We start from the raw sequence: 72,089 nt of genomic DNA on the forward strand, positions 1-72,089 counted from the left end.
TTAGGACTACTACGAAAAACATCATAGGATTTCAAAGTAGCATGATCTAATTCAAAAATTTCACCCAATTAAGCACGTCTAGCATATGTTTTCACAGTAATAGGATCACTATAACTGACTCCATTGAGTTCGCCGCCATAGAACTAAATAGCTACACCTACTTGTTTGACACTGTATTTCAATTCTACCATTCTAAAAGGAACATCGGCTCTAACAATTCCATCTCCGTCTACCAAAGCAACCGAAAATGTTTCAAAAAAGTACCCATATGACATAAAAAAAATTCACGACCCTCTTTATCTCTAAAAATAGGGTGTCCTAACCACCCAACAGCAATTCCATCCCCATTGTCCATTGAGCCCACTCTGAATAATCCCTTCTTTGGTAGATTATTGCTGATGTAATCTAAAAAAGCTAATTTTTCAGCAATTTTAGACCAAGCAATTTTAGACCAAATAATTCAATCGGGGTAGTTTCTGAACCATACGACATCATTCCAACAACCACAAAAGCTGCAAAAAAGATAGCAGTGATACTACCGGAAAGGACGATTTCAGTATTTCCTATACGTAATCCTTTGTATAGATGTTAAGGAGGATGGACGCTAAGATGGAATAGACCCGCCAATATGCCCACGGTCCGTGCTGCAATATGATGGGAGGCTATTCCTCCCAGAATAAAAGGATCAAAACCTTCCACACCCCACGTCGGATTTACAGATTGTACCCTTTTGATTAGTCCATAAGGATCGGATACCCATATTCTCGGACCATACAATCCTGTTACATGAAATGCGCCAAAACCAAAGCAAGCCAGCTTTGGAAGAAAGAAATGAATTCTAAAGATTTTGGGCAAATCCAAAGAGGGTTTTCCTGTACATTCATTATAAAATATTTCTAGATCCCAATATACCCAATGCCAGATAGCTGCCAAAAAGCATAAGCCAGAAAACACAATATGTGCACTGGCCACGCATTCGTAACTCCAAATACCCGCATTCATTATAGTCCCCTTTGTGATACTCCAACCGTCCCATGAATTGGTTATTTCTAAATGAGTCATGAAGGCTATAACAAACATCCTTTGTCTCCACATTGGATCAAGAACAGGGTCAGAGGGATCAAAAGCCACTAATTCTTATAGAGCCATCGAACCTGCCCAACCAGCAACTAGAACTGTATGCATTATATGGACAGCAAGCAAATGACTGGGATCATTCAATACAACGATATGAACATGATACCAAGGCAAACCCATGGAAATACCCCTTTATCAACGAAAAATAGACACTATGTAACTTTATTGCATTGGAAAAAAAAAACTATATTATAGACCTTCCCTTTTGAGTGGATTATCTCGGGGAAAGGATTAATATTTGTTTTATTCTTTTAGTAATAATGGAACAATTTTGTTTGTAGGAACAAAAGGAAGTAGATCTATTCTACACCCGATAAGTACCAATACGCAATGGTAAGAGGTTGATACCTTTTATATAAGTGACTGCATTTATTTATTTATTTTCATCATTCAAAAGACCTATTTGAAAGAATTTTCCTTTAATATTTCTGTCCTCCTTTTTTATAAACTTATTGATCTATGGATAAAATAGGATAAAGAACAATATTATTAGGACAATAAATACATTGTTACGCTTTCACATCAAAGTGAGCTATAGTAATTAATTTTTATTTCATTTAATGCCTATTGGTGTTCCAAAAGTTCCTTTTCAAAACCCTGGAGAGGAAGATGCATTGTGGATTGACGTATAGTGTGACTTGTTAGATAAATTTGGAGCATGAAATACAATGAAGCGCAATTCAATCTATTTTTTAGGGGCATATACAGATTAATATTCTTAATTATAATAATTTATAATTTATGGTTGGCTTGGTTAGACCAAAAAAATGAAATATAATATTAATATGCAGGCTCCGTTTAGGGAAAAAAAAAAACCAATTGTTAATATATTTATGATTACCACTTATATCATATTTTATTTATAAAGATTTTCCACTTATAATATATAATAATGATATATAATAGCAATCTCAAACTGTTAATCAATCAAGTAATGTGATGAATGCATTGAATATTTACTATTTGGCGGGAGACATGGAATATAAAAAAAAAAAAAAAGGGAAGTCGTAGCAAAAAGATGTGGTATTGGGGCATTTGTCCTATATCTACAAATCTAAATTAGGCATATCTTTACTTGGCGTGGAGCCTAAACCTAAAAAAAGTTGAAGAAGACCGTTCAGGAACAAAAAAATTACATCATGATTTGGATTGGATCCTGATGAAACAATACATCAATGAGAAGTTAATAAGAGCCCCCTTTTGTTACAAGTTAATAAGAGCCTGCTATTAATTCATCTTTACCCTTGCCTATGAACCTCCTTTGGTTTTTTGACTGACTCCATTTTTGTCTTTTCCAATCCGAAGGGAAGAAGAAAGGAACAAAAAAAAAAAAAAACAAAAAAAAAAAAAAGAAGTTGCTAACTCGAAATAAAATTATGAAAGATTTCCTTTCAATTTCAATCAATCAATAATCACTATAATAATAATAAAAAATATAATGATTTCTAACTATATTTAGTTTACACTTTATAATAAATACAAATTGCTGTATAGTATTTCATTTAAGTATCTCGTATGATATTGTTGCTACAGCCATCACATTTCCATTTATTAAAAAAAAGAAAAAGAAAAAGAGAAGGATAGGGATTAATCACAGATATTTGATTGTATCTCTATTCTTCTTCACCCCCCCCCCCCCCCCTCTCCCACCATCTGACTAACTAGAATGGAAAAAAAAAAATGAAATATCAATGCATCTGGAAATAAATGATTGATCTCTATCAATAAACCCGCTAAAGACCCGCACCATAGAGTACTTACTACCGGTGCCACGAAGAGGTATGTTTTTAGATATCGCATTGAAAATCCTCCTTCTTTATTCATTATTGTAATTTTATTCTAAAATGTATTACATAATGGTAATACATATATGACCCGATGTGTATATGTAGTTAACGACTGACCACTTGTATTTGTATGTAGAATCCCTAATTCAAATTGAAATATACAACTTGACTTGAAATGTACAACGATTTAGTACAGTAGTCAGTACAGTAGATAGTCAATATTCCTTTTCTTAAAACAAAAAAATAAGTCCCTTTTTACTTCTACCTGAGAACTCCCAAAAAATATTCTTTTTTTTTTTTTTGTACTTTACAGAGGGTTTTATCTTTATTTAATACGTATATGATATAAGTCTTTTATTATTATATGTTATATGATATATGAGACAAAAAATAAGGAATAGCAAGATAGTTTGTGTATATTAATGGAAGAAATAAAAATGTGGAAAGCAAGATAGAGATTCTCTACAATGACACTAGAGGCCAATTGAAAGGGATGTAGCACAGCTTGGTAGTGCGTTTGTTTTGGGTACAAAATGTCACGGATTCAAATCCTACCATCTCTACCTATTACTTACGGGTAATAATGAGGGATTAGTTGAAATTGATTAAAATTGGATATACAAAATCAATCTTTAATTTTATTATATTTTTTATGATAGTATATACATGCAAGACAAATTGGGTCACAAAATTATTTTTGTGATAATAAAGCGCTCTTAGTTTAGTTTGATAGAATGTGGGTCTCCAAAACCCGATGTCATAGGTTCAAATCCTATAGAGCGTGATTCCATTCTTGTTCTTTGTTCGGTTGAAAATTACACTGAAATACTTGAACAACAATCTTAATTTGACCTCCTGTAGATTAAAGAAAGAGAAAGTAGGAGGTCAATCAAAAGAAAGAGATGTTAATTAATCAAGGTCCAATTGATCACCACGTCTATATTGTAAATATGCAGTTATGAATAATCCAGCCAAAGTAATAGGAATTAGACCTAAGACAATTCCAAATAGAAAAAAACTTCAATCATTTCAATTTCTTTGAACGGAGAAAAGGAGAGGTAATATATCTATTTTATCCTTAAATATTAATCCGTATTACCCTTGAATCTCAATGAAGAGTTGGAAATTGCCTGGGTAAGGAACTATAAAATATATGAACTACAACATAAGGGTTTTTTAAAGGAATGGTTCATGCAATTAATTTCAAGTAAGTCGTATCTTGTTTAGACCGATAAATAGAGCTAAGGTTATAATCAAAGCTACTAGTAGAAAACCGAAATAACTAGTTATAGTAAGCATGAAGAGGATAAATTTAGATACAATATGTTTTTTTTATACATATGTTTATAAAGCACTCCCCTAAGTTTCCATTTTTGAAAGATACAAGGATAAGTAAAAATACCAATTGAAATGATAAGTTCAATTGAAAGTTTTTTATTCAGCAATTATTATAATTATAGACGGTACTGACAAAAATAAAGTAACATAGGTAAGAAATCAATTCATCATCTGGGACATCTATCCCTCCTGAAAGTTGGAATCAACTGATTCCTTGAGCAACTCTTGAGTCACGTAAACTAGTAACTAATAGAATAGTAATTAGAATACTAATAATCAATCTGTATCCATAGTATATAGATATAGAATATTAATTATTATTATAAATATTTTGTTATTATAAATATTATTAATATTATTAATATTAAAGTAATAAACTTTGTTGTAGAACTTCATTCAAAAAAAGCAACTTTCTTTGAATGACTATGGAAAAAAAAATGAGAAAATAATTTCTAGTTTGATCTTGTTTTATTGTATTGACAAATCCATTTTTTTTCTTAGAATGATAAGTGACCTTATCTTATAATGAAAATGCCTTTTATTTATGTTTACTTTAAATTGAAATTGAACTTATTAGATTCAGTAGTAGGTTCATCCACATAATCTCTCGAATGAAAAGAAAAAAAGTCTAGTATGATTAGATCACTCAAAATGGGGATTTACATTTTGTCTTTCCATATTACACAACCCCATCCTTGTAATTAGATCAAGAACGACCCCTTCTTTTGGGTCTAATACAACACCATTGTGTACATTGTGAGTATTTGTTTTTATTTTTTTCTTTGTTATACTATCTATTATTGTTACTTGTTACTGGATGACTAACCAACTCCTTAAAATGAAAAAAAAAAATTCCAAGAAAAAACATTTTCTCCAACCAAAAAAGTATTTTTTAAAATGGAACATCTAATTGAATCCTGAGAATATGATAATCTCTTTTATAAATTATTTGAAACCAAGAAACCGTCAAATTCACAAGCACTACTATGGGTACTATAGGAATTTGAGGTATTTTCTATTGAATAGTACATAATTCTACATGGACAAGCAACAAGAAAAGAAAAAAGAAATTATCTAACACTTCATTTTGATACGGATTGTGAAATTTCGTTGCTGTGTTGGAAGAAGGATAGCTATACTAATTTGGTATACTCTAAAGACACTCTCGGTACAATATTGACAATCTCACAAAGAAAAGATTCAATTTTAGTAAATGGAAATTTACTGATTTCAACTTTTAGGGGATCGATCCCCCTTTGATTGTACAAGAATATACGGAGCTTAACATGTCTGGAAGCACAAGAGAATGTTTTTTTGCTGATATTATTACTAGTATTTGATACTGGGTCATTCATAGTATTACTATAACTTCCCTATTCATTGCGGGTTGGCTATTCGTCACCACCGGTTTAGTTTACGATGTATTTGGAAGCCCTCGTCCAAACAAGTATTTTACTGAGAGCCAACAAGGAATTCCATTAATAACTGGTCGTTTTGATCCTTTGGAACAACTTGATGAATTTTGTAAATCTTTTTAGGAGGCCCCAATGACTATAGATAGAACCTATCCAATTTTTACAGTGCAATGGTTAGCTGTTCATGAACTAGTTGTACCTACCGTTTCTTTTTTGGGATCAATATCAGCAATGCACTTCATCGAACGATAAATATAATCCAAATCATAGAGCTATGACACAATCAAACCCAAATGAATAAAATGTTGAATTGAATCATACCAGTCTCTACAGGGGGTTATTACTCATTTTTGTACTTGCTGTTTTATTTTTCAATTATTTCTTAAATTAAAAAAAGAAAAAGAATAGTAAAAATATAGCAGGAATTCTCTTATCTCATTTGGAAGGATATAATCTTATAATTATCTATGGCTGTTTATGTCTCTAGCGTGACCCCCTGATGAAATGTGGAGGAAAGTAGGAAAAATGGCCAATATTACCGGAAGGATTCCTCTTTGGCTAATAGGTACTGTAACTAGTATTCTTGTGATTGGTTTATTTACAGTTCATATTCTGGATTAGATTCATCCCTTTAGTAATCAGATGAACCGAGTTGTAGACGTGACATGAAAGCATAAGAACTCAATGGTGCCCCCTTGAATCAAACAAAGAAAGAGGGGGTAGGCCCATTGAGTTCTGAATAATCATAATAGTTTATCATCTAAATGGAAAAAAAAAAAATGGATCACTTTTCCTATGTTTCAAAAAACTCCATTTCATTTTTTTTATGATGTTTTTGGAAAACCCAGTTCATTACTTGATTCAGAACATCTGTTTCTTGATAGTATCTGGCGATACTTTCAAAAATTAAAAAGAAATCACTCTATTTCCTCTTTTTGGATGACACAACCACAATTATATCTATTTTTTTTTAATAAGTTTTCTAAGCTCATTGAAGAACCACAATTATATCTATTTTTTTTAATAAGTTTTCTAAGCTCATTGAAGAAGTTCTATTTGCTCACTCACTAAAGTTTCCTATATTTTTTGTTTGTCCACTATCACTACTTATGTTCCTCTCATTTCTTTTATACTTTGGTTTCTATTCTACGTTTATTTATCTCTTAATTTTTAGTATCCAATCGGATAGAAAACTATTGATTCATTCTATGACATTGAAATCTGACAATATTGACATAATAATACCGCTCAATTTGGATTCAAAAAACAAAGAAATAAAGAAGAGGAGTGTAAACTCAAATAGTCTTCTTCACAGTATGCACACTAGGAGTGTGGTCCAACTCCTGAACTCGGGTAGGAAAAATATAAAAAACAAGAAGCTTTTTAGAACTTTTTTGATCATCCATAATTACATAACATAATTGGCAACAAAAGTTGGATTCTTTTTAGTGCTTGGTGTGGATAAATCTTCAGATCTAGAAATTCATTTAAGATAATTGAACCTTCTTAAACTGTTTCTTTTTAAGAACCAAAAATATTTGTGCCAAAATAACAGATGCCAAGAAGTGAAAAAGTCCTTGGACACATAATGGATATTGAAGTACTATTTCCCCATCCCCCTGACCAAATCCACCCACATTAGGATTGCTCGTTACTGGTTGATCAAGTTTGATGGATTCTTCCTCTGAAACAAGGAGTTCTGGTCCTGGAGGTATAATATCAACCACTTGATGTCCATCCGATGCATCCACTATGGTTATTTTGTATCCCCTTTTTTCTTTTCGTATGATTTTGCTTACTATACCCGATGCTGTAGCATTATAAACATTATTATTACTCTTGCTTCTGTCGGGATAAATCTGACCCTGTGATGTGATTCCACCCGAGCCCGCTCAACCGATAACCCGCTGGGGTGCTGACTCGACACGGATGAAGACTAGGCCAATCACAAGAGCTCAAATTAAGAGATTTGAGGATAACCTGGAAGTATTTATACAGGGGGTAATCAATCTCAACGGAGCTTGTCCATACTTGAAGATACAAAGCCTATTCCAAGCATCCAAGTGGTGGAAGCCGATACGGACCCGGGTGATGGTTTTGGTACATTTTTGGAGTCCGAGAAGCATGAAATGGTTCCAATGATTTATGGGTTCAATACATATGCCTAAGAGGTCATGGAATCAAGTTAAAGCTGCCTTAAATGCAATCAAAAAGGGCTTGTACAGACAGCTTCAACAATTTGGCCGAATTTGCTGTATTGCTTGCTGGCTTTACTGTATTTTACTGTATTAGCCTTTTCTTATTTTTCCAAGCATGGGCAACGTGTGGACCTTCATATTCAGTTTATTTGGCATCCTAAAAAGCATCTAGAAGCTGATTTGGTGCTCAATTTGGTCAAAGATTGGTGAAAGTCAACTTAGTCAAAAAGCTAGTATTATAGTTTCCTAATTTGATTCTACTTTTTGTTTTAGGAAATTACCATTACTTTTTAGTTTTTATTTATTTATTTTCTGGAAAAATAAGTTTAGGAAAGTTATTATTTTATTATTTTCATTGTAAATTAATTAATTCCTAATTCAAAATAAAGGAATTAATTAATCCAAATTAGATTAGGAAAGGAGTGAGAATTTCGGCCACCATAGAACTCTTTATTGTGTGGCCTGTTTTACCTAGGGTTTTTAGGGTTTACTTTGTTTCTTTCAAAGCCTATTTAAAGGCTTATTTTTCAATATGAATACAACTTTGATTTGATTAAGAAAATATTTGTGAGATTAATTATCTCTTTGTTCTTTGAGAACACCTAAAACACCATTAGAGAATTGGTTGTTTTAGCTTGACTTATCAATAGGTTTTCCATCCCCTATTGTGGCGTCTACATTATACCAAGGTTTCTAACCACAGGTTGGTTAGGGGTTGAGGTCCAATCCATTAGAACTTGAACTTAATTAAGATCCGGGCTAATATAATACGGGTTTAGGAGTAGGTCGTCCTAGGTTCGTATCATTTGGTATCAGAGCTAAGTTTTGTTCAGGTTTGATCTATCCTTATTTGTTCTATTTGTTTTGTGTTATTCTGCAATTTTAGCATTAGGTTAAGGTTGCATCCATCCCATACACGTTTTGCATCTTATAAAAAAAGAAAAAAACAATTTCATTCCTAGTTGAATTAGGTTTCCTAGTTTTATCGTATTTTTGTTTCCTAATTTGTTGGTTGTCTTTTATCATTGTTCTTGATAATTTTGGTTTTTGTTGATTTTCCTTTGATGTTTTAGTCTTAGAAATTTGCATTCATATATTAAAAAAAAAAAAAAAGAGTTTGCGGCAACATTAAAAAAAAAAAAAAAAACTGCACATTTGTGTTTATTTGGAGGTCACGGGTTTGGTATTTGTTTTGGAGTTGGAATTGCAATTTTGGTAATTATTCTTGCTACTGCAGTTGTTTATGTTCTGTGAGCGAAAAAAAAAAAAAAAAGAGGTAAAGCCGAATAAAAAAAAAAAAAAAAAGAAAAAAAGAAAAATTTTTCAGCTTGTTGGAGTTTGATTTGTTTGCTGGGAATTTGTTGGAGCTGCTGGTTCTTTGTTTATTTATTCAATATTTGAATTACTGGGAAATTACTTTTGCTGCTGGATATTTGGATTTTGGGTGCTTAAATTATTTGGATTAAAATCAGTTAAAGGATTTGATACAAAACTTGAATTACAAAGAACAACAACCAACAATTATTTTATTTTTTTGTTCAATTTGATTCTTGTTCGTATTTGAATTTGTTTTCCTGGAATTTTATTCTTGAACTCATAATCTACTACCATCTGGTGCAGTTTTCAAAAATTCCAACGTTTTCCCATTATTTTTTGTTTTCTTGTCTAGAAAGCCGAAAAATTAGGATTTGTTGGATTCTTTCGGTATTGCCTACTTTTTGCTTACTATTTGTTGATAAGTTTAATTAAAACATACTAGTGATCTAATTGCTGTTTTGTGAGTATTTTAATTAGAACTATGAGATAACTCATTGAGTGGAAAAAGGCAAGATTGTGTGAGCTTAAAAGAGGGTAAAAGCCGAAACTAGTGTGCAAACACTAGTGTCGAGACCTTGTTTGAGTGAAACACGTGAGGGAATGAATATTGTGAGGATTTATTTTATTTTTGTAGTATTTTACTAACATGGCAGATTCTAGAATAAGAAGAAGAGATCCACCCTTGAGGATCAATGAGGAAGAGTCCGTAGCATTCCATGGCAATGTCCGAGCTACTGGGAGCGGAGACCAAGTGGACATGAGAGCTGTTTTGGAGTCAATACAGTGGGTTAGTGCTCAAGTTGAGCATGTGAATCAAAGGATGGGAAGGCTAGAAGTTTCCCAAGGAATTCCGAACACAAGAAATAGGCAAGAATTCCATGGAGGACGAGGAGGTCGCGAAAGATCGAGAGAGGAATTTGATGAGGAGCCATTCGGTGGAGACTTTGAGGAAGGTATGGACGAAACTTTTGCTGTCCAAGATAGAGATGGCTGTGGAAGATATAGGAGGGAAGAAACAGATGACAATCTTAGCAATATCAAGATCAACATCCCACCATTCATGGGAAAAAGTGACCCCGAAGCATATTTGGAGTGGGAAGAAAAGATGGAGATGATATTTGACCGCCATAATTATTCGGAGGCTAAGAAGGTGAAATTGGCAGCAATGGAGTTTGGACATTATGCACTCCATTGGTGGACCAATGAGCAAAACACCCGAAGGAGAGTTGGTGATGACTTGATTACTACATGGCGACAAATGAAAGGAGCCATGAGGAAGCGATTCGTACCATCACACTATCATAGGTTGCTGCATCAAAGACTTCAATCTTTATCGCAAGGACATGGATCCGTGGAGGATTATTAAAAGGAGATGGAGATGCTTATGATGAGATTGAACTTGAATGAAGATAGGGAAGCAACCATGGCAAGGTTTCTTGGTGGTTTGAATCGTGAAATAGCCAATCAACTAGAATTGCAACAATATGTGGAATTGGAGGAGATGTTGCATGTGGCTACTAAATTAGAGCATCAATTCAAGAGGAGGGGTGTAAGATCATGGTTTAGAGGTGTTTCCAACAGTGGAAGGTCCAATTCAAGTGGCTGGAGGAACAATCCCATCTACGAAAGCAAGCCAAAGCCAAAAGTCGAAGAAGAAAGTTCAAACTGGCCAAGGAAGGAGACTAGAACCAAATCTGTCCAAGCACCAAAGAATGAGGTAAAATTAGATCCTAAACCTTCTAGAACTCATGATGTTGTGTGTTTTAAGTGCCAGGAAGGAGGACACATTGATAGCCAATGCCCGAATAGAAGAATCATGGTGTTAAAGGGCAATGACGAGCTAGAATCGGAAAGTGAAGAAAGTGAGGATGAAGCCAAGCAAGAGGAGGAGGACTTGGAGGATGAACCCGACACCTTGCAAGCATCCAATGCTGAATTAAACTTGCTTTCTAGGAGAGTACTTGCTGCATACAAAGATGAGGATGAAATTCAAAGAGAGAACATCTTCCACACCCGATGTGAAATTCAAGGTAAGATTTGTAGTATGATTATTGATAGTAGAAGTTGTACTAATGTAATAAGTAACCTTGTAGTTGATAAATTGGGCTTAAAAACAATAAAACATCCTGAACCATATAGATTACAATGGCTTAATGATGGTGGTGAGATGAAAGTAAACAAACAAGCCAAAGTAAAATTTAGTATAGGTAGATATGAGGATGTAGTCTTATGTGATATTGTACCCATGATTGCTGGACATATACTATTAGGTAGGCCATGGCAATTTGATAAAGGTGCTACTCATTTTGGTCGAGAAAATAGTATTGTTTTCAGGTTTAAAGGGAAGAAGGTCAAGCTGGAACCATTATCTCCTAAAGAGGTTTACAAAGACCAGTTACAAATGCAACAAAGGAGAGAAGCCGAAAAGCTCAAGGAAAAAGCAAGTATGGCACCAAGGACTTCACCATCCTTTCAAGAAGGTGAGATTGAGGTTGCTGATCAAGGTAAGCTTTCTAAAACCCAAATTGAGTCGAAGAACCAAGAAAAATCTGAGAGAGGGGTGAGAAAAGAGAGAAAATCCGAGAGCACAAAAAATCTGGAAATTTACGCCAATGAGAGCCAAACCAAGGAAAGAAAAGGAAAAGAAAGAAAAGAGAGGAAAAACCAGAATTTTTATTTGTGTTTTAGGAATATTAATAAGGCTATTGAATGTACAAAACCCTTGTTGGTCATGATTTATAAAGAAAATTATTTTAATGATCAAACTAACTTTGAAGAACTTGAATTGCCAAGTTCAATGATTTCTCTTTTGAAGGAATTTGGAGATGTCTTCCCAAATGAAATTCCAAGTGGACTACCATCCAATCAAGAGGGAAAAGGTGAGCTTTCTGTCCAAGGTAAGTCTTCTAATACTCAGGTTGTGTGGAAAAATTTTAATAAAACCAAGAGTAAAAAATTTGGTACAAAAGCCGAGAGTGAGGAAGGTGAGATGGCCGTGAGTGAGAAAGGAAAAGGAAGACAAGAAAGGAAAAATATAAATTTTTATCTTAGCTTTGGTGATGTTAATAAAGTAATTATGAATAATAAATCATTGCTGACCATGAATTTTAAAGATACTTATTTAAAGATGTCTTTATTGCATAGAACTTTATCTGCATTGTTGAGAGCTTTACTTAGTGGCAATTTGAAAATTTGGAAAATATTGTTTGCTAACTTTAAAAAGTGTAATTTTTACCATAATGAGCATGTATTTCTAGATTTTGTTGTAATAGTGTTTGACCCAGGAGAATTGGTTTGGTTGCACTTATGAAAGGAAAGGTATCCTAAACAAAGAAAGTAAAAGCTCATGCCGCCTATGGATGGACTTTTTCAAGTTTTGGAGCAGAATAACAAGAATGCCTACAAGCTTGATTTACCGGGTGAGTATAACATGAGTGCTGCATTTAATGTTGCTGATTTAACTCCTTTTGCTGCAGGTGATGATCTTGATTTGAGGACAAATCCTTTTCAAGAGGAGGGGAATGATGTGATTCCACCCAAGCCCGCTCAACCGATAACCCGCTGGGGTGCTGACTCGACACGGATGAAGACTAGGCCAATCACAAGAGCTCAAATTAAGAGATTTGAGGACAACCTGGAAGTATTTATACAGGGGGTAATCAATCTCAACAGAGCTTGTCCATACTTGAAGATACAAAGCCTATTCCAAGCATCCAAGTGGTGGAAGCCGATACGGACCCGGGTGATGGTTTTGGTACATTTTTGGAGTCCGAGAAGCATGAAATGGTTCCAATGATTTATGGGTTCAATACATATGCCTAAGAGGTCATGGAATCAAGTTAAAGCTGCCTTAAATGCAATCAAAAAGGGCTTGTACAGACAGCTTCAACAATTTGGCCGAATTTGCTGTATTGCTTGCTGGCTTTACTGTATTTTACTGTATTAGCCTTTTCTTATTTTTCCAAGCATGGGCAACGTGTGGACCTTCATATTCAGTTTATTTGGCATCCTAAAAAGCATCTAGAAGCTGATTTGGTGCTCAATTTGGTCAAAGATTGGTGAAAGTCAACTTAGTCAAAAAGCTAGTATTATAGTTTCCTAATTTGATTCTACTTTTTGTTTTAGGAAATTACCATTACTTTTTAGTTTTTATTTATTTATTTTCTGGAAAAATAAGTTTAGGAAAGTTATTATTTTATTATTTTCATTGTAAATTAATTAATTCCTAATTCAAAATAAAGGAATTAATTAATCCAAATTAGATTAGGAAAGGAGTGAGAATTTCGGCCACCATAGAACTCTTTATTGTGTGGCCTGTTTTACCTAGGGTTTTTAGGGTTTACTTTGTTTCTTTCAAAGCCTATTTAAAGGCTTATTTTTCAATATGAATACAACTTTGATTTGATTAAGAAAATATTTGTGAGATTAATTATCTCTTTGTTCTTTGAGAACACCTAAAACACCATTAGAGAATTGGTTGTTTTAGCTTGACTTATCAATAGGTTTTCCATCCCCTATTGTGGCGTCTACATTATACCAAGGTTTCTAACCACAGGTTGGTTAGGGGTTGAGGTCCAATCCATTAGAACTTGAACTTAATTAAGATCCGAGCTAATATAATACGGGTTTAGGAGCAGGTTGTCCTAGGTTCGTATCACCCTGCCCCTATTGCCGCCTACGTATATGTGATATTTTAAGAAGTGCACATCTTTCTTAGTGGCGGGGTCTAGAGAAAGAATAGGAAATGTGATTTCACTATATTTTTGACCAGGAATAGGACCTATCACAAGAATATTTTTTTTAGTAGGACGACATCTCTGAAAAGATAGATTGCCTATCTTTTCTTTAATCTCGGGCAAAATACAATCAGGAGGGGCTAATTAAAACCCCTTAGGTAAAATAAGAACAGCCCTTAGGTTCAAAGCTCCGTTTTTACCATTAGCAAGAACTTGTTTCAGTTGCAGATCATAAGGAATTTGAACAACTGCTTCAAATATAGTATCAAGAAGTGCTACTTGTGGAACCTCGATATCCATGGACTTATTGGCTAAATGGCAATTGGCACATACAATACGGCCGGTCGCTTCGCATGGATTTTGATAAACCTGCTGTGCAAAAATGGGATATGCATTTGAAATGGGTGTCCAAGTTATTATATATATCATGAGCAAAATGAAAATAGATCAATTAATCTCTTCCTTTATCCAAGAAAAGGTGTTTCTAGTTTGCATGGTACAATAATTGATCCCGAAAATTTCTACAATAAAATTAGATAAGTCGGTAGTATAGTTCCTTATCTATGATTATGCTATTTACTGAAATAATTGTACTCGAACATTAAAGGAAGCCCCCATAGGGGTAGAAAGAATAAGTACAATTTTGAATGGATTGCTTATGCACAAAGTAACAAGCATTATAATTGAATCGATCTATCATTTTTCAGTCATTCATTGAATGATAAATGACTACAAGTGACAGAGATACACGATTTAAATAACGAAAGATCCAATATTTAAAAATGGTATCTAAAATGACTAGAAAAGTACAAACAATACTTGATATAATTTGATCATTATGAGCAAATTCAAAATCTTTGTAGACAGAGCCAATCATTTGTTTCCAACTGTGTGGTGAATGGAATCTATACATAAATTAGTTAATAAAAGAATAGAAAACACTTTTATTATGTAGCTTAAGTTATATAGGAATTCTTGAACCTAATAGTTAAGAATAACAAGTTCATCATTACCTAGACTAGAATAACGAAAGAGATTATATTTGTCGAGAAATGAAAAAAAAACCATATTTGTATGACTCTCATTATGCATTTTGCGTTTAGCTAGAATGAGCGGCCTAAAGAAACTTGAGTTAAGTTGTGCTATATAAAAAAGAGGATTCTTGAGTTTTTGTTTTTTCCTTTTTGCTAAGAAAGCTGTCATTCTTCAACTCTTGTTTCAAAATACTTCAATTAGTACACACAAGCAATGGGCCAATTCGACAGCTTTTTGCTCAATTTCTCGTAGAGTCAAATTCTCATTAGTATGAGTCAAAGGAATGGACCCCTGGCCTCTGATTGCCATATAAAGGGCATGACGAGCATAAATACCCTCTTTAACTTCTATTTTGATGGACTAAATGTCTTTCATAAGGAATCGAAGGAAGATACGATGGTTTTTTCCATGAAATCCCCAACAAAAAATACACACTATTTCTTCTTTTATATCGAATCGATTATAACCACTACCTACATTCCACGAAATTGCGCACCACAAATAGGAACTAATAAAAAGACCTGCGATTCTATAGAAAGACATCACGATCCCTTGTGGAAAAAAATTTATTTGCTGAGAAGGAACTAAAGATATAAAATTCCTGCCAAAGTAACTAGAAGTTCTAACCAATAAAAATCCTAATGAACCTAAAAAAAGAATAAAAGCCCAGCAAAAATCACTCATTTTTTGAGATCCCGCTATAAGTTCTATACATATACGGTTTGATTGCCAACTCATACTATACTAAATCTAGTTGAATTTTATTGGAATTGGGGAATAACCAAAAAAAAAATTGCTTTCATTTTTTTCGTTTTCGAAGTAATTCTCATCAACTAGCACTGTTATGATGTGAACTTTTAGGAGTAATTCATCGAATTGCCTAGATCTAAACTAAAATACAAATATCCCTTTCATATGATATCTTATAGATATCCACATACATTTATTGACTTTACATTTCAACAATTCATCCCGATATCGATCAATTTGAAAATAGCTCTAATTTAGTTACTCATATATCATGTTTACACATTCATATGAGCTTATGCTTGGAAGAAGCCACACGTTATACCATATTCTAATAAATAGATATCTGTGCTATGATTCACATATGTCTTGAAAAAAAAAATAGATAAGATTTTGCCCCATCATATTTAAAAAAATTTGTGTTTTTGAACATGAAGAGATAAAGAAACCATTGCAATTGCTGGAAAAACTAAGCCCACTAAAGGCACAAAAATAGAGGGTAAGGTGTTAAGAATTATCATAGAATGGGTATCTCAATTTAATGTTTGATTTGTACCTGTTATTTATTATTATATTAATCTTTTAATGTGTTATAAAGATATCTTATAATTCATATAATATTTATACTATTATACTGAGTATACCTGAGTGAGTATATATACTAATTAATATTAATTATTAATAAAGGGTATATAATGCATATATATTAAGATATAATAAAATAAGATAATAAAATAAGGATATAATAAGGAGTCTACAATACAAGAGTCCATAGACTAATATATATATATATATTTTTAATATATTAAAAATTATTTAATATATATTAAATAATAATAAAAAAGAAAATATTATAAGTTGGTAAAGTATATAATAAACTAGAATATACTAAGTACATATATAAGATAATTAATGTAAATCAAAAGTGTAAATAAGTAAACAACTGGGCTTATTCATCTTTCTACATGCAATATATGTATGATGATTCACTTTTTTATTATGTTCATTATTTATTTTTATTATTCTTCATTTTTGTTTTTCCCTTCGTGAAAAAATTCATTATAATACGATCCAACAAAAGAGATTCTTAGAAAAATCAGGGATTCTTGAAGGATATAGAAAGATGTAGGACCCCCTCACCCAATTTCATGGACGAAAGAGACAAAATTCGCTCTTTTTATTTTGTTTGATAGAGATTTCCTGACCTAATTAGTAATCAGGGCTATCAATAAAAAAAAGTATCTGCATGATTCTTTTTCCAATTTAATCTTATGTTACTAAAGAAAAATCCATTCTTGCAATTTTGACTTTGCTTCCTATAAACTAAATAACTACTTGGTTACCATAAAACAAGTAATAAATTTTTGAATTTATTAAATTTAATAATTAAGGATAAAATTAAGGATAAGGATATATGGCTCTCCTTAATTTTATTTTTGATTTCATTTTTCGATTCACAGGAAAGAAAGCATGGAGCTGAAATAACTCACTCAGAACGCCTTTTAAAGGATTACATGGTATGATTGGATTGAATAAGCCCTTATGGAATAAATATTTAGCTGCTTGTGCACCCTCGGGTTCTGTCTTATTCAATGTTTGTTCAATTACTCTTTTACCCGCAAATGCAACCTAGGCATTTGGTTCAGCAATAACGATATCTCCCAACATACCAAAACTAGCTGTCACCCCACCCGTAGTGGGAGATGAAAGGATTGATACATAGAATAACTTATTATTTGATTGATAATAATATAAAGCAGAAAATATTTTAGCCATTTGCATCAAGCTCAAACTTCCTTTTTCCGTACATGCTCCTCCAGAAGCACACAGTAGAATAAGAGGTAAAAATTTATTGGTAGCATGTTCGATCAAACGTGTGATTTTCTTGCCCACTGCCGATCCCATACTACCCCCCATAAACTGAAATCCATAACCCGAATTGCTACAGGAATACCATTTAGTCGACCTATGCCTGTTTGAATAGCATCAGTTAAACCTGTCGTTCTTTGATTAAAATCAATATGATCTTTATAAGGTTCCTCCTGCAAATGAAATTTTATGGGATCCCTAGAGACCATGTCTTTATCCAAAGGCTCCCAAGTACTTGGATCAACCGAACTTTCGATTCTATCTGAACTAGTCATTTTTAAATGACGTCCACAATATTTACAAATATTCATTTGAAATTTAAAACATTTCTTATGATTTAATCCATAACAATTTTCACATTGCACCCATAAATATTTGTATTTTGTTAGTTATCTGTAAATTACTTTTTTTGTCTCTTATTTGTATTTGATTTAGAGAAAACGCTAAATCATTATTTCGTTCTCTTATTTCAGCTAGAGCTTTCTTTAATTTGTTTTCTTTTAAAATTTTATTTAATTTTAATTTGTTTTCTTTTACTTGAGTTAGAGCTCTCTCTAAATCCCTTTTTCTTTTTCTTATTTCTGTTAGAGCTCTCTCGAACACTTTTTTTCTTAGAGTTTTTGCATTATCATCCGTATTGGTTTGTATATTGGAACTTCTGCTTTTACTAATGTAACTGTCATTGGAATTGACACCACTACTAAAAATATAACGATTAGTACTGATTTGAGAATGAAGATAACTATCAATGCAACTAGTAGTGTGATTATTACAACTATATTTAGTATCATACATGTAATGATAATAGTGAGGATCGTCACTTTTAGATACATTATTCGGATAACTAGAATTTTGATAACTATAAAAAGAACTTTTTGGTGCACTTAGAATAGAACAATCGATATCAGTCTTAAAAATTTGATTTTCAATATCAAAATATATGGAGTAATGGTCCCTATTACTATCCCTAAAGAAAAAAGTTTGATCAAATATGAAATTTCGAATGTACCTCCTAACGCCGACTAAATGATCAACATTACTGTAACTATAATTGTTACTCTCGATCCCATTAGAAATTTTTTTATTCATATGACTTATAATTAGATCTTTATTTACATTGGTATTTTCATTTTCAATAGGACCACCAAAACTGTCCATTGATTTACTTAACCCACACTTGTATTCTAGCCCCTTCCTAAATAACATCGAATTGAACCGACATTTTTCCATATAGCTTTCTTGCCCTTATTTACATGAAAATACAATAAATGAATAGTCATTTGATAAAAATCATTTGAATATTCCGATTAGAATTTAGAATCAGAATAAGCATATAAATCCAATCGCTAGGATTATTAACTAATAACAAGTAGATACTTAAAAAAAACACAAAAAAGTGATTATCCCTTGCGAGAATCCAGAGTATCTTTTCTCTATATATGATATAATAGGATGAAATCTTTTTTCAATTCAAAATGATTGAAAAAAGTTTTTTTTTATTATAAATAGCAAATATTGGGTTCCTCCATGTTGTGTCAAATTCACATCGAAAAAAGAAAAGTTATTTTCTCGTATGAATATGAAGAACCTTTTTTCATAAAATTTCACCTACTAATCAGTTTCTATTCCAACACAAAATGAAAAGTACAATATACAGGATGGGTAGAAGAAATTGTGATACTCGACTCGATCCATGATCCGAAATGGCAAGATATAATAATATATAAACAAGATATAATAATATATATAAAAATATATAAGTATAAAAATGATAATTAAAATATATAGTATAAAAAATTTAAAAATACACCAATCCTAAGGATCCATAGGATTAATTGTGGATTCAACACAACAATAGAAACGTTTAAGTTGTTTCGCCTTATATTTTGTATTTAAGATCTTGTATATCTAGATAGGTTTGTATCTATCAAAAATTGATAAAATCTTTGTATTCGGCTCAATCGTTTCACTAAAAGATTGGGCCGAGTTTAATTTCAATTATAATTAAAAGAATGAATAGTAAGTAATTACTAGATTACAAAGTATCCATTGCTTCGAATTCAAATTTAATCTCCTTCCATATTTCATAAGCAGCAGCTAGTTCAGGACTCCATTTACTGGCCTCATGGATAATTTCATTACCCTTACGAGCAAGATCACGTCCCTCATTATGAGATTGTATAGATGCTTCTAGAGCTACTCAATTACCTACGGCATCAGGGACATTTCCCCAAGGGTGTCCTAAAGTTCCTTCATCGAACTGTTGTACTGAATCACCTCCAAATATCTCAGGTAGAGCAGGCATATGCCAAACATGAATAACCCCTAAAGCCACAGGGATAAGACATGGGAGAGAGACCCAATCTTGCGTGAAATAAATATCACGGCTTCGATCTTTTTCAAATAAAATCATCGCATAGTAAATCAACAGAGCCTAAAGTGATGTCTCTTTCCCCTTCAAGTTTACCTACTACAGTACTAGTGTGAATATGATCTCCACTAGACAGACATAACGCTTTAGCTAGTACATAAAAGTGCATACCATGATTTTTCTGTCTATCAATAACTGCATGCATTGCATGGTGGATGTAAAGAAGTAGACCATTATCTCGACAATAATGAGCCAAGCTAGTCTTTACAGTGAATCCCCCTGTTAAGTAATCATGCATTGTAATAGGAACTCCCAATTCTCTAGCAAATACAGCCCTTTTAATCATTTCTTCTTATGTACCTACAATAGCATTCAAGTAATGCCCTTTGATTTCATCTGTTTCGGGTTGTGCTTTATAAATGGCTTCGGTACAAAATAAGAAACAGTCTCTCCAATGCATAAATGGTTGGGAATTCACGTTCTCATCATCTTTGGTAAAATCAAGTCCACCGTGAAGACATTCATAAACAGCTCTATCATAATTCTTAGTAGATAACCCCAATTTAGGTTTAATAGTACATCTCAATAGGCGGCGACCATACTTGTTCAATTTATCTCTTTCAACCCGGATGCCCTAAGGTGGTCCTTGGAAAGTTTTAGTATAAGAAGGAAGGATTCGCAAATCCTCCAAACGTAGAGTGCACAGGGCCTTGAACCCAAAAATATTACCCACAATGGAAGTAAACATGTTAGTAACAAACTTTCTTCAAAAAGGTCTAAGGGGTAAGCTATGTAGGAAATATATTGCTTTTCTTCTTCAGCAACGAGCTCAAGGCTATAGCATCGACCTTTGTAATGATCAAGACTGGTAAGCCCGTTAGTCCATACAGTTGTCCATGTACCAGTAGAAGATTCAGCAGCTACCGCGGCCCCTGCTTCCTCAGGAGGAACTCCATGTTAAGGAGTTACTCGAATCGCTGCCAAGATATTAGTATCTTCGACTTCAGAGTTAAGAGTGTAATAAGTCAATATATAATCTTTAACACCAGCTTTGAATCCAACACTTGCTTTAGTCTCTGTTTGTGGTGACATAAGTCCCTCCCTACAACTCATGAATTAAGAATTCTCACAATACCAAGGTCTACTCGACATGAATTAGGAGTTAATGAAACTTTTCGTAGGAATCTTTCACAAAATTATCAACTAATCAGAACGGTACGTTATTAGACCATGGTATTTGATTCACCAAATACATCATTATTGTATACTTTTTCATTTGTATGGCGCAACCCCTTATTTGTTTTACAAAGTTTCTAATCTCTTAACTTTTTTTTAATCAAAATATCTAAGAAATTCGCTTTTGACATTAATATATGTTGTATATGTAAATCCTAGATGTAAAAATATGCAGACTTCATTCATGAATAGAAAGAAAGGGTATAGGTATAAAAAAGAAACATAATATTAATATAATAAATATATAATGAATAATAGGATAGGCGTAAATCAATATGCTGAAATAGGAAATAGGACATGAAATAAGGGCCGATGAGATAGAAAAAAAGAATAATAAATAGAATAGAGTTTGGGTTCAAATTCCATAGATAATATGGTTCGTATTGTCTATAATGATAGGCAAATGAAAGACTTTCTCAATATTTTTATTCATCTACTTGACATTTTGAAAATGGATTTTGGTTGAACTTGAACATTCACTCATTGAAATTGAATAAGTAGACAACTAGATTGCATTCGGCTGGATGGCCCTAACAAAGTTGAGTGCTAGCGCCCATTTTTGATTTCTTATTGAAATATTGAGTTAACCAAAAACTTAACTTACTATCGAACATTTATTTTTTATTTCAATAATTTTTACAAAAAATTTCAACATCTTTTTATTTTATTATGATAATCAATCCTACTACTTCTAGTCCTAGGGTTCCTGCACTTATAAAAAACAACCTAGGGCGTATTGCTCAAATCATCGGTCCGGTATTGGATGTAGCTTTCCCATCAGGCAGGATGCCTAATATTTACAACGCTCTGGTAGTTAAGGGCCAATATATTGTTGGTCAAAAAATTAATGTGACTTGTGAAGTACAGCAATTATTAGGAAATAATCGAGTTAGAGCGGTAGCTATGAGTGCTACAGATGGTCTAATGAGAGGAATGGTGATTGACACAGGAGCTCCTCTAAGTGTTCCAGTCAGTGGAACGAAGCTAGGATGAATTTTAAACGTCCTTGGAGAGCCCGTTGATAATTCAGGTCCTATAGATACTCACACAACATCTCCTATTCATAGATCTACGCCTGCCTTTATACAATTAGATACAAAACTATCAATTTTTGAAACAAGAATTAAAGTAGTAGATCTTTTAGCCCCTTATCACAGTGGAGGACAAATAGGATTATTCAAGGGAGTGGGAGTGGGTAAAACAGTACTCATTATGGAATTGATCAACAACATTGCCAAAGCTTATGGGGTGTATCTGTATTTGGCGAAGTAGGTGAACGTACTCGTGAAGGCAATGATCTGTACATAGAAATGAAAGAATCTAGAATAATTAATGAAAAAAAAATTCATAATCAAAAGTAGCTCTAGTCTACGGTCAGATGAATGAACCACCGAGAGCGCATGTGAGAGTTGGCTTAACTAGCCTAACTATGACGGAATATTTCCAAGATGTTAATGAACAAGACGTACTTCTATTTATTGAGAATATCTTTCATTTTGTCTAAGCCAGATCCGAAGTATTGGCCTTGTTGTGTAGAATGCCCTTCGTAGTGGGATATCAACCCACTCTTAGTATCGAAATGGGTTCTTTACAAGAAAGAATTACTTCTACCAAAGAGGGGTCCAATTAACTTCTATTCAAGCAATTTATGTACCCACAGACGATTTGATCGATCCCGCTCCAGCCACAACATTTGCACACTTAGATACTACTACTGTACTATCAAGAGGATTGGCTGCCAAAAGTATCTATCTAGCAGTAGATCTTTTAGATTCAACATCAACTATGATCCAACCTCGAATCGTTGTTGAAGAACATTACGAAGCTGCGTAAAAAGTTAAACAAACTTTACAATGTTACAAAGAACTTCAGGACATTATAGCTATCTTTGGGTTGGACGAACTATCCGAAGAGGATCGCTTAACCGTAGCAAAAGCACGAAAAATTGAGCATTTCCTATCACAACCATTTTTTGTAGCAGAAGTATTTATCGGTTCACCAAGGAAATATGTTGGTCTGGTAGAGACAATTAGAGGATTTAAATTGATCCTTTCTGGCGAATTAGATGGGCTCCTTGTATAGGTTTTTTATTTGGTAGGTAACATTGATGAAGCTACTGCGAAGGCTACGAACTTAGAAACGGAGAGCAAATTGAAGAAATGACCTTAAATCTTTGTGTACTGACCCCGAATTGAATTGTTTATGATTCGAAGGTGAAAGTAATAATTTTATCTACTAATAGTGGACAAATCGGAGTATTACTAAACCACACGCCTATTGCCACAGTTGTAGATATCGGTATTTTGAGAATACACCTTAATGACCAATGGTTAACGATGGCTTTGATGGGTGGTTTTGCTAGAATAGGCAATAATGAGATCACTATTTTAGGAAATGATGCGGAGAAGGGTAGTGACATTGATCCACAAGAAGCTCAACAAACTTTTGAAATAACGGAAGCTAACTTGAGTAAAGCTGAAGGCAAGAGACAAACAATTGAAGCAAATCTCACTCTCAGACGAGCTAGGACACGAGTAGAGGCTATCAATATGATATTGTAATTAGGTGGTGGGTCCGAATGAGAAAAATAATCAAGTATAAAAAGAATCGACTTCTAGTGAAACATAAAAATATTTAATTCGAAATTAAATAGATAGATAAAGTAGGATGAAAAAGATACAAAATCAATAAAAGAGCATGCGTAGAAAAATGTAATAGAGACTATTCACGCTATTCAAGTTGGTATCGAGTAAGTTCTACCTACTATTGTATTTAAACCAATGACTCCCGCCGTATGAAAGCAATACTCTAACCATTGAGTAAAGTAGGTCATTTATCATCACAAAGAGCAATAAGTGTGACCTATCACATTGATAGATTATAAATGGAATATTGTTTATAAGCAATACCAATCAAACGAATCAAAGAGATATGATGTTGGATCATGTAATATTCATCTTGACAAGAAATCATCTACATGATCAAATATGTATCAAAAGCATAAGGGCTATAGCTCAGTTAGGTAGAGCACCTCATTTACATGCACGCCAATATTTTTCAGAGGAGTCCATCATGGAATCAAAAGATTTGATCTTATTGAAAAATGGATGTCTTACTCTATGATGTTTAGGGAACAAAATAAGAGAACAATACCCTAACAAATGATTTGGTCCACTTTAGATTTAGGCACCCATGTAGGCGCCAATATAGAACCCATCATTAAGTTGAGATAATGATAAGGTGAATACCCTATTTATTCAATGCTAGGCATAATGAGTATAAGGACCTCAAAAAAATTATCTTTTCATTCTATCTTATAACTTTATGGTGTATGAGGTTTCATATTTGATTTAAATGGGGTGATAGAAACTTCATTTGACTTAAGTTGATCTAGGCCAGAAGCATACCTACATCAAAATAACCCTTCTTTGAAACACTTTGGTAGTGCTCCCGGATTGGAATTCACATAATGAATTGGAGCAAATGGAGCCATCTTTTTATCTTTTTGTCATTAAAAAAATATGGTAGACTAACGGATACTTATATCAGTTAACGAAAGAGCCCAATGCACAAAAATGCATGTTGGGTCTTTGAAACAGTTTAAATCATTTTGACAATAATAAGTTTGATCTATTTTACTGAGAAGGTCTACGGTTCAAGTTCATATAGCCCTATAAACCTAAAACCTATAATTATAATCATAATATAAAAAAGAAAAAAATTAATATTTATAGAATATTAAAATATTAATAATTTTTAATAATTTATATAATATAATATATTCTAATTTAGAATTTTATTTATAATATAGAATAGAAATATAGAAAGAATAAAAAAAAAAAAAAGAAGAATTTTGAAGTCTTTTCTTTAGTTCTTTAGATTTAGTTAGATTTAGAGACAATCTAATGAGATTATCTGAAGTGAGGCGAAACCAAGAGAGGTTTATTTGTATAACAGCAATATAAACAAATATGTATTCTATCTATATCAAAATAAATGTAATAGGTAGTAGAAATAAAATGGGAATAGAATTATAGTTTATAGTGGCTGTGGATAATCTCAAAATGAGACATATACCACAGCACTAAACAATTATAGATGACTTGACAATTAATTCCAATTCAAATAAATTAATCTAGTATATTTTCCACATTATTAATAGGAGTACATTTATGTTTCTGCTTTACGAATATGATGTTTTCTGGGCATTTCTAATAATATCAAGTGTTATTCCTATTTTGACATTTCTAATTTCCAGAGTTTTAGCCCCGATTAGCAAAGGACCAAAAACACTTTCGTGTTATGAATAGGGAATAGAACCAATTGGGGGTGCTCGGTTACAATTTTGAATCTATTATTATATGTTTGCTCTCATTTTTGTTGTTTTTGATGTTGAAACTGTTTTTCTTTATCCACGGGTAATGAGTTTTGATATATTGGGGGGATCCGTATTTATAGAAGCTTTAATTTTTGTGCTTATCCTAATTGTTGGTTCAATTTATGCATGGTGAAAAGGATTTTTGGAATGGTCTTAGCTCTTGAATATTCATTAGACAATAAATAAATAAATAATTGAAATAGTTATGAATTCCATTATTGAGTTTCCCTTACTTGATTGAACAATTCAAAATTCAGTTATTTGAATTCATCAAGTGATCTTTCAAATTGGTCAATACTCTCTAGTTTATGGCCGCTTATCTAGGTACCAGTTGTTGTTTTATTGAATTTGCTTCATGAATAGGATTGCAATTCGACTTTGATCATTATGGGCTGGTGCCAAGATCTAGTCCTAGACAGGCAAATCTAACTTTAACAACAGGTACAGTAACAATGAAAATGGCCCCTTCCTTAGTGAGATTATATGAACAAATGCCTAAATCGAAATATGTTATTGCTATGGGAGCATGTACAATAATAGGGGGGATGTTTAGTATCGATTCTTATAGTACTGTTCGGAGGGTCAATAAGCTAATTCTCGTAGATGTCTATTTGCTCGGCTGTCCACCTAAACCAGAGGCCATTATAGATGCTATAACAAAACTTCAGAAAAAAAAAATATATTGAGAAATCTATGAAGATCGAATTAGATCTCAATAGGCGAATTGGTGTTTTACTACCAGCCATAAGTTTCGAGTTGGACGCAGTACTCATACGAGAAATTATAATCAAGGATCACTTTATCAACCACCATCTACTTCAGAGATCCCCCCCCAAAACATTTTTCAAATACAAAAGTTGAATATCTTCCCACAAATTAGTGAATTAGGCAGGAGCTTTTTTTTTTTGTACATATACAGAATACCAAACAGCAAGCCAATATCTTCACTTCTACAACTCCAGTTATTTAAAGAATATTTGTACGTTTGTTTTATAGATCAAAGAGCTAAAGTTTCATTCATTTCATATATTATGTATAAGTTAAAAAAATGATAGGCTAAAAAAAAGAAATCCTAAATAAATAAATAAAAATAAATTAGAGGGATTCAATACGATTTTCAAATTTTGAAAGATACTTTTTCCATATGAGCTGAGCTGAGTCAATAAGATGAAAGAGTTAATGATGCAGAACTATGTACCGTGCACATCACTTAGATGGGTTCCAGAAAGCAACAACTCAGAAAGTAACAACATAGGGGGAAATGGGGAAATAGAATATGAAAAGAAAATCGAAAGAAATGAATGCAAGGGAATCAGATTCTATTTGTATTATAACTAAAATGAATATTGGCTATCCGTACCCCTCAACTCCCTTTGTAATATAGAAGATGTAGTACCATTCTTTGGGAATGAGAGGAGATACAGTATGAACAAATAAATAAAAAGACAAGGAAACAAAATCTATTTGTTTCTTTAGATACACTTTACTCATCTATAAATACTCATCTATAAATATTCTCTATTTTTTAAATAGAAGGGGTATCTCTCCAGCCGCTCAGATGGATAAACATGTATCACGATCTATACTATTGATTAATGAATATGTATGTCGAGCAATTTGTAGAATCGATACGCATACAAACAATCCATGTGCCAGGAACTATATTTGAACTGGTGACACAAGGATTTTCAGTCCCCTGCTCTACCAGCTGAGCTATCTTGACCATTCACGATGCATCACCCTCATTTTAATAGATGACTTGGGTCTATGTCAATTAAAAAGACGAAAAGGGAATTACAAAGTCTTATCCAGACCTTGGTAGAATTTTTAGATCTTCAAAAAAAAAAAAAAAAAAAAAGAAGAAGACTTTGTAAGTTTCAGTACAATACGAGCGATAATATGATCATTCCAATTTATAATCAGGGTTACTTGCTCAAGGCTTGTGAAAAAAAAAATTAATGAATGAGAAACATAACGAATTTTGAACCGTTAACGAAATGGGAGTATAGGATAAAAATTAGGGAATCAAATGGGCCTTTTTGGGGATAGAGGGACTTGAACCCTCACGATTTCTAAAGTCGATGGATTTTCCTCTTACTATAAATTTCATTGTTGTCATTATTGACATGTAGAATGGGATTCTATCTTTATTCTCGTCTAATTAGTCAATTCTTCAAAAGATCTATCAGAGCAGCTTTTGCTAAAACACAAGCGGTTTCTTGAAAACTTGCTTTGGATATGAAACTTTGAGTATTTAAAGATGCTTTCATTATTCCCAAAAATATGGCTCTGTAACAAATCGCTTCTTCTAAAGCATGCCCCGTTGGTTCCGCTCACAACAATCCAATTAGTTCTCTCGGTTAAAAAACATTGGACATTTCATCTTCTGAAATCAGCACCTTTGATGTTATTTGACGTACAATAATTTCTATATGTTTATTATGGATCTGCATCCCGTGGGATCGATAAAGCTTTTGGATCTTATTAACAAAAGAGATATGACTTTGCACTATAGTTAGCTCAGCACCAATCAAAAATCTCCAAGGAATTCCAAGAACTCTTGTTATATGTTCATTCCAGCTCTCAACCCTCTTTTATAGGTTCATCGATATTGAATCAATCAACACACTTCTAACACTTGTTCCACTTTTGGAAGACCTTGTGTTATATCACCAGATCTCGATTTTTCATATATAAATTTAACTAATGTATCTCCTTTGAAAAGTATTTCTCCATAATGGCCATGAACAGGTGCACTTGGAGTGGCCAAATAAGGTCAATTTGAACAATTATAAGTTGGCCCAATTATAGGTACGACCCTTTTTTAGCTATACATACATTTTCACAAATAAATTGCCTAAGCTAATTATTGTATATGTTTCTACACAATAATTATGATCATAATTATGATGGAGAAAATGCCAATTTAAGTTGAATGGATTCAAAAGGATGTTACTGCATGAAGTAGAATTATAAATTCTCTCATTTTTCATCCATTAAACAATATTTAAGTACTTGAAAGTACGTTTTAAATTGTCAAGTTCTAAATATTTAGTTATTGAGATCTGATTATGATTTTTTAAAGGTAATTATCAATTTGAAAGGTTGTTCCTAAAGGGCCTAACGAATTCCTAATTAGAGGATCTTTTTTAATTGATTCTTTTATTACATTGTATTATTTTACACCATTGAATGGACCCATTTGAAAACAACTAAACAATGACAAAATTATCAAAGATTGAGATTCCTTACTTCCATTCAACAACGTATGAATAGTTCCTTGATTTTGGCAAAGTGATTGTTGAATCCTTTCCTTGGAATAAATAGAATAAAATGGATTGGTACGGTTTGACCTATTATAAGAGATCAATCCTGAACCTAACGGATCATTTCTTTTTCTGATATATGAAATATGGGATTTCACTAAGTTGATTCTTAGGAAATCTCGAATCAGACCATTTGTCCTTATTTCAACAAAGGAAGCATGGGCCTCTTCGATTGAAGAAGTTTTTTTGTCTTGATCCCAATTCAACACTAAACAAGTTTGAACTAATTGAATGCTTGTGCTAGAAATTCCCCGAATTGGTTTGCCGTTTCCATAAAGAATATAATTTACAATTATAAGTTTTAGATTATCACTTTCCTGCAATGGGCCCCGAGGGAAAAATGTTTCTAAATTTATACCGTCCGCTATTTCATATATGATTACGGCCGAACCAAAACAAAATATTTTTTCTTGGTAGGTGTGATCCATTTGACATAGACCCAATTTCTCAATTTTTTTTATTCCTTACATTTTTCTTTTTACCGTTCCTAGCGGAATCAAGATGTCGCTGTGTCAAAATATCTTATCCATCTCTACAGTAAAATGGATATCTCCATAAAGATTTTAACTTCAATCTTTTTTTTTCTCTCCACTCGTACCAATCAGCCTGCTCGACTTCTAATGTTTAAAGTGATTCGTGTATCTACTCCAATGATACTATTGTTCCGTACCATTATGGAAGAAGATTCGGTTAAAATATGCACTTCCTCGGGAATGAAAAAAAATCGATCTACTTTCATTTGGTATTTTATCTTAAATTCTTTGACTCCTCGATATTCAAATTGATACGAACCTAGGTCGACATGCACCTAAACCTATATTTTATTAGCTCGGATCTCAATTAAGTTCAGATTTTAATAGAATGACCTTAACCCCTAACCAACCTGTGATTAGAAACTTTAGTATAATGAAGACGCATCAATAGATGATAGATCTCCTATTGATAAATCAAAACTAAAATACTCACTCACTAATGGTGTTTTAGGTGTTCAAAATCTCAAAATTAATATTCTATATTAATAATATACTGAATATTATTGATAAACAAGCCCTTAAATAGGCTAAAATGTTACAAGATAAAACACTAATAATCTAGATAAAACCGGCCACCAAAAATTAGGAAACATAGCTTGGCCGAAATTCATCTTCTTTTCTAATCTAATTTGGATTAATTAATTTCTTTATTTTGAATTAGGAATTAATTAATTTACAGTGAAAATAATAAAATAATAAATTTCATAAGTTGATTTGTCCAGTAAATAAATAAATAGAAACCAAATAAAAGACTAATTTCCTAAAACAAAAAGTCAAAATCAAATTAGAAAACTAGTTGACTAATTTGATTATTAAGATATCTTTGGCCAATCTCCAGCTTGTTTGGTGATACGAACTTAGGACGACCTGCTCCTAAACCCATATTATATTAGCCCGGATCTCAATTAAGTTCAAGTTCTAATGTATTGGACCTCAACCCCTAACCAAACTGTGGTTAGAAAGTTTGGTATAATGTAGACGCCACAATAGGGGATGGAAAACCTATTGATAAGTCAAGTTAAAACAACCAATTCTCTAATGGTATTTTAGGTGTTCTCAAAGAACAAAGAGATAATTATTCTCACAAGTATTTTGTTAATCAAAATGAAAGTGGTATTCTTATTGATAAATAAGCCTTAAAATAGGCTACAAATCCACAAAATAAAACCCTAAAAACAAAGGAAAAACCGGCCATACAAAGTAGTTTCCTATGGTGGCCGAAATTCTCACTCCTTTCCTAATCTAATTTGGATTAATTAATTAATTTATTTTGAATTAGGAATTAATTAATTTACAATGAAAATAATAAAATAATAACTTTCCTAAACTTATTGTTCCAGAAAATAAATAAATAAAAACTAAAAAGTAATGGTAATTTCCTACAACAAAAAGTAGAATCAAATTAGGAAACTATAATACTAGCTTTTTGACTAAGTTGACTTTGACTAATTTTTGACCAAATTGAGCTCCAAATCAGCTTCAATATGCTTTGTAGGATGCCAACTAAGCTGAATATGAAGTCCCACACGTTGCCCATGCTTGGAAGAGGAAGAAAAAGCCAATTCAGCAAAATACAGTTAAGCCAGCACAAAATACAGTAAAAAAAGGCCAAATTTGAAGCTGTCCGTACAACCCCTTTTTGAATGACTTTGAAGCTTGATTGACCTGATTCTATATCCTCTTAGACATATGTATTGAATCCATAAAAAGTTGGAACCATTTCATGCTGCTCGGTGTCCATATTTGTACCAAAATCGCTACCCGGTTCCGTATCGGCTTGCACCACTTGGATGCTTAGAATAGGCTTTGTACCTTCTAGTATGGATAAGCTTTGTTGAGAATTGATTACCCCTTGTATAAATGCTCATAGGTTTTCTGTAAATCTCTTAATTTGTGTCTTGTGATTGGCTCGGTCTTTATCTGTGTCGAGTCAGCACCCCAATGGGTTATCCGTTGAGCGGGCTCGGGTGGAATCACATCATTCCCCTCCTCTTGAAAAGGATTTGTCCACAAATCTAGATCATCACCTGCAACAAAAGGGAACAAATCAGCAACATTAAATGCAGCACTCATGTTATACTCACCCGGTAAATCAAGCTTGTAGGCTTTCTTATTATTCAGCTCCAAAACTTGAAAAGATCTATCCACATGCGGCATAGGCTTGGACTTTTTTTGTTCAGGGAACCTCTTCTTTCTTAAGTGCAGCCAAACCAAATCTCCTGGGTCAAACACTATCACAACAAATAATAGAAATACATGTTCATCATACTTTTTAATATTAGCAAATAATATCTCCCAAATTTTCAAATTTCCACTAAGTAAAGCTTTTAATAATGCAGATAAAGTTTTAACAACAAAAGCATTTTTAATTTAGCATCTTTGTAATTCATAACCAGCAATGGTTTCTTACCCAAGATAGCCTTATTAACATCCCCAAAACTCAAATAAAATTTTTACTTTTCTTTCTTTCCTTTCTTTTCCTTTCTCTGTCTCGGTTTTCTCATCATTTCTCTCGGGTTTCTCCATTTTTCTCATCCCACTTTCGGCCTTCTCAAGGTTTTTCCACTCGATTTGTGTTTTAAAATGCTTACCTTGGACAGCAAGCTTGGACTTAACTTCTTGGATGGATGGTGAAGCCGTTAATGCCATATAGCCTTGTCTTTGAGCTTCTCGGCTTCCCTCCTTTGTTGCATTTGAAGTTGATCTCGAAATACCTCCTTTGGAGTTAATGGCTCCAGCTTGACCTTCTTCTCATTAAATTTAAATATAATGGAATTCTCTCTCCCATAGTGTATGGCATTCTTATCAAATCTCCATGGCCTCCCCGATAAAATATGACTAGCATGCATAGGTACAACATCACACAATACAACATCCACATATTTATCTATACTAAATTTTACCTTGGCTTGTTTATTCACTTTTATTTCACCACTATCATTAAACCATTGTAATCTATAAGGTTCTAGATGTTTAATAGTTGTTAAGCCTAATTTATCAACTACAATGTTACTAATTACATTTGTACAACTTCCACTATCAATAATCATACTACAAATCTTACCTTGAATTTCACATTGGGTGTGGAAGATGTTCTCTCTTTGGATTTGTTCCTCATCTTTGTATACATCAAGGATACTCCTAGAAACCAAGTTTAATTCAGCATTGGTCACATTCAAAGTTTCAGCCTCATCCTTTAAGTACTCCTCCTCTTGCTCGATTTCAGCTTCACTTTCTTCACTTGCAGATTCCAGCTCACCATCACCCTTTAATACCATGATTCTTCTATTTGGGCATTGGCTGGCTATGTGTACTCTTCCTTGGCACTTAAAACAAATTATTTCTCTGAATTTTTTAGGTTTAGGATCAGATTTTATCTCACCTCTAAGTGCTTGGACAGATTTGGTCTTCATCTCCCTTTTTGACCAGTTGGTACTTTCTTCTCCACCTTTCGGTTTCGGTTTGATTTCACTAGTTGAATTGTTTCTCCAGCCACTTGAATTGAATCTCCCACTACTGGGAACACCACCAAACCGTGAGCCTACACCCCTCCTCATGAATTGATGCTCTAACTTAATAGCCACATGCAACATCTCTTCCAATTCTATATATTGTTGCAATTCTAATTGGTTGGCTATCTCACGATTCAAACCACTAAGGAATCTTGCCATGGTTGCTTCTGTATCCTCATTCATGTTTAACCTTATCATAAGCATCTCCATCTCCTTGTAATAATCCTCCACGGACATACTTCCTTGAGATAGGGATTGAAGCCTTTGATGCAGTAACCTATGATAATGTGATGGCACGAACCGCTTCCTCATGGCTCCCTTCATTTGGCGCCATGTACTGATCAAGTCATCACCAACTCTCCTTCGGGTATTTTGCTCATTGGTCCACCATTGGAGTGCGTAATGACCAAACTCCATTGCTGCCATCTTCACCTTTTTGGCCTCCGAATAATGATGACAATCAAAAATCATCTCCATTCTCTCATCCCATTCCAAATATGCTTCCAGATCACTTTTACCCATGAATGGTGGGATGTTTACCTTGATGTTGCCAAGATCATCATCTTCATTCCTTGCTGGTCTCCCATGGATTAGCCTTTCTTGAGGTTCAAAAATTTTATCAAACCCTTCATCCAAGTCATCTCCATAGTTACTTCCCCCGAATTCCTCCCTTAGTCGCCCTCGACCTCCATGAGCATCTAACCTTATATTGGGCACTCCTTGAGATGTTTCTAACCTGTCCATCTTTTGATTTAAATGGTCAAATTGGGCATTTATCCACTGTCATTGCTCCAATATAGCCCTCATGTCCGTTTGCTCGCCACTCCTCGTAGCTCGGAAATCACCTTTAAATCCTACGGACTCCTTTTCATTAATCCTTAAAGGTGGATCTCCTCTCCTCACCCATGAATCTGCCATGTTAGTATAAATAATCCAAAATAAAATAAATTCTCACTAAAAGGCACTCCTTCACGTGTTTCACTCAATCAAGGTCTCGACACTCGTGTTTTCACACTAGTTTCGGCTTTTACCCTCTTTTAAGCTCACACACTCTTGCCTTTTTCCACTCAATGAATTATCTCAAAGTTCTAATTAAAACACCCAGAAAACAGCAATTAGATCACAAGTATGTTTTAATTAAACTTATCAACAAAACAGTAAGCAAAAATAAACAAATACCGAACGGAATGAAAATACCTATTTTCAGTTTTTCTAGATAAAATAAAGCAAATTAATGAGAAAACTTTGGAATTTTGAAGAACTGGACCAGATGGTAATAGATTATGAGTTCAAGAATAAAATTCTAGAAAAAGAAATTCAAATACGAATAAGAATCAAAGAGAACAAAAATATAGAAAAATGTTGGTAGTTGTTCTTGTAATTCAAGTTTTGTATAAAATCATGTAATTAATTTTAATCCAAATAATTTAGCACTCAAATTCAAATATACAGCAGCAAAAACAACTCTCCAGAAACTCCAAATATGAAATAAATAATCAACATAGCAGCAGCTATAAGAAATTTCCAGCAACAAACTCCAACACCAATTTTCAACAAATCGATATATATATATATATTTATATTCGGCTTTCTTCTTCTTCTTTTTTTTTTTTTTTTCTTTTCTGTTTTTCACTCAAAGAACATAAACATCTGCAGTAGCAAGAATAATTACCAAAATTGCAATTCCAACTCCAAAACAACACCAAACCCGTGACCTGCCAATCAAAAATAAAAGTGCAGTTTTTTTTTTTTTTTTTTAATGTTGCCGCAAACTCTTTTTTAAAACAGGAAAGAAAAATCAACAAAAACCAAAATTAACAAGAACAATGATGAAAAAAACAACCAACAAACTAGGAAACAAAAATACGATAAAACTAGGAAATCCTAATTCAACTAGGAATTAATTTTTTTTTTTAAAATGCAAAACGTGTATAATGATAGAAGCAACCTTAACCTAATGCTAAAATTTCAGATTAACAAAAAAATAAATAAAGCTAAAAAAGATAGGTCAAACCTGAACAATATTTAGCTCTGATACCAAATGATACGAACCTAGGACGACCTGCACCTAAACCCATATTATATTAGCCCGGATCTTAATTAAGTTCAAGTTCTAATGGAATGGACCTCAACCCCTAACCAACCTATGGTTAGAAACCTTGGTATAATGTAGACACCACAATAGGGGATGGAAAATCTATTGATAAGTCAAGCTAAAACAGCCAATTCTCTAATGGTGTTTTAGGTGTTCTCAAAGAACAAAGAGATAATTATTCTCACAAGTATTTTCTTAATCAAATCAAAGTTGTATCCTTATTGATAAATAAGCCTTAAAATAGGCTACAAATCCATGAAATAAAACCCTAAAAACAAAGGAAAAACTGGCCATACAAAGTAGTTTCCTATGGTGGCCGAAATTCTCACTCCTTTCCTAATCTATTTTGAATTAATTAATTCATTTATTTTGAATTAGGAATTAATTAATTTACAATGAAAATAATAAAATAAAAAATTTCCTAAACTTATTGTTCCAGAAAATAAATAAATAAAAACTAAAAAGTAATGGTAATTTCCTAAAACAAAAAGTAGAATCAAATTAAAAAACTATAATACTAGCTTTTTTACCAATCTTTGACCAAATTGAGCTCCAAATCAGCTTCAATATGCATTTTAGGATGCCAAATAAGCTGAATATGAAGTCCCACACGTTGCCCATGCTTGGAAGAGGAAGAAAAAGCCAACTCAGCAAAATACAGTAAAGCCAGCACAAAATACAGTAAAAAATAGGCCAAATTTGAAGCTGTCCGTACAACCCCTTTTTGAATGCCTTTGAAGCTGGATTGACTTGATTATATATCCTCTTAGACATATGTATTGAATACATAAAAAGTTGGAACCATTTCATGCTGCTCGGTGTCCATATTTGTACCAAAATCGCTACCCGGGTCCGTATCGGCTTGCACCACTTGGATGCTTAGAATAGGCTTTGTACCTTCTAGTATGGATAAGCTCTGTTGAGAATTGATTACCCCCTATATAAATACTCACAGGTTGTCCTTAAATCTCTTAATTTGAGCTCTTGTGATTGGCTCGGTCTTTATCCATGTCGGGTCAACACCCCAGCGGGTTATCGGTTGGGCGGACTCGGGTGGAATCACATCATTTGGGCTCCAAATCAGCTTCTATATGCCATTTAGGATGCCAAATATGATTAATAATGGTTCCCACACATTGCCCCTTGATTGGAATAAGTCAAACAAGAAGAAAAGTCAAAGTCAGCGGCTAAACAACACATTTTCGGCCAAATTGAGATGCTGTCCCTACAGGTCCTTTTTAGATGCTTTTTATTCTGCCTTGTCTGAATTACATGTCCTCTTAATGATATTAATTGATTTCATAAGTTTTGGAATCATTCCTTTCTGTCCCAAGTTCAAATTTGCACGAAAACAACTACCCGAGTCCATATCGGCCTCCACCGCTTGGACGCTAAAAACGGATCTTGTATCTTCAGGTATTTGAAAAGCCCTTTTGAGAATTAATTACTCCTATACAAATAGAGCTAGGTTTTCCTTAAATCTCTTAGCTTGAGGCATAATGATCGGCCCGATCTTCATCCGTATCGGGTCGGCACCCCAGCGGGTTCTCGATTGTGCGGGTTCAGGTGGATTTTCATCATTCTCCTCCTCTTAAAAATGATTTGTCCTCAAATCAAGATCATCACCCACAGAAAAGGAAGATAAATTAGCAACCTTAAATGTGGCACTTACATTGTACTCACCTCTTAAATCAAGTTTGTAGGTATTCTCATTAATCCATTCCAAAACTTGAAAAGGACCAGCCACACACAGTGTAAGCTTTGACTTTCTTTGTTTTGGAAACTTCTCCTTTCGTTAGTGCAACCAAACCAAATCTCCTAAGTCAAACACTATTGCAACAAAATCACATAATACATAATCATTATGGCAAAAATTATACTTTTTAAAGTTAACAACTAATCTCTTCCACATTTTCAAATTTCCACTAAGTAAAGCTCTTAACAATGAAGAAAAAGTTCGATACAACAAAAGCATCTTTATAATTTATGACCAGCAATGGTTTCTTACTCAATATGGTTTTATTAACATCCCCAAAACTAAGATAAAAAATTTTATTTTTCTTTTCTTTTCTCTCTTTTTCTTTCTCACTCACGGGTTGCCTTTTATTTACCTCACTCTTTGCTTTTTCAGGTCGTTCTTCACTCTCAGCCTTTTCAACTTTCTTCACTTCACTTTCGACTTTCTCATGATTTTTCCATTCAATTTGAGTTTTAGAATGCTTACCTTGGACAGCAAGTTTGGACCTACCTTTTTGGATAGATGGTGAAGCTGTTGGTGCCATGCTAGCTTTCTTCTTGAGCTTCTTGGCTTCACTCCTTTGTTGTATTTGTAATTGATCTCTATATACCTCCTTGGGAGTCAATGGCTCCAGCCTGAACTTCTTTCCCTTAAACTTAAAAACAATAAAATTTTCTTGACCATAATGAATAGCATCTTTATCAAATTTCCATGGTCTACCTAATAGAATATGTTTGGAATGGATAGGCACAACATCACACATACCAACATCCATATATTTATCAATGCTGAATTTTACTTTGGCTTGTTTATTTATTTTCATCTTACCACTATCATTAAGCCATTGTAGTCTATATGGTTCGGGATGTTTAATTGTGGCTAAGCCTAATTTATCAACCACAATGTTACTAATTACATTTGTATAACTTCCAGTATCAATTATCATACTACAAATCTTACCTTGGATTTCACATCGGATGTGGAAGATGTTTTCTTCTCTGAACTTGATCCTCATCCTTGTATACAGCTAGCACTCTCCTAGAAACCAAGTTTAATTCAACATTGGATGCACGCAAGGTTTTGGCTTCATCCTTAAATTCTTCCTCTTCTTGCTCGGACTCAATTTCAGCTTCTTCACTATCGGACTCCAACTCACCATTATCCTTCAACACCATGATTCTCCTATTCAGGCACTGGTTAGCGCTGTGTCCACATACCTGCCACTTAAAACACACAATTTCATGAGTTCTAGAAGGTTTAGGATCAGATTTACCATCATTTTTTAGTGCTTTGATAGATTCAGTTTTGGACTCCCTTTTTGGTCGTGTGGTGCTTTCTTCTCCAAGTTTCAACATTTGTCTTGTTTTAAAGGTGGGATTAATTTTCCAAGCACTTGGATGTGACCTCTCACTGCTTGAAACTCCTCCAAACCATGACCTTGTACCCCTCCTTTTGAATTGATGCTCAATTTTAATAGCCACATGCAACATCTACTTCAATTCCAAATGTTGATTGGCTATCTCACAATTCAAACCACCTAAAAACATTGCCATGGTTGCTTCTCTATCTTCATTCACGCTTAATCTTCATTCTCTATCTTCTCTATCATAAGCATCTTCATCTCCTTGTAATAATCTTCCACGGTCCTACTTCCTTGAGTTAAAGATTGAAGCCTTTGATGCAGCAACATATGGTAATGAGTCAATACAAATTGCTTCCTCATGGCTCCTTTCATTTGTCACCAAGTAGTAATCAGTTCATCACCTACTCTCCTTTAGCATTAGTCCACCATTGGAGTGTATAATGTCCAAACTCCATTGCTCCCAATTTTACCTTCTTAGCCTCAAAATAGTTGTGGCAATCAAAGATCATCTCCATTCGTTCCTCCCATTCCAAGTAAGCTTCTGAGTCACTTTTTCCCATGAAAGGTGGAATGTTTGCCTTGATATTTCCAAGATCATCATCTGCCTCCTCTCTCCTATACCTCCCACAGCCTAGCCTCTCTTGGATAGCATACGTTTCATTTATTCCTTCCTCGAAATCATCTCCAAAATTTACCTTTTCAAACTCCTCTCTAGGTCATCCATGGCCTCTTCGACCTCGACCTCGGCCTTCATGGAATTCTTGCCTCAAATTCCGTCCACCTTGAGATGTTTCTAATCTGTCCATCCTTTGATTTATATGGTTAAATTGAGAATTCATCCACTGTAGTTGTTCCAAAACAGCCCTCATGTCCATTTGCTTACCACTCCCTGTAGCTCGAGAATCACCATGGAATCCTACGGATTCTTCTTAATTAATTCTTAGTGGTGGATCTCCTCTTCTCAACCCTGAATCTACCATGTTAGTATAAATAATGCAAAATAAAATAAATTCTCACCAAAAATCACTCCCTCACGTGTTTCACTCAATCAAGGTCTCGACACTCGTGTTTTCACAATAATTTCGACTTTTACCCTCTTTTAAGCTCACATGCTCTTGCCTTTTCCCACTTACAGAATTATCTCAAAGTTATAATTAAAATACACACAAAATAGCAATTAGATCACAAGTATGTTTTAATTAAACTTATCAACAAAACAGTAGCAAAAAGCAAGTAATACCAAATGAATTTAAAATACCTAAACTTCAGCTTTTCTAGGAAAAAATAAGGCAAATTACAAGAAAGTTTTTGGAATCAATAAGAACTGGACCAGATGGTAGGAAATTTAGGATTCAAAAATAAAAATTTAGAAAAATAATTTCAAACACGAACAAGAATCAATTCGAACAAAATTAAAGAATAGTGTTGGTTGTTGTTATTGTAATTCTAGTTTTGTATCAGATCCTTTAACTAATTTTAATCCAAATAATTTAAGCACAAAAATTCAAATATCCAACAGCAAAAACAATTCTCCAGCAACTCCAAATATTGAATAAATAATCAACAAATCAGCAGTTCCAAAAAATTTCCAGCAATAAATTTCAACACCAAATTCAACAAACCGGCCTTTTTTTTTTTTATTCGGCTTTTCTTCTTCTTCTTCTTTTTTTTTTTTTTTTTAACTTAACAGAATGTAAAATAACTCCAGTAGAACAATCAACACCAAAAAAGTGCAATTCCAATACCAAAAACTACCAAACCCATGACCACCAACAACAAAATACAAATTTATAATATATATATATATATATTTTTGTAAATTTATATATGTTGCCGCACACACACACTTTTTCTCTTCTTTTTTTTTTTTTGAAAATATGAATGAAAATATTTAGGATTAAAAAAAAGCAAAGAAAAATCAACAATAAACTAAATTACTAAGAACAAAGATGAAAGACAACCAACAACCTAGGAAACAAAAATACAGTAAAACTAGGAAAACCTAATTTAACTAGGAATGAATTTATTTATTTTTAAGATGCAAAATGTGTAGGAGTATGAAACAACCTTAACATAATGTTAAAATTTTAGAATAATACAAAAACAAATAAAGAAAATAAAGATAGATCAAACCTGAACAAAATCTTGGTTCTGATACCAAATGATATGAACCTATGTCAACACGCACCTAAACCCGTATTATATTATCCCGGATCTCAATTAAGTTCAGATTTTAATAGAATGACCTCAACCCCTAACCAACCTATGATTAGAAACTTTGGCATAATGAAGATGTCACAATTGGTGATGGATATCCTATCGATAAGTCAAAACTAAAACACTCGCTCACTAATGGTGTTTTAGGTGTTCAAAGAGAAATTCAATCTCATAATTAATTTTCTATATGAATAATGTACTGAATATTTTTTATAAAATAAGCCCTTAAATAGGCTAAAAATTTACATAATAAAAACCAAATAATCTAGATAAAACTGGCCACCAAAGAATAGGAAACCTAGCTTGGCCGAAAGTCACCTCCTTTCCTAATCTAATTTGGATTAATTAATTCCTTTATTTTGAATTAGTAATTCATTAATTTACAATGAAAATAATAAAATAATAAATTTCCTAAGTTGATTTTCCCAGCAAATGAATAAATACAAATCAAATAAAAGACTAATTTCCTAAAACAAAAGGTCAAAATCAAACTAGGAAACTAGTTGACTAGTTTGACTACTAAGATATCTTTGATCAATCTCCAGCTTGTTTGAGCTCCAAATCAGCTTTCATATGCCATGAAGGATTCCAAATATGATTAATAATGATTCCCACACGTTCCCCCTTGATTGAAAAAAGTCAAACAGGAAGAAAAGTTAAAGCCAGCAACTAAACAGCACATTTTCGGCCAAATTGAGATGCTGTCCATACAAGTCCTTTTTAGATGCTTTTGATTCTGCATTGGCTGGATTCCATGTGATCTTAATGATATTCATTCATGAAGTGTTGTAACCATTCCTTGCTGCCCGGAGTTCAAATTTGCACGAAAATAGCTACCCGCGTCCGTATCGGCCTCCACCACTTGGATGCTTAAAACGGGTCTTGTATCTTTGGGTATTGACAAGCCTTTTTGAGAATTAATTACTTCCTGTATTAAGACAGCTAGGTTGTCCTTAAATCTCTTAGCTTAAGCCCTCGTGATTGGCCCGGTCTTCATCCATATCGGGTCAGCACCCCAACAGGTTGTCAATTGTGCGAGTTCAGACGAATTCTCATCACAAGTAAATCCTCTTTTTTGAGGATTGAATACAATGCAATCGTCCCATATTTAGTAATTCTTGAACTTTTTCTTCTGTCTTGAGGATCATCAAAATAAGCAAAAATAATATTTCTACAAAAAATACCATTTATCAGTATTTCAATTGAAATAGTGGGATGAGGCATTAGTTCTTTCTCTCGTTTTTGAATCCATTGGAATGGAATAATGAATCTATTTCATAGTTTATTTGCCAATAAAAATAAATCAGAATTCTCATGTAGAATAGAAGGAAATATGAAATTACAATGACCTTCATATATGATTCGATTAACTTCTGAGTAATTCGAAATGATACTTTCTTTTTAACCAGAAAGACCCAAACTAAAGAATTTGTGTTTTACTTGATCATTATTTATTGTATTTCCTAAAACACTAGAAAACATTTTTCCTTTGGAAGAAATAAAATGAACTTTCTTTTGATCTTGATCTTTGTGGAGTGAAAGGGGGACGACATTGGATCGGCACGAACCTCCTAAAAATATCTATAAATGACTTATTTTTTAGTAAAAGATGGACATTACTATATGTAAATTCTGATGCATGGTATACATCGATACTCTAGTGCATTTCTCCATCTAAGTCAGAATAAATATGTTTTCAAACCTTTTCTTTAAAATTTAAAGCGTATATTCCCATGCGAATTTCACAATAACTTGTTCCGATTCTTCATATTGATCATTTTGAACTAAAATAAAACTTTTTGGTGGAATAGTCACGTTATGTATAATATCTTCGCTCTCAATGGTTACATACACATCTATATAACATAGAAAAGCGGGATGCCCATGACATGTACGTGTAGGATGAACCAAATGCTCATTGAATTTTATTTTTCCATTAGAATGGGCTCGTACATGTTTTGTAGTACCTCCGATGAATACCCCACCAGTATGAAACGTTCTTAATGTTAGTTGAGTGCTTGGTTCCCTAATAGATTGACCCTCAATAATACCTACAGCTTCTCCTAATTCGACCAGGTCAACATGAGTAGGGCCCCCACCATAACATAATTGGCGGATCCAAGACGTGCTCTTATAAGTAAAGGGAGTTTGGATAGATATTGGTTGTGTTTGAAAATTTATGAATCGATTGACAAGTCCAATCCCAATATCTTGATTTTGGATGGCAATACATCGAGGGCCTACATATATCGTCTACTAATACATGACCAATCAATGTTGGATAAAAATTCTTTCTGGAATCATCCCATTGCGAGGACTCACAGAAATACGTTGGGCGGTGCCACAATCTGTTTTACATACAACAATGTGTTAAAATACTTCAGCAAGTCTGCGTGTAAGATATCCAGCATCCGATGTTCTTACAGCAGCATCCTCAACTCCTTTGCGAGCTCCATTACAAGAAATGATATATTCTCTTAAAGACAATCCTTCATGTAAATTGCTTTGAATAGGTAAATCAATCATTTGTCCTTGTGGATTTGACATTAACCCTCTCATACCTACTAATTGGTGTACTTGAGATGCATTTCCTCTAGCTCCTGAAAAGGACATTATATGGACTAGATTAAAAGGGTCAGTCATCCTAAAATTAGGATTCAGTTATTGTCGTAAATAGTCACTTGTAGCATACCATATCTCAATAGATTGTCATAAATTTTCTACCGCGTGTACATTCCCACAGTGATGGTGTTTTTCCAAATTCAAACCTTGTTGTTCAGCATCTTGAACTAGCCATCCCTTAGAAGGTATTATTAAAAGATCATCAATTCCTAACAAAATGGATGTAACGGTGGCTTGTCGGAACCCCAAAGTCTTTACTTGATCTTGGATGCGTGATGTATATGCCATTCCGAAGTGGTCTATTAATCTACTAATAAGCCGTTTAATGGCAGTTCCATCTATCACTTTATTATGAAAGGCTAAATTAGCCCTTTCTACCATAAGTACCTCCATATTTCGTTGAGTGGTGTTGGCCAATGGGTTTGAGTCAATGACTGGAAAACTTTCTTTTCTCGATCTTGATTGGCGTAGAAATTCAGAATCTATGGTCCTACTTAAGCCAGAATGATCTAAATTCACACTGGTGTCATAGAATTACTTAGCTTGGATACCATATTATTGGGTATCATATGAGCAGGCCAGGAAAAATCCTTGTATAGCTTCTTCGGTTTCTTGATAAAGAGAAATATGACCAACAGTGGTTCAAACGTCTATACAAAGAATTTCATTTTTTATGCTTCTTACTATTAGATAGGGCTTATAAATCTCATGATAGGTACCCAAAGGTTCATAGTGAACTTCGAGGGGAGCTTCTCTTGAAGTAATAATGCTTTAATCTAGTTGCCACTGGAGCCACAAAGGACTATCTCAATGGATTCTTTTTCTTTCGTATACTTATTATCGACAGTTCTTCCATTTTGATAATTTTTGTGATTCCATGGATTATACCTATTTGCACAAATACCTCGGCGATTCCCGCTCATTAATACATGGAGCCCAATAAGCATATCTTGAGTTGGTGTAGAAATGGGATCTTCAATAGCTGGTGACAAGAGATTCGTATGAGAAAACATAAGTAAACGAGGCTCCTCTTGAGCCTCCAAAGATAAAGGTACATGAATAGCCATTTGATCCCCATCAAAGTCTACATTGAATCCCCTACAAACTAATGGATGTAAACAAATAGCATTTCCTTCGACTAAAATGGGTTAGAAGGCCTGTATGCCTAATCTATGCAGAGTGGGCACCTTATTCAGCAATACGGGATGCCCTTGCATAACTTCCTGAAGTATTTCCCATACAACCGGCTATCTTTCTCGAATTTTACTCTTAGCAACTCCTATGTTCGAAGCCAATTGTTGTCTAATTAAACCATAAATTACAAATATCTATAAAAGGTCTATTGCTATTTCACGAGGCAATCCACATCGATGTAATGAAAGTGAAGGACCTATGACAATGATAGAATGCCCTAAATAATTAACATGTTTGCCAAGCAGAGTCTCATGGTATCTTCCTTTTTTGCCTTCAATTACATCTGAAAATGACTTGTAAGCCTTATTATGATCGTCACCATCCGTCATTGGTTGTCCATGGATTCCAATATCAAGAAGTGTATCCACAGCTTCTTGTACCAATTTCTCCTTACACATTACTAATTCCCCTGGCATAGATCTACTTGTGGTTAATAGGTTGATAAGAGTATTGTTTCGATAGATAACTCTTCTATAGAGTCCATTAATTTCCGAGCTCATTAGTTTACCCCCATCTATCTGAATAATATGTCTCAACTCGGGAGGAAGAACTGGTAATAGACATAAAACCATCCACTAGGGTTCTATATTTGTTTGAATAAAATTCTTATCTAATTCCATGCGTCTAACCAAAAAATCCCTTCTTCTTCCAACTTTTTTATCTTTCCATTCATTACCTGTGGGGCCTTCTTCCTCTAATTCTTTCCATTCTACCAATGAATAATCTATAATAATTCGCAAATCCAAATCAGCTAATTGTTCTTGGATAGCACTTGTTGTATTTCTAAGATTAGATCTCATATTCGAATGAACCTCGTAATGGTAAGAAAGTGGGTTTTTAGTTAGAGGCCTAGCAAAAGAAAATTTTGGATAGGATCCTATTGGATCTCCCCCTCAAAATCGAACGTGAAAGATTCCTCTCATTCGGCTTAAGTAGTTACACCAAAAAAGATAAAGAAAATAAAGGGGTTTCTTTTCCACTTTCAAATTCTATAAAAATCCCAAAAAATCAACTCCTTACTGAAGTTCCAAAAGAAGGTCAAGCCACATTTTATTGATTGATTTTATTTATTTGTTTTAGTATATGTTCTTACTTGAATTCTTTATTTGATTATGGCATAATAAAGTAAATGAAATGTGAAATTCTTGAGTAGTCTAGTTCCCTTCGATTGATAAATCCCCTTAATTTTAATTAAAGTAAAGGAGGGCCTTAGAATTCATAAGGTATTTACTTGTCTATGTATTGTTTCGTTCAATCTTCTAGGTCCCTACTTTGCCTCGACAGTTATTTTATGATATCTTTAAAGCCCATATGCGATGGATAGACTCCTATAACCATGACATATTTGCTTATTTTTCTTATTTTGACATAATTTCTTTCATTTAGAAAGAAAGGAAATGGTTAATTCCACAAAAGAAGTATTTTTTTTTTCACGAGGTACAAATTTCTATTTATTTGTTACTGAATCGACCATAGACCAATTCCCTTTTTACTTGGGAGTATTGAACACATCCATAATTCTGAGCTTTATGTTACTCCTACCAAGAGACATGTCAGATCCATGGCATCCTAATTTGATTGAATGGGATGACAGTTTCTCATTTTGAATTTGTAAAATCATAATTTTAATCAAATCATACATCGCAATATACTTGGCCTTCTAATTCCTTAAAAGGCTTATCTAAAAGATTTGCAATATAACTAGGAAGATGTTTCAAATACCACACATGGGTTACTGGGCATGCCAGTTTGATGTAGCCCATTTGATATCTTTGTATCCGAGAATCAACAAATTCAACTCCACATTGTTCACAAAATTTCAGTTCTTCTTTTTCATCTTCGATTACTCGATAATTTCCATAAGCACAAATCCCACTTTTTATAGGCCCAAAAATTCTTTCATAAAATACTCCATTTTTTTTCTAGTTTATTGGTTTTTTAATGAAAAGTGTAGGGTTTTTTCACCTCTCCAATTATCTCTCCATTAGGAAGGATTTTTTTGTTCCAAGCATTAATTTGTTGAGGAGAAATTGAGCCGATTCAAAGTTGTTGATGTTTATACCGATTGATCACAGAAGAACAATTCTAATTCATTCCAATTAAGCATCCTTCCTATTAATCTGGAAGTTTTTCTCATATACAAGAAAATTATTCAATTCTAGAGCCAAAGATCATAATTCTCGAACCAGCAATCGAAAAGATTCTAGAGCATCCTCCGATTTAGGTATTGTTACTCCAATGATTGTAGTACCTAGTACTTCTTGGAGAGCTCTAATATGATCAAATTTATAAGTAAGCATCTCTTGTAAAAAATGAGCGACACCAAATCCCTCTAGAGCCCAAACTTTCATTTCTCCTACCCGCTGCCCCCCTGCTTGGACCTTCCTCTAGAATGTCCACTAGAACGTCCATGTATTTTATCATCAACTTGATGAATTAATTTCAAGATATAAGGCTTTCCTATTATAACAGGTTGTTCAACAAGATCCCCCATTCTTCTATCAAATATTCTGCTTTTTCCTGGATACTCAGGTTCAAATACCCATGGATTCGCTATTTGCTTACTGGCTTCATATAATTCAGAAAGACTAGTTTTCTTGAAGTCTCTTGCTCATATCTCTCATCAAAAGATGCTACTCGATAATGTCTATCTAGCAGACTTCCCGCCACTTGGAGAGCATTCAAATATTTTGCCTACATTCATTTGTGAGGGTACTCCTTATAGGTTGAAGATCATATCAATGGGTCTTCCATCTTGCAAATAACGCATACTTGTCTAGGTAAAATTTTTGAAACAATACCTTTATTTCCATGTCTTCCAGCTACTTTATCCCCCACTTTAATTTCACGCTTTTATGAAATATATACACGAATCGTTTCTGGATTATAACTAGAACCCTTTTTTTCCTAGATCCATCTCACATCAATAACTCAACCTCTACAGCTGATAGGTAACTTTAGACAAGTTTCCTTTGAAGTGGATACCTGAATGCCAATGATGGCTCATAATAATCTATCTTCTGGAGCATACGATTATTCTTTCACCATTTGGAGCATTAATTTACCTACTAAAATATCACCCGTCTCCACACAATACCCCAACATCACATTCCTTTTTTGTCTAAATTTCAGAGTAAATGGGCTTCTAGATGCGGTATTTCATTTGTGATTCTTCCAAGTCTATGACTTTTTACATGAGTCTGAATCTCATATTTTTGTATGCGAAAAGAAGTATAAATATCCTTATATACCAGATGCTCATTAATGAGTACAGCATCCTCAGAATTGTAACCTTCCCATGGCATATAAGCTACTAATACTTTTTTTCCCAAAGGGAGTTCACTACCAATGGTAGCAGCACCATCTGCTAAAATTTATCCCTTTTTAATACATTTACCTCGTGCATGATGCATACAAGTATTTTTGTTCGAACGTTCATATATCACTAATGGAATGCTTAGAGTATTCCCAGTGCCTGATGAAAAGATCTTGTCAGTATCGGTATAAATGATCTTTCCCTCATGTTTGGCTGTAGTGAGAACCCTGGAATCTAGAGCTACTTGGCATTCCAACCCAGTTCCAACAACGCACTTTTTGGACCAAGAAAGAGGAACTGCTTGACATTACATAGTAGAACTCATTAAAGCTCGATTTGCATCATTATGCTCGATAAAAGGAATGAAGGAAGCTCCAAGAGAAAAATATTGGAAGGGAAAAATACTTTGAAGATGAACCTCTTCCTATTTAATAGTCAGGGATTCTTTATGGTATCTAGCTGGAACAACCTATTCTACCTAAATACCTCAATTCAGTCCCAAAGAATTCCTTACTGCTACCATATGGCATCTGTACTTTTTTTGATCCCTTGGAGATTTCATAAAATGGGTTTTCTAATGACCCCCAATGACCACACCTCGCATGAATTTCTAAGGAGCCAATAAGTCCAACATTGATTCCTTCAGATGTGTCAATAGGGTAAATGCGTTCATAGTGTCTAGGATGGATATTTGTATCCGAAAACTAGCAGTTCACCCTGTCAATCCTCCAGGGCCCAGATAACTCAATTTTCTACCATGAACTATTTGTGTTAATGGATTAGTTCAATCCAAAACTTGAGATAATTGGTGTAATCCGAAAAAAGATTCATAAGTAGTTATTAATGGAGTTGAAGTTACCAAATTCTGAGGGGTTGATATCAATTTGTGCGTAATTGCTCCACATATAGTTCCCCTAACCATATTTTCTAAATGAACCAAGACCAATCCGAATTGATCTTATAAGAGATCCGCTACCGAATGAATACGTTTATTTTTTAAATGATTTATATCGTCAAGTGTACCTATTCCGAATTTCATTCCAATCAAATGATCTGCGACGGCCAATATATCTCGCGGTAACAAAAAAGTATTGTTCTGCAGTATATCAAGATTCAGTCTAAGGCTCATATTTCATCAATCAATCCTTCCTAATTCACATCTTTGTTGAAAGAATTTCTTTTGTAACTCCTTACATAAGGATTTAGAAAATACCGGATCTCCGCCTACACAAGCAAATTGTTGATAAAACTCTAAAATGGCATTTTCTTTTCACGTAATTTTTTTTCCTCCTTTTCATTCAGGAAAGACAAGAAGATTTTAAGGTAACGACCATTCTCTAGAATTTCTCTTAGACTCAAACCCATAGCTGATTATAGAACTAGAATAGTTATTTTCTGTTTCCTACTCACATGAGCCGATATCTTAGCTTTTCTATCAATCTCTAAATCTAATCTTCCTCCCCAATCTGATATGATGGTGCCGGTATAGATCAAAATTCCATTATGGTCCAATTTTGAATGGTAATAGATACTGGAGCTTTGCAATATTTGATTGATCACAATTCTGTATATGCCATTTACTATAGAAGTTCCTAAGGAATTCATTAGAGGAATGTTTCCAATAAATTGTTTGTCCTTGCATATCCCTACTAGTTTTCCAAATTAATCCTGCAGATACATATAATTCAGAAGACTAGGTGAGAGATTTGTATACAGCATCTCTTTCATTTATCAACGACTCTACCAATTGATATGTTTCCATAAATAATTGAAATTTAATTTCTTGATCTGTATCTTCAATTTTCGGAAACTTATAAAATTTTTCTGTTAAGCCCGATCAATGAATCTACAAAACCCTTCAAATTGTATCTGATTAAATCTAGGTATTGTAGATATTTCCTCAATTCCATCCTCAAGCAATTTTTTATTTCTCGTTTATAGAAAAAAATCCGATTATTTGCTCATTTTTCATCAAATCATATGGATCAATATAGCAATGATGGAATTGACATTCTGTTTATTGAATCACATGAAATTTGACCTAACTCCATATAATATATGGAATATATGAAATACGTATGAAGGAGGGATAACGAGAATTTTATACTCAAATTGTAATTTGCAATAGATACAAATGAAAATGATAAATTCCACTTTTTCTTAAGGAGTTTTGTCTATAATATCCAAACAATTTGTATAGAATATCAAGCCAAAAAGTGATTCAATTTCTACCATTATTATGATATTCCATATTCCAATATGATTGGATACCATAAATGTATTCAGGATTTTTCTTTTTTCTAGCACTTAACTTTTTTGTGGATTCAATTGTTCAAAAGAGAATTCACAAAGAAGATAGAGATTTTTGTCTATTTTTTTTAGTCAAATTCGTAGAATAGGATTGAAATGTGTAAAAAAACTGATATTTATTAAACATGCACGGATATAAATAGAACTATCTACGTGTGCTCTCCCTCCTTTTTTTATTATATTGTTTTGCTGGGGATAGAAAGAACTTGTAATGCTCTATCAAAATTTCGACTTTCAATATTCAATCTATTCGCTGACAAATTGTAAATATTGAATCAAAGCATGATAATTTCCTCAAAATTTCCTAAAATTACCTGTAGACATCATATACAGATAAGATACCCGATTTATCTGTTTACAAAATTTATGTTATGGGGTTTACATATACCCCTAATTGCTGTTATAATTGAAATTTAGAAGCCTTCTCTTTTCTTATTGAAAAAAAAAAAATAGTTATGTATCAATTTGGATTTTCTTAGATCATTAGGGAAATAAAATTTTAATTTCAAATTCAAGAACCGTTCATGAATTCATAGTCAATAGTTAATGGTTCAAATTTGTCTTGAATTTTTGCTTTTGTGACTGAAAATCCACATCCACATTTGGTTTTTCACCCAAAAAGGGAAAGGAACTTTTTCATATATTTTGTATCGCTTTGGTGGTATGGCCGAGCGGTAAGGCAGGGGATTGCAAATCCTTTTTCCCCAGTTCAAATTCAGGTGTTTCCTAATCAACAAAAGAATCGAAATACCTAATTTTGGTTTGCTGATAAAACTTACCCATTTTTTTCCAATGGAAGCAAGCGAAGGAAAAGGACTCTTGATAGTTGCTTGATTCTAAGCATCCAGAGGTTTTTTTTGTTCTTTAAAATGCTGTAAATACTTGCGTCTAAGGTTTAAGGAAAGATTATAGTATAGAAAAAGAATTGGTAAATCTTGATATGATCCTTCCACTACTAATGCAGTGTCTATTGACTGGGTCGCATATTAGATTGGATAGCTAGACAGGGAATCTAATGAAATTATTAGTTGTGGAAAGGGCGGAAGATACTTTGTTTACATACTTATGAAAGTCTTTGAGTACTTCGGAATTCAGTCAATATTAATTAGATTGAATGGATAATTGGCTTTGACTTATTTATATATGTATTTATTATATATATATATATATATATTTATTTGAATATATTAGGTATTTGTTTATGTATTTATTTGAATATATAAAGAATATATAAATATTTTTCCAATTTTACTTATATTGAACTTATAATTTCTATTTATAATATAAATTTATAAATAGAAATTATAAATAAAAAACAAAAAGAAATTCTTACTTTAATCTCTAATATTTTTCTTCAATCTCTAATATTTTACTACAAAAAGAACATGTAATAGGACGTCTTCGATTGTTTCATAGAGCCAATCGGAGATGTACATCAAAATGGGAAAGGTGGGAAAGAAAGAAATAAGGGTATGCAGTAGATAGTGATCTATCTTGATTCTATATTTTTATACTTTTTATTTAATAAAAAATAAAATGAAGGGCACCAAAAGAAAGAATAGGTTTTATTACTACTACACGTTAGTAACAGCCCTTTGCTACTTCAATCAAAAGGTTGTCCTGCATATTTTGCTGGTGCCTAATGTTTTCCGATTATACCAAAAATCTTATAATTATAAGAACATGTTATAAGTTGATTTATTGGATTGTTTTATCAACTGTGCTAGGTCAGAACTCCTCATTGACTTTGCGCCAGTGATTTTTTTATTATTAGTGAACAATAATTGAATAATTCCTTCATATTCATAGAGATAGAGGACATAATTCACATGAATATAGTAAGTCTCGCTTGGGATGCTGTAATGGTAGTCTTTACATTTTCCCTTTAACTTGTAGTATGGGACAGAAGTGGACTCTAGAAGTACTGCTAATTGAATTTAGGAACCAAACTGTATCAATTTTTTTTATAGATATTCCTGCAAAGCCTTTTTTTATTTTAATTTCACTATTTAAATTAAAATTCCATTTTGAAATGGAAATAGAAAACATCTTCATTTCGAAACGGTATTTGATTCTAGTGGAGTAATGGATTCTATGAATAATATATGAACTCTTTCAATCAAACAAATATTGCAATTATTCCCATGTTTGTATTTCGAAAGGAATACAAATGGTAGGAAATTGATTCCAACAGTATTCTTCGTAACTTTTCTATTTCGATGAAAGAATGAAACCTTTTTTTTTTTTTTTACTGTTCAAAGAGAAAAGAAATTTGTTATTACATGGATACACTTTTTTTTTATGGGAAACAACATAGTGGTTGTCCAACGAGATACTACAACTTCACATAATAAAATATTGTCTTGGGCGAGTCACATATTGCGCACTTACTGCTTGTTTTATTATGTGGTTTATTATTTTATAAATTTTATTTATGATGTGCTTGCTTTATTGAACTCATTTCATATCGTGGTTCAAACATTAAAAATCGATGAGGTTTACTAATCCTTTTTGAAATCCGAAGAAGTTCCCACAGAACCCCCCGGAACCTCTGTCAATTGCTCAATCAATTACTTCTTTGTCGGAATGCTAACAAACAGATTACTTGCTTTTATTTTATCCATACCCTTTTCTCCTTCATTGGTTTTTTTTTTCTTTCTTTCAATGGATATTGAGATTCATATTAAAAATAATCTGAAATACAAAAATTAGAATTGTACGAATAAAAGTTATCTTTCGATTACTTTCGATTATTAATTGGAGTCAACACAAATTAAATAGAACTATATGGAGAAATAGAATTGGGACATGACACCATGTAATTTGTATATGGAATTGATATCTATGTATATGAAGATAATAATGTAGATTGATATATACTAAATTAACATGTATCTTCATACAGTAAACTTTATATAGTACCATAAGAATACTAGATAGTATGGTAGGAAGAAAAATATGAATCTTTCTGTCTGCCATACTATCGTCTCTCATAAAATACTGCTGATTCTATTTTGTTCATTTCATTCATTTAATACACGAAATTGGAATCTTTTTCATTTCATTTCTTTTCTTCAATCATTGATAAGAACTAAAAGGTCAAGTTTAATTCAAATTAATCGCTCTGACTTGCTGTTTTTACATATATTATAAGTAAAAAAATAGTAGGAACTAGAATGAACAGTGCAGTAGCAATAAATGCAAGAATATTGACTTCCATAATTTCATTGTTGCATTTTTCTTTAATTGGCAATAACTTGGGATTTAATCCTATAGAGATGATAAATCTTTCGCCTGTAAATTTAATGGGATGAATAACGTCTCGATGTAATCAAATCGGATCAATATCATGAATAACAATATTTGGGCTATCAAATCGATTCATCGTCAATAATTGAATAGTATAACGTAGGAAGATCCCATATTGACTTCAAAGGTTGATTCTTGATCCAATCAAAAATTCCTTTAAATTAATTTAAATTTCAAATTTAAGTTTTGATTTATCATTCTTTTCCATTTTTTTTTTCTATAACTTACCACCTCCCTTGTACAATCATCTGTTGAAGTATCATCTAACCGCCTTTACACTTACCTTACCGTTGATTTTAACCAAACCCAAATAAACAATCAAAATGAAAAAAAGAAGGATCTGGTTGGGAATGAAATTCGGCTATTTGTACTCCATTTCATAGAAAAATGGAGAGACAAATTGATGTATTTTTGTTATTTTATTGGATTTGGATTTGTAGGGACTGACAGGGCTCGAACCCTCAGCTTCCACCTTGATAGGTGGTGCTCTGACCAATTGAACTACAATCCTACGGAAATAACATAATAAAAAAAAAGTGTACAGTATACCTATTCCTAATGATTTCATTCAAACCCTTTCGATTTAGATTTTTTGAGAGATCCCACATCGGTTGGAAAGGGGAACGAAGCATGCCTCAAAAGAAGGTGTGGATACCTTTCCCTTGCGACGCATTTTGACAAAACCGTGCGGGCTGGGCCCAAGGTGGACAATGTCGCATGCGGGTGGACTGGGCTGTTACAGATGATATCAGAGCCAGGTTCCCAAATCAATGTTCCAGCGAGGACGCTAGGCCCTAAGGGGGGAGAATTGTGAGATCCCACATCAGTTGGAAAAGGGAACAAAGCATGCCTTAAAAGAGGGTATGGATACCTTTCCTTTGCGATGCGTTTTGACAAAACCGTGTGGGCTGGGCCCAAAGAGGACAATATCACATGCGGGTGGACTGGGCTGCTATAGATGAGGGAACGTAAAACCTTGAGGGGTAGGATTGGGCTCACCACCTAGCTTCCAAAGCGGACAATATCTCGGTTGGGCTTGGAAGGCCTAGGCCAATGGGACTGGTAGGTAGGGGTTGGAAGAGGATTTCCCCTAACCACTACGAGGCCTTTTAAAACCTTGAGGGCTGGGTTGTAAGAGGATTCTCCAGGCCCAAAGAGGACAATATCTCATGCGGGTGGTCTGGGCTGTTACATTTTCGATTAGAATTGTCATGTTGGAATAGAGAAGCGAGTGATATATTTCTATCGATATGGATATGTGCTTTAGCGAAAGCGGCATGGATTACTAATTGTAACAGTCCAGTCCACTCGTATGAGATATTGTCCACTTTGGGCCCAACCCACACGGTTTTATCAAAATGCATCTCAAGAGAAAGGTATCCACATCCTCTTTTAAGGCATGCTTCGTTCCCCTTTCCAACCGATGTGGGATCTCACAATTCATCCCCCTTGGGGTCCAGCGTCCTCGCTAGCACACCGATCCGAGTCTGGCTCTGATACCAACTATAACAGTCCAGTCCACCCGCATGAGATATTGTTTGCTTTAGGCTCAGCTCACATGGTTTTGTCAAAACGCATCTTAAGAAAAAGGTATCCACACCTTCTTTTAAGGTATGCTTCATTCCTCTTTCCAACCGATGTGGGATCTCACACTAATAATCTTTTCGTTGTTGCCAAATCAATTGGATAATCAATCTTTCAATGAAAACGTTTGATTTTTCTTTATTTTACTCTTGTCCTTAGCCTTTACACTTATCAATCTTGATATGAATCTAGATCATTAGAAAAACGGAATTTGTTGGAAAAAAATTAAATTAAATAGAGTAATTAAATAGTGGTCGAGATAGATCAAAATTTTTTTCTCTTTTCCTCTTGGGATCGAGCATTTGAGGAAAACAACAAATGGGTTATATCATAGGGGATCAGTGAATAATTGGGCCGGGCTGGATTTGAACCAGCATAGACATATTGCCAACAAATTTACAGTCCATCCCCACTAATTGCTCGGGCATCGATCCAAGACAGGAAGAAGCAATTTCATGCTTATTGATAGTCCATGATCAACTTCCTTTCATAGTACCCTATCCCCAAGGAAAGTCGAATCTCCGCTGCCTCCTTGAAAGATGGATGTCCTGAACCACTAGACGATGGGGGTATATTTGCCCGATCGCCATCATACTATGCTTATAGTATGAATAGTTTTTTGAAATTTTCAATATACAATATAATAGAATGGGAATGGTATGACTCAATTCAAAGGACAACACTTTTCAGTGTGTAATTGATCTACCAGAAAGGGGGGTTAAACCCCATTCTTACGCTTTCATTCATCGATTCATTCATTGTTAAGATTAGGCAGGCATATTTCTATCTCGCACTAAGATAGGAAATTCAAATAAAAAAATAATAAGTTATTGAATTTTTTTCTCTAAATTGTTTTTGGTTAAGAGGGCAGGCTGAATCTGTTTATCACCAGTTGCTATGATAAAATATTTCGGAGCTATGTTGAATTAGTAAGTACATGTATCAATCAAATAAATTTCATTATAAGCGAAAATAGTGGAAAGAAATTAAGGTCGGCTAGTCTAAAAACAATTCATTGCATTGATATTTATCAAATCCAATATCAATAAACCTTTTCTTACCTATGCTTACTAGTATATTCTATACTCACAAGGTAAATAAAATTGAGCATTTTTGAACGACCCACTATGCATCTAAGATATATCTATTACATAGATTATAACATATAAACGTATAAGATACGTCTATAAACATTTAACATATAATAAGTATATACACTAAACTCATAGTAACTAGCAGCTTATTCAGGAGTTGGAGTAAACAGGCCCTTTTAACTCAATGGTAGAGTAATGCCATGGCAAAGCATAAGTCGTCGGTTCAAATCCAATAAGGGGCTTTGGTTTTTTCATAAACTCCAACAGTAGTATTCATATTTATAGAGATATTGTTGCCATTTGTAATAAAAAAGTTATAAACCATAAAATGTAATTGTAATATAATTAATTTTTATATTGACATTCTATTAAATACTAATGAAGTGTAGTAATTTCTAGTAATTATAGTCAAGGTTCAAAAAATCGATATCGATATCGATAAGAGTTTACAATATGGAAATATCGAAAAATATCAAGTATTGATAAAAAGTTATAAAAAATGATGGAAATTTGTTTTAAAAAGTGGAAATTTTTATTGAAACTTTAAAATTTGATAAAAAGTTATAAAAAATGATGGAAATTTGTTTTAAAAAGTGGAAATTTTTATTGAAACTTTAAAATTAACTTATTTAATTCATTGATTATCAATTTGATTATAAAACTTGTTAAAATATTGAATGGATGTTATATTATTCTTAGTGAATTGATTTATAATAGGCATTAATGACCGTAGATGAATTATTACTAATAAAAATATATAAAAAAAAAATTACATATATAATAAAATTATTTATTGACTAAAATATATAAAACGATTATTACAATTATATTGTAGTTCATAAATGTCATCTTAATACCACATAGAACTTCTGGGTGGTTGAAAATCATCGGTTTCTTCCTCATTTTGATTTTGAGATGTGAAATGTGAGAAGTAATTATGAAAAGATGTATCTCCTTTATATTTTTGGATATAATTGTTAATATGCAACCATATGGATCTTGCATTAGTGGTTGTCTATGTGTATAGCTACTACTCTTTGATGGTTGAGTTTGAGATGGTACCAATGAGAGAATCTTCCAACCCTCATGATCCAAAATTCATGGAAATTGAATCTTCTTCTTGTTGTAACATCTCCATTATAGATTTTTTTTTTTTACGCATATAGTCTTTTCCAACAGCACCGAACTCCTGACCTGCATCTCTACTCTCGTGATCTTCATCTTGTGTTTCATGTTTGTAATATTGTTCACCAGTAAAAGGGATTAATCCAACTTCTTGACTTGGTCATTCCCTTTGGCCATTACCTCTTCTAACTTCTAATTTAGATAATTTATTGAAGTTATCTTTATCACCACTGGAGCTAGAGTGACTACTAAGAGTCTCAAATTGTGAATGTGTACCATCTAATGAAGCTGAAACACTAGTAGTTCTAGTTGGTTCTCTTATAAGCCTTTGAAATGAATCATCAATACTAAAATTTACTTATTCAACAATCACTTTTTGAATATTTATTCTTTCTTTTTTCAGCTTGTTAAGCAATCTTTGGATCAGGATTCCCTTCTTGATCATCTAAATGAACATCACTAATTTGGTTGCCCTCTTCATCATCATCTTCCATTATAGTTTCCAATATTAAGATTTCCAAGATTTAAAAATATAATCCATAATCTTCGTATTTTTGCTTTATCAATATTCAATAAATAAATAAAACTTATTAATGTTATTCAATTCAATTCATTCTATTTTGCTTATATCATTAAATGTCTAAAAGGCAATTAAACGGTAAAAAAATTATCTTGAAGTTAATTTGATAAATTTTTTTACTAAATATCAATAATATTTATGATTTTCTTTTTAAAAAATTAAAAAAATAATGGATATTTTTGAAATTTCAATGGAAATTTCATGGAAATTTTGCCAAAATTTTGAAACTTTCAATGGATATAATAGAAATTCTATTCATTTCCACGTAACTTAAATTCTATTTCGACCTATTCAAAAAAATGGAAATATCGAGGAAATATCAGATATTTTAAACCTTAATTATAGTTATAAAGTTGAGCATTTGTTATTATGTTTATTATATTGTTATAAATATTATAATGATAAGTTTATAATGAATAATGCTAAGTTGTCTACTTGAATCTCCAAACATTCCTTTTACTTTATTCTATTATTCCAATCAAATCAATTAGAAATCAACAAAAGAAAAAGTAAGTAGACTTAACCCATTGAATCATAACTATATCCACTATTATGATATTAAAAGATTTATTCCAAGCACAACATACATAAGAGATGTTTAAAATACCTTTTTTTGATTCCAGCACACAAGACAAGATCACTTTCTATTTTATTATATATATTTCATAATTTGTAAGTATCTATTTTAGATACTTGGATAGATATCTATCAGATCGTGGTTTCATGTAACAAATATTTCCATCCATATGGATACATACAATATTTTTGTTCCAATAATCAGATGGAAAATGGATGCAAGAGAGAGACTTTTATTTATAGTCTCCTATTATTAAATTCAATACCCTATTAATTTAATTAAATATAAATAATAAAATAAAATAAATAGAATAGGAAGTTTATTAAAAGAAAATGAAAGAGTAAAATAGAAAGTAATAAAATATGTGATACTGTAGTAGTTCAAGACACATACATATTCTTATTTTTATTAATTTTCCCAATGGGATTCAAGAATAAGATTAGTTGATGGAACGGGAGGAATATATCTAGGGATCTATCGGTAACGAGAAACGGATCGCTTGTTTCTTGAATAGTTCTTTTCAAATCAAATAAAAAATGCATCTATCTGATTGATGAGTCATAAGACAATTCATAGTTCAGGTGGTTATTAAGAATAGGAAAGAATAATTGAATTGAGTTTAGGGATTTTACTTTTAGTAGGTTGAGTTAGAGACCAATAAATTTTTTTATATTCGAAACCTATTTGAAAAAAGGGGCAGTAGATGAGAAATCAAATCATACATAAATGATAGAAGCCCCAGTGTTCTAAAAATGCTACAAGGTGCTCGAAAATGGTTGAAGTAGTTGAATAGGAGGATCACTATGACTATAGCCCTTGGTAAATCAAAGACGAAAATGATTTATTTGATATTATGGATGACTAGTTATGGAGGGACCATTTTGTTTTTGTAGGTTGGTCCGGTCTATTGCTCTTTCCTTGTTCCTATTTCGCCTTAGGGGGTTGGTTTACAAGTACAACCTTTGTAACTTCATGTTATACCCATGGATTAGCAAGTTCCTAGTTTAGCACACTCTTCGTTGTTACTATAGGGCCTTGAAGAACAAGGAGATTTTACACTTTGGTGTCAATTATGTGGTCTGTGGACTTTTTTTGCTCTTCATGGCGCTTTTGGACCAATAGGTTTCATGTTACCTTAATTTGAACTTGCTCGATCTGTTCAATTATGACCTTATAATGCAATCACATTCTCTAGTCCAGTTGCTATTTTTGTTTCTGTATTCTTGATTTATCCACTAGGTCAGTCTGGTTGGTTCTTTGTGCCAAGTTTTGGTGTAGCGGCTATATTTCAATTCATCCTCTTTTTCCAAGGGTTTCATAATTAAAAATTGAACCCATTTCATATTATGAGAGTTGCTGGGGTATTGGGCGCTGCTCTGCTATGCACTATTCATGTTGCTATCGTAGAAGATAATTTATTTGAAGATGGTGATGTTGTAAATACATTCCGAGCTTTTAACCCAACTCAAGCTGCAGAAACTTATTCAATGGTCACCACTAACCGCTTTTGGTCCCAAATCTTTAGGTTTGCTTTTTCCAATAAACATTGGTTACATTTCTTTCCAATAAACTATTGGGGGCTCATGTAGATCATGCTGGATTAATTATTCTGGGCCGAAGCAATGAACCTATTTGAAGTGGCTCATTTCATACCAGAAAAGCCGATGTATGAACAAGGATTAATTTTACTTCCCCACCTAGCTACTCTAGGTTTTGGGGTAGGTCACGGGGGGAAGTTCTAGACACCTTTCCATACTTTGTGTCTGAAGTAATTCACTTAATTTCCTCTGCAGTATTGGGCTTTGGCGGTATTTATCATGCACTTCTGGGACCTGAAACTCTTGAAGAATCTTTTCCATTCTTCGGTTACATATGGAAAGATAGAAATAAAATGACTACAATTTTGGGGATTCACTTAATCTTGTTAGGTATAGGTGCTTTTCTTCTAGTGTTAAAGGTTCTTTATTTTGGGGGTGTATATGATACATAGGCTCCCCCCCGAGGGCGGGGAGGGAGATGTGAGAAAAATTACCAACTTGACCTTTAACCCAAGTATTGTATTTGGTTATTTACTAAAATCCCCTTTTAGGGGAGAGGGGTGGATTGTTAGTGTGGACGATTTGGAAGATATAATTAGAGGGCATGTATGGTTAGGTTCCCTTTGTATACTTGGTGGAATATGGAATATCTTAACCAAACCCTTTGCATGGGCTCATGGTGCACTTGTATGGTCTGGAAAGGCTTACTTGTCTTATAGTTTAGGTGCTTTATCTGTTTTTGGTTTTATTGCTTGTTGCTTTATCTGGTTCAATAATACTGCTTATCTTAGTGAGTTTTACGGGCCTACTGGACTGGAAGCTTCTCAAGTTGAAGCATTTACTTTTCTAGTTAGAGACCAACATCTTGGGGCTAACATGTGATCTGCTTAAGGACCTACTGGTTTAGATAAATATTTAATGCGCTCCTTGACTGGGGAAGTTATTTTTGGAGAAGAAACTATGCGTTTTTGGGATCTACACGCTCCCCAGTTAGAACCTCTAAGGGGCCCCAACTATTTGGACTTTAGCAGGCTAAAAAAAGACATCCAGCCCTGGCAAGAATGGCGTTTTGCAAAGTACATGACTTATGCTCCTTTAGGTTCTTTAAATTTTGTGGGGGGCATAGCGACCAAGATCAATGCTGTCAATTATGTCTCTCATAGAACTTGGTTAGCTGCCTCTCATTTTGTTCTAGATTTTACCTATTTGTAGGTCATTTATGGCATGCGGGAAGGGCTCGTGCAGCTGCTGCAGGATTTGAAAAAGGAATTGATCATGATTTTAAACCTATTTTTTTCGTGACTCCTCTTAATTGAGATGGGAAGCTGATACGAACCTAGGACGACCTGCTCCTAAACCCGTATTATATTAGCCCGGATCTTTAATTAAGTTCAAGTTCTAATGGAATGGACCTCAACCCCTAACCAACCTGTGGTTAGAAACCTTGGTATAATATAGATGCCACAATAGGGGATGGAAAACCTATTGATAAGTCAAGCTAAAACAACCAATTCTCTAATAGTGTTTTAGGTGTTCTCAAAGAACAAAGAGATAATTAATCTCACAAGTATTTTCTTAATCAAATCAAAGTTATGTTATTATTGAAAAATAAGCCTTTAAATAGGCTTTGAAAGAAACAAAATAAACCCTAAAAACCCTAGGAAAAACCGGCCACACAATGAAGAAGTCTACCTTGGCCGAATCTTTCCTTTTCCTAAACTAATTTGGATTAATTAATTCCTTTATGTTGAATTAGGAATTAATTAATTTACAATGAAAATAATAAAATAATAACTTTCCTAAACTTATTTGTCCAGAAAATAAATAAATAAAAACTAAAAAGTAATGGTAGTTTCCTAAAACAAAAAGTAGAATAAAATTAGGAAACTATAATACTAGCTTTTTGACTAAATTGACTTTGACCAAATTGAGCTCCAAATCAGCTTCAATATGCTTTGTAGGATGCCAAATAAGCTTATTGTGAAGTTCCTCACGTTGTCCTTGCTTGGAAGCATGAGAAAAGGCTAATACAGTAAAATACAGTAAAGCCAGCAAGGAATACAGCAAATCCGGCCTTTCCTTCTCCTTGTGTGCAAACCACCTTGTTGGTCGGCTTTGAAGCTGCTTTGGCTGGTTTCTATGACTCATCCTCCATATGAATTGAACCCATAAGGATGGGGTTCCAATTCATACAACCCGGCCTCCTTATTATCACCAAAAATGTCACCCGACCCTGTTTTGGCTTCTATTGCTTGTATGAGTAAAACAGGCCTTGGTTCTTTAGATGTGACCAACCCCTCTTGACTATGACTTATTCCTTGTATGAAGACAGCAATATTTTCCTTGAACTTCTTGGCTTGGGCCCTAGTGATCGGTCCCACCTTCATTTGTATTAGGACAGCACCCCAGCGGGTTGTCGGTCGAGCAGTCTCGGGTGGATTCGCATCATTCCCCTCCTCTTGAAAAGGATTTGTCCTCAAATCGAAGTCATCACCTGCAGCAAAAGGAGATAAATCAGCAACATTAAAGGTGGCACTAACACTATACTCACCCGGTAGATCAAGTTTGTAGGCATTGTCGTTTATCCTCTCCAAAACTTGAAAAGGTCCATCACCCCTCGGCATGAGTTTTGATTTCCTTTGTTCGGGGAATCTTTCTTTCCTTAAATGCAGCCACACCCAATCTCCAGGTTCAAACACCATTGATTTTCGGCCTTGATTAGCCACCCTTGCATATTGCTCGGTCCTCCTCTCAATGTTTGCTCGGGTCTTCTCATGAATCTGCTTTACAAAATCAGCTTTTTGTTTTCCATCTAGATTAGCACGCTCACTTAAAGGCAAAGGTGTTAAATCTAATGGAGTCAAAGGATTAAAACCATAAACAATTTCAAATGGAGTAAATTTAGTTGCTGAATGTAAAGACCTATTATATGCAAATTCAACATGTGGCAAACATTCTTCCCAAGTCCTTAAATTTCTACTAATTAATGCTCTCAACAATGCAGACAAGGTTCTATTTACTACTTCGGTTTGTCCATCAGTTTGTGGATGACAAGTAGTTGAAAATAAAAGCTTAGTACCTAATTTAGCCCACAATGTTTTCCAAAAATAGCTTAAGAACTTAGCATCCCTATCCGACACAATAGTTCTTGGCATTCCATGCAATCTCACAATTTCCTTGACAAATAAATTAGCAATATTGGATGCATCATCAGTTTTGTTACATGCAATAAAATGTGCCATCTTAGAAAACCTATCTACTACAACAAATATTGAATCCTTACCTGTCCTTGACCTAGGCAACCCAAGAATAAAATCCATAGACAAATCTACCCAAGGATAGGTAGGAATCGGCAAAGGCTTATACAATCCATGCGGTTTCAATGTTGATTTTGTTTTTCGGCACTTCAAACATCTTTCACAAATTCTCTCAGCATCTCTCCTCATGTTAGGCCAATAAAAATGTTCTTGCAGCAAGGATAAAGTTTTTAAAACACCAAAATGACCCATTAAACCACCCCCATGACCTTCCCGAACCAATAATTCCCTAATACTACAATTAGGCACACAAAGTTTATTTTCCTTAAATAAATATCCCTCAAATATGTAAATTTTATTAAATCCATGTTTCAAACAGGTTTTAAAAATTTCTCCAAAGTCACTATCATGCTCATAAAGTTCTTTCAATTGTTCAAATCCAAGCAACCTAGCATCTAAGGTAGAAAAGAGCACATACCTTCGGGATAATGCATCGGCAACCACATTTTCCTTACCTTTTTTGTAGCGGATCACATATGGAAATGTTTCAATAAACTCAATCCACTTAGCATGCCTTCGGTTGAGCTTTCCTTGACCCTTGATATGCTTCAAAGACTCATGATCCGTATGAATCACAAACTCCTTTGGCATAAGATAATGCTGCCACGTCTCCAAAGCCCTCACCAAAGCATACATCTCCTTGTCATAAGTCGGGTAGTTTAGGGCAGCTCCATTCAATTTTTCACTAAAGTAGGCTATGGGCCTTCCTTCTTGCATTAAAATGGCTCCAATACCTACACCCAAAGCATCACACTCAATTTCAAAAGTCTTAGAAAAATTTGGCAAAACTAACAAAGGTGCATTACACAATTTTTCTTTCAACAAATTAAAAGATTTTTCTTGTACTTCCCCCCATTTGAAACCAACATTCTTCTTGACAACTTCATTCAATGGTGCTACTATGGTACTAAAATCCTTGACAAATCTTCGGTAAAAGCTTGCCAAGCCATGAAAGCTCCTCACTTGGGTGATAGAAGTAGGAACCGGCCACTCTTGAATTGCTTTCACCTTAGCTTGGTCAACTTTGATTCCTGCAGCACTTACTACAAAACCTACAAACACAAGCTCTTCTTTGCAAAATTCACATTTTTTAATGTTAGCAAATAATCTTTCCTTTCTAAGAACTTGCAAAACTTGCCTAAGTTGATCCACATGGTCATCCAAATTTCGGCTATATATTAGAATGTCATCAAAATAAACAACCACAAATTTACCAATAAATGGATGCATTACATGATTCATAAGCCTCATGAAAGTACTAGGTGCATTGGATAATCCAAAAGGCATAACTAACCATTCATACAGCCCATATTTAGTTTTGAATGCGGTTTTCCATTCATCACCTTCTTTCATCCTAATTTGGTGATAACCACTCCTAAGATCAATTTTTGTAAACATGCAAGCACCATGCAACTCATCAAGCATATCATCTAATCTAGGAATGGGATGTCTATATTTGATGGTAATATTATTTATAGCCCTACAATCAACACACATTCTCCAAGAACCATCCTTTTTAGGTACCAACAAAATAGGAACAGCACATGGACTTAAACTCTCACGAATGTATCCTTTATCAAGCAAATCACTTACCTGTTTTTGCAGCTCCTTTGTTTCTTCGGGATTGCTCCTATAAGCTGGTCTATTTGGTATGGCAGCCCCTGGAACAAAGTCAATTTGATGTTCTATCCCTCGAATAGGTGGTAGTCCGCTTGGAATCTCATTTGGGAAGACATCTCCAAATTCCTTCAAAAGAGAAATCATTGAACTTGGCAATTCAAGTTCTTCAAAGTTAGTTTGATCATTAAAATAATTTTCTTTGTAAAGCATGATCAGCAAAGGTTTCTTACACTCAATAACCTTATTAATATCCCCTAAACTCAAATAAAAATTCTGGTTTTTCCTCTCTTTTCTTTCTTTTCTTTTTCTTTCCTCGGTTTGTCTCTCATTGGCGGAAATTTCCAGATTTTTTGTGCTTTCGGGTTTGCTCTCTTTTCTCACCCCTCTCTCAGCTTTTTCTTGGTCTTTCCACTCAATATGAACCTTAGAAACCTTACCTTGGTCAGCAACCTCAATCTTACCTTCTTGAAAGGATGGTGAAGCCGTTGGTGCCATACTTGCTTTTTCCTTGAGTTTTTCGGCTTCTCTCCTTTGTTGCATTTGTAATTGATCTTTGTAAACCTCTTTAGGAGATAATGGTTCCAGCTTGACCTTCTTCCCTTTAAACCTGAAAACAATACTATTTTCTCGACCAAAATGTGTAGCATCTTTATCAAATTGCCATGGTCTACCTAATAGTATATGTCCGGCAATCATGGGTACAATATCACATAAAACTACATCCTCATATCTTCCTACATTAAATTTTACTTTGGCTTGTTTATTTACTTTCATCTCACCACTATCATTAAGCCATTGTAATCTATAAGGTTCTGGATGTTTAATTGTTTTCAAGCCTAATTTATCAACTACAAGATTACTTATCACATTAGTATAACTCCCACTATCTATAATCATGCTACAAATTTTACCTTGTATTTCACATCAAGTGTGGAAGATGTTTTCCCTTTGTATCTGCTCTTCATCTTTGTAGACAGCAAGTACTCTCCTTGAAACCAAGCTCAACTCGGCATTAGATGTATCTACAGGCTCGGCCTCATCTTCATTGCAATCCTCCTTTTGCTCGGTTTCAGCCCCACTTTCTTCACTTGCAGATTCCAGCTCACCATCACCCTTTAATACCATGATTCTTCTATTTGGGCATTGGCTGGCTATGTGTCCTCTTCCTTGGTACTTAAAACAAATTATTTCTCTGGATTTTTGAGGTTTAGGATCAGATTTTATCTCACCTTTAAGTGCTTGGACAGATTCGGTCTTGACCTCCCTTCTTGGCCGGTTGGTAGATTCTTCTCCTAATTTCGGCTTCAACTTGTTTTCATAAGTGGAATTGTTTTTCCAGCCACTTGAACTTGTCCTTCCAATGCTAGAAACTCCTCCAAACCGTGTACTAACTCCCCTCCTCTTGAATTGGTTCTCAAGCTTAATGGCTACATGCAACATCTCCTCCAATTCCAAGTATTGTTGTAATTCAAGTTGGTTGGCAATGTCTCGGTTTAACCCTCCAAGAAATCTTGCCATGGTGGCCTCCCTATCCTCATTGATATTCAGCCTCATCATTAACATCTCCATCTCTTTGTAATAATCCTCCACAGACCTACTTCCTCGAGACAAAGATTGAAGCCTTTGATGCAGCAACCTATGGTAATGGGATGGCACGAACTGCTTCCTCATGGCTCCTTTCATTTGTCGCCATGTTGTAATTAAATCATCACCAACTCTCCTTCGGGTGCTTTGCTCATTTGTCCACCATTGGAGTGCATAATGGCCAAACTCCATTGCTGCCAACCTCACCTTCTTACCTTCCGAATAGTTGTGGCAGTCAAAAATCATCTCCATTTTCTCTTCCAACTCCAAATAAGCTTCGGGATCACTTTTACCCATAAAAGGTGGGATATTAACCTTGATATTTCCCAAATCATCATCTATATCTTCCCTCCTATATCTCCCACGGCCAGCTCTATTTTGAACAGCAAAGGTTTCGTCCATACCTTCCTCAAAGTCACCGTCGAATGGTTCCTCATCAAATTCCTCTCTCGGCCTCTCGCGCCCTCCTCGTCCTCGGCCTCGTCCTCCATGGAATTCTTGCCTATTTCTTGTATTCGGCCTTCCTTGTGAGTCTTCTAGTCTTCCCACTCTTTGAGTCACATGCTCAACTTGAGCACTAACCCGCTGTATTGATTCCAAGACAGCTCTCATATCCACTTGGTCTCCACTCCCGGTAGCTCGGTCATCGCCATGGAATGCTACGGACTCTTCCTCATTGATCCTCAAGGGTGGATCCCCTCTTCTTATTCTAGAATCTGCCATGTTAGTAAAATACTGCAAAAGTAAAATAAATCCTCACAATGTTCACTCCCTCACGTGTTTCACTCAAACAAGGTCTCGACACTCGTGTTTGCACACTAGTTTCGGCTTTTACCCTCTTTTAAGCTCACACACTCTTGCCTTTTTCCACTCAATGAATTATCTCAAAGTTCTAATTAAAACACCCACAAAACAGCAATTAGATCACTAGTATGTTTTAATTAAACTTATCAACAAGACAGTAGCAAAAAGTAGGCAATACCGAAAGAATCCAACAAATCCTAATTTTTCGGCTTCCTAGACAAGAAAACACAAAATAATGGGAAAACGTTGGAATTTTTGAAAACTGCACCAGATGGTAGTAGATTATGAGTTCAAGAATAAAATTCCAGAAAAAGAAATTCAAATACGAACAAGAATCAAAGAGAACAAAATTATAGAAAAGTGTTGGTTGTTGTTCTTGTAATTCAAGTTTTGTATCAATTCCTTTATCTAATTTTAATCCAAATAATTTAAACACCCAAAATCCAAATATCCAGCAGCAAGAATAATTTTCCACCAACTCAAATATTGAATAAATAATCAAAAACCAGCAGCTCCAACAAATTTCCAGCAAACAAATCAAACTCCAACAAACTGAATTTTTTTTTTTTTTTATTCAACTTTACCTCTTCTTTCTTTTTTTTCTTTTTTTTTTTTTTCACTCACAGAACAAAAACAACTGCAGTAGCAAGAATAGTTACCAAAATTGCAATTCCAACTCCAAAACAAACACCAAACCCGTGACCTCCAAATAAACAAAATGTGCAGTTTTTTTTTTTTTTTTAAATGATGCCGCAAACTTCTTCTTCTTTTTTTTTTTTGAATATATGAATGCAAATTTCTAAGACTAAAACAGCAAAGGAAAAATCAACAAAAACCAAATTAACAAGAACAATGATAAAAGACAACCAACAAACTAGGAAACAAAAATATGATAAAACTAGGAAATCCTAATCCAACTAGGAATGAATTTTTTTTTTTTTTTTTTTTTAAGATGTTGAACGTGTATAGGATGGATGCAACCTTAACCTAATGCTAAAATTGCAGAATAACACAAAAACAAATAAAGCAAATAAAGATAGATCAAACCTGAACAAAATTTAGCTCTGATACCAAATGATACGAACCTAGGACGACCTGGTCCTAAACCCGTATTATATTAGCCCGGATCTTTAATTAAGTTCAAGTTCTAATGGCATGGACCTCAACCCCTAACCAACCTGTGGTTAGAAACCTTGGTATAATGTAGACGCCACAATAGGGGATGGAAAACCTATTGATAAGTCAAGCTAAAACAACCAATTCTCTAATGGTGTTTTAGGTGTTCTCAAAGAACAAAGAGATAATTAATCTCACAAGTATTTTCTTAATCAAATCAAAGTTATGTTATTATTGAAAAATAAGCCTTTAAATAGGCTTTGAAGGAAACAAAATAAACCCTAAAAACCCTAGGAAAAACCGGCCACACAATGAAGAAGTCTACCTTGGCCGAATCTTTCCTTTTCCTAAACTAATTTGGATTAATTAATTCCTTTATGTTGAATTAGGAATTAATTAATTTACAATGAAAATAATAAAATAATAACTTTCCTAAACTTATTTGTCCAGAAAATAAATAAATAAAAACTAAAAAGTAATGGTAGTTTCCTAAAACAAAAAGTAGAATAAAATTAGGAAACCATAATACTAGCTTTTTGACTAAATTGACTTTGACCAATCTTTGACCAAATTGAGCTCCAAATCAGCTTCAATATGCTTTGTAGGATGCCAAATAAGCTTATTGTGAAGTTCCTCATGTTGTCCTTGCTTGGAAGTATGAGAAAAGGCTAATACAGTAAAATACAGTAAAGCCAGCAAGGAATACAGCAAATCCGGCCTTTCCTTCTCCTTGTGCGCAAACCACCTTGTTGGTCGGCTTTGAAGCTGCTTTGGCTGGTTTCTATGACTCATCCTCCATATGAATTGAACCCATAAGTATGGGGTTCCAATTCATACAACCCGGCCTCCTTATTATCACCAAAAACGTCACCCGACCCTGTTTTGGCTTCTATTGCTTGTATGAGTAAAACAGGCCTTGGTTCTTTAGATGTGACCAACCCCTCTTGACTATGACTTATTCCTTGTATGAAGACAGCAAGATTGTCCTTGAACTTCTTGGCTTGGGCCCTAGTGATCGGTCCCACCTTCATTTGTATTGGGTCAGCACCCCAGCGGGTTGTCGGTCGTGCAGTCTCGGGTGGATTCGCATCAGAAGCCTGATGCTTGAATAGGAATCAATTTGATTCCACCATACATATTAGGTTAGGTGGGTCAGTCTTCCTTTTTCCCTTCTTTTCAACCCATTTATATCTAATCTTCTTTTTTTTTTTTTGGGTCGGCTATCCCACTTAGCCGAGCCATTCCCCTTTATGATACTGAAAGGGCAAAACCAATAAAATAAAGAAAACCAACAAATCTATTGACCAAACCAAGAAAGGAGAGAGAAGGATTCGAACCCTCGATAGTTCTTTGTTTCGAACTATACTAGTTTTCGAGACCAGAGCTATCAACCACTTGGCCATCTCTCCTAAAGCTAATTTCTATTTTTGTTTTTTGTTTTTTTGCTGAATAGAACACAAACATATGAGTTGATAACATTTCTATCTATAAAAAGATATCGGGTATGAATCTATAGGCCTATTTGTCTGCATATATATAGATGCATGATCCAGCATTCCCCTTTGTAAAGTAAAAAAACCACCTTTGATTCTATCCCTTAGTAAAAAAAAATGGCAAAAGTCGGTAATAAGTCATATAGAATCAATGATGGAGTCATGATAAAATACTTCTATGATGCTTTTTTTTTTTTTTTTTTTTTACAATTTTTTGGCTGATAAAGAGATCAAATGGTATAATTCTTTTGTTGGTAGATTGGAGGATTAGAAACATGACTATTACTTTCCAATTGGCTATTTTTGCATTAATTGCTACTTCATCAATCTTACTGATTAGTGTACCCCTTGTATTTGCTTCTCCTGATGGTTGGGTGGGTAAAAAAATGTTGTCTTTTCCGGTACATCATAATGGATTGGATTAGTCTTTCTGGTGGGTGTCCTTAATTCTCTCATCTCTTGAACCTATTTGCTTTAGATCTACAGCTGACCCCTCCTCGAATTCTTTTAGGTTGTGAGACATTAAAACTCCATATAAGGCCCAAAAATAAAATACAAATAAAGAAAAAAATTCTAAAAATTATAGGGAGGTGTCAAACTTATAGTATTTGCGTATTTGTTTTGTAAATTTTGTTTATTTAAATATGAAAAATTTTGTATTATAAATTATATATAAACTATATAAACAAATATTATATCGAAATAAAATATAATATATAAATATATAATAAGATATATAAACGAAAAAAAGGTTATTTATTTATTTATTCACAACATATCATAATATAATAAATTTTAAAATTATATAAAACATAATTATATATACTATAAATAACATAAAATATAAAAAATGAAAGAGAGTATTTGGTCTAGCTCTGCTCCAATATAATCAATACATTTCATATCAGGAATGAAAAAAAGATGCGGATATAGTCTAATGGTAAAATTTCTCTATGCCAAGGAGAAGATGTGGGTTTGATTCCCGCTAGTTGCCTGGAATAATAACTTAATGAATTTAAGTTAATAGAATAAAAGATTAAGTAAAGTTGATCACAATAGTATATTTGTTCTATCCCCCCTTCTTTTTCTCCGGCGCCCAAAGAAAAACGGTAATTAATTACAAGTTAACAAATTAACAAAACCAAACCTAAAATTTTTTGTCAAAAAATGTTGCAGAGACGAGATTTGAACCCATGACCTTAAGGTTATGAGCCTTGCAAGCTACCAAGCTGCTCTACCCCGCGATGAAAAGACGAACGGGAAACTAATGGGCAAACAAAGATTGAATGTGCCCCTTGACCATATCTGTACAAATAGGATAGCCCATTTATACAAAATGGTAAAGGGGCCCTCTATGATCATTGATCTTAGAAATGAATAGAAAAACAAAGAGATAGTTTAATCCTTACCAAATCTTGTTGCTCTGGGCAACAAACATGCATAAACCATTTCACGATGTATGTGTCCGAATAGATCGAAGTCTCGATAGTTAGCTCTTGGTCTTCTGGTCCAAAAAAAACATCGATGAAGGCATGTAGGTGCACTATTACGAGGTGGGGATTGTAACTTTCCATGAATTTCCTATTTTTCACTCAACGATGGAACTTTGCTTATTTCTTGACAAAAATGATATTTTTGTTCCAATTTTTGCCTCTTCTTCTCCCTCTGAACCAAACTTTTTCTTACCATAATGGTTCAATTCCTATTAGTTTAGTTTCAATGATACAAGTCGGATCCTAGACGTAGAAATATAAGAAGGCAGTCCCCCTTCTCCACCGAAAGAAATGATATTATCGAGGATAATACAAAACATAAAAAAAAGAATTAACCAAATTTGCCTGATGTAGAGGCAATCAAGAAAGCCACATAAGTGAATATATAACCTATAGAAAAGAGGGCTAACCTGACCAATCTTACTTGCACAATGGAAAGAGCCACCGGTTTATCTCTCCATCGAATCAAATTAGCCAAAGGTGTTTGTTCATGAGCCCATGCTAAACTTTCAATCAATTCCTGCCAATATCCACGCCAAGAAATTAAGAACATAAACCCAGTAGCCTAAACACGATGTCCAAATAAAAACATACATGCCAAAATCGATGAACTATTCATACCAAAAGGGTTATATCTATTGATAAGTTGTGAAAAGTTTAACCATAAATAATCTCTTAATCATCCTATCAAATAAGTAGAAAACTCATTAAATTGTGAAACGTTACCCTGCCATAATGTGATGTGCTTCCAGTGCCAATAAAAAATTACCCATCCAATGGTTTTTTACTAAGATTAGTGTAGTTGTATGTAAACCTAAAGCAATAGCATGATTAACCAAGAAGTCTCCGGGTCCTATTATTAAGAATAGTGAATTACTATTCTCATTAACAGCATTTAACCAAATAGGCAACCATATGCTTCGACCTGCATTGAACGCGGGACCATTCATTGAAGATAAAGGTACATCGAACCCATATGAACTTTTACCATGAGTTGATTGTATCCATTGGGAAAATATAGGTTCGATCAATATTTGTTTCTCCGGAGTACCAAAAGCAAGCATG

At 33.7% G+C, this 72,089-nt stretch overlaps 1 non-coding gene and 6 pseudogenes across 1 annotated transcript; 2 read left to right on the forward strand and 5 right to left on the reverse strand.

Moving 5' to 3' along the window:
* Positions 1-3,634: 3,634 nt before the first annotated feature.
* Positions 3,635-3,708, forward strand: TRNAW-CCA (transfer RNA tryptophan (anticodon CCA)). The gene has a single exon. It is a non-coding gene; the product is annotated as a tRNA-Trp (tRNA).
* A 13,436-nt stretch (positions 3,709-17,144) lies between these two features.
* Positions 17,145-18,859, reverse strand: LOC125421465 (acetyl-coenzyme A carboxylase carboxyl transferase subunit beta, chloroplastic-like; annotated as a pseudogene).
* A 755-nt stretch (positions 18,860-19,614) lies between these two features.
* Positions 19,615-21,063, reverse strand: LOC125421250 (ribulose bisphosphate carboxylase large chain-like; annotated as a pseudogene).
* Positions 21,064-21,855: 792 nt separating this feature from the next.
* LOC125421239 (ATP synthase subunit beta, chloroplastic-like) lies at positions 21,856-23,747 on the forward strand (annotated as a pseudogene).
* Positions 23,748-27,729: 3,982 nt separating this feature from the next.
* LOC125421331 (DNA-directed RNA polymerase subunit beta''-like) lies at positions 27,730-43,363 on the reverse strand (annotated as a pseudogene).
* Positions 43,364-43,746: 383 nt separating this feature from the next.
* Positions 43,747-45,001, reverse strand: LOC125421330 (DNA-directed RNA polymerase subunit beta'-like; annotated as a pseudogene).
* Positions 45,002-71,355: 26,354 nt separating this feature from the next.
* The window catches only part of LOC132804919 (photosystem I P700 chlorophyll a apoprotein A2-like), a 10,215-nt pseudogene continuing 9,481 nt past the window's right edge, over positions 71,356-72,089 (reverse strand).

The sequence above is a fragment of the Ziziphus jujuba genome, chromosome 8 (assembly GCF_031755915.1).
Source record: "Ziziphus jujuba cultivar Dongzao chromosome 8, ASM3175591v1".
Lineage (NCBI taxonomy): Eukaryota > Viridiplantae > Streptophyta > Magnoliopsida > Rosales > Rhamnaceae > Ziziphus > Ziziphus jujuba.